The sequence below is a fragment of the Neltuma alba genome, unplaced genomic scaffold (assembly GCF_004799145.2).
Source record: "Neltuma alba isolate B1F8T4 unplaced genomic scaffold, ASM479914v2 tig00012988_pilon, whole genome shotgun sequence".
Lineage (NCBI taxonomy): Eukaryota > Viridiplantae > Streptophyta > Magnoliopsida > Fabales > Fabaceae > Neltuma > Neltuma alba.
In genome coordinates, this window is record NW_021637341.1 from 291,769 (window position 1) to 363,857 (window position 72,089).

The following is a 72,089-nucleotide window of genomic DNA, read 5'->3' on the forward strand; positions in this document are numbered from 1 at the left end:
ACATTTAATTATATTGGAAATACTAAATTTTTCTAAATATTATCTCATTTTTGGTTTTACATGTATTATAAAATAATTGATTTTAAATAATTTTATTTTCAAATTATATTTATTTTTAAATTATGTAACAATTTAATATGTCTTTTATATGTATATCATTATGTATGGATAAAATATTTTTTATTTAATTATTATGTCACTGGTTCGACCACTGGTTCAACCGGTTCAACCGGTCCAACCGAACGAACCATGACCCGTTAATCTTTCCGGTTCAATGTCTGGTCCGGTTTTTAAAACATTGATTTTAACCAAACCGGTGATTTATTTAATCTTCTATGTTAAAGATTTTTTTTGGTGGTTAGAATTTTATTTCATAAAATTAAAATTTATATATACACAAAAAATATATTTGCCGTGTTGATAAGATGATTTCAAATTTCAAGGTTTGAAATATAGCTTTCGCAATTTATTTGTTTTCATAGTAAAATTTTTATTATTTTGCCATATTTTTAAATTTGAATCATTATAAAATTGCTAGCGATAGGTAGAAATTTTTAGGCAATACTTATATCAAATTCTTTATATTTACTATGCATTCATACATGGTCACTTGCAAAAGGATAAGTATATTAGCAGTAAGAATTTGTCCATTTATAAGTGAGCTAGTTGAATTCAACAAGTTGAACATAATTATTCACAAGATTGGGAGGGATCATTTACAACTGAAATTAGAAAATTTGCAAATAGGATTTGTATATTAATAAGAATAACACATCCATTTACAAATAAGCTCTTTCAATTGAAAAAGTTTATCACAATTCTGGGAGTGAGGGTTCACAAGTGAAATTAGAAAATTTGCAACACGGATACACTCGTTAACAATAGAAATACATCCGTTTGCAAGTAGATTTATTTCATTTAAAAAGTTGAATACGTCAATTCACAAATCTGGAAGTGACTGTTTACAAGTGGAATTAGGAACTTTGCAATAAGAATACATGCATTAACAATAAAAATACATCCATTTGTAAGTCGATTAATTTGTTCACACATTTATATAGTTGCTAGCTAGTTTCAGTTCAGTACTTGGGGCAGTTTACTTCTAAGTACCATCATGAAATTCTCCATCTATTCATAGCGCCATACAAAATAGATTTCAACTCATGGATTTTCATAGCCACTTCGTGAATCATTCCAAAAATACATATTGAGGTTCATATATACACAAAAATAGCTGTTTATTAAAACAAAAACAAACTATATTCAACAATAAAGTCATGTAGAGTTCGCGTTCTTGAAAGCTTTTCTAGTTTAACCAGCTTCATATCTACACAAAAGGCTCTCGTCCAACACTTGCGGGAGCGGCGATGGAGGCTCTCATTGCTAGAGCAAGGGTGACAACGAAGGCTCTCCGCAGTAGAGCAATGACGATGGCAAAGTCTTTCCTCACCACAACAGTAGCAACGATGAGGTGAACGATCTCCTTCACTGCATGAACTGGAATTTTTAGAGAGTGAGCGAGAGGGGCTTCAGATATTGGGAGTTGAGAGAGAGAGAGAGAGAAAGAAAAGACTTCAAATTTCAGAGTAATAGTTTGAGGGGCAACACTGTCTTTTTAGTTTTGAAGTTAATTTCAATTCACCCCATGGTCCTATAGTGGCTTTTTAGATTGTTTTGGGGGCTCTTGGAAATTAATTGCCTTCAACGGTCTTTGAATGAAATTTTCCCCTTTTTTTTCCTGAGTGAACTAGGTCAAGTGCTTTATATCATATTCATTATGTCACGTTTTCTAATCATGTATTGCTATGTGTTTTATTTTTAAAATATTATCATTTAATATCATTTAATTATAAGTTTAAATAAAAAAACATGGTTATGTGAAATTGGAAAGCTTAACATAATAGATATAAATAACTTAACCTAGCTTATTATTTGGATGGAGAGTAAACAAGGATGGAAAATAGGGAGAAAAATGGGCTCTAATTTGTTTGGATAAGGGAGGAAAGTAGTTTTAGGGAATTAATTTTGTGAATCATTCGAGGATTTCCTTGTGGATATTATAGCTTTTAAACAAAAATATAAAATTTTTAAGTTAGGATAAAAATAAACGATAATAATGATTTATGATTTTGAAATTAAACGGATTAGTTGACCTTATTTTATTTTAATCTCTTTCCTCCTGTTTTATTTTTATTTTTTTTCTTTTGAAAAAATCACCTGTAAAGAACCTTGAAATTGTGAAATTCCCAAAAGAGTATCTCAATATGCATAATTCCAGAAAAAAAATGTTATAACCTAAATTAGTTTGAAATTTAAGGGGGAAAAAATAGAAAATAGTTCCCCACCCCCACAGCGATCACATAAGTGGTTGGCTAGCTCCACAGCCTCCCGCCGATAGGAGGAATATCTTTAGGCAAGTGGTGAATGTGGGAGCTGATCCCACAACCACATGCATTTCAAAATTATGGGTAACCACTGAGCCATTAAAATTGATTAATAGTATGATGAAAACATTTATACAAGCAAACTCCTTACATTTGACTACAAGTTCAAGCATTGAGTGCTTTTCGTGAGCTGTTAACAACTTTTGTTTATCAAGTAATAAAGTCTTTTTTTAGCTCATTCACAATATTTGCATAGGTTTTGATTATATTTCATTGGTTAAAAACAACTTTCATTTAATAAGTAACATAACAAACATTAGTCATATTTAATAATTGATAATTGGATGAATAATAGGCAAGGTGAATTACTGAAATGCTGTAGATTTACCATGCCCTACCAACGGGTAATATGATCCTTAGATATGTATTGCTATGTTTTATTTGAAACTAGAATTTTAATAACTTCAATTGTTGCCCTATATCCATTAATTTTCGTGTTTTTTAATCTTTATTAATTTAATGATATTATTTTGTGCAAAACAAAAGCTGATGTAGGATATGATGTGGATGACATTTATGTTAAACTATTTTACATGGAAATGGGAAGCTATGGTCACTTAAAAATGATAAATAGTTTAAAGTATTAAACTTGAGTTATTTTTTTTGGGACAAAAGTTAACTTTTTGAGTTAAGGTAAATTTTGACAATAAAATTTACCTTACGAAGCATTAGGCATTGATGAATTCCCATTTTATTATATAATTTTATATCTATTACAGCAAATAAAAGAAAAATACAATAAACGCAATTAAATGAAATAAATAATAAAAGGGTTTTATTTGTCTATCGTATTTATAATTTCTCTTTGATGGATTTATCTATATGGATGAAAGGTATTTCCTTGTTTGGTTCGAAGATATTCCAAAGAGGTTCACAGGCTAGGGTTGAAGACATTGACTTAAAATCCAAACATTGTTGCAAGGATTGATGATGGACTTAAAAGTGTTAAAAACGCAGGCGTGGGGCATCTATGACGTTTGGGGCTTTTAAGACTGTAATTGGGCCAATCTACAATATGGTTAGAGCGCATTCATATTAACTTATCACATATGCTCTTCAGTTTGGCCCTTAAACCATCACTTAAATTGTAAGTCTTTCAGCTCAAAAAAGTAGCTCACATTAAGGAAGGGTAGAGCGGTGATTTCATAAAGCTACTTCCTCAACAAGTCAAGGAAGGTGCCACATAAATTAATGAGGGGCTTGTTGGTAACTTCTAAGATCATCAATCTTTTAATTAATTTGTGTAGCCATTATATTTAATTAAGCAAAAGATTTAATATCCCACAATATCTCTTATTTAATTAAATATAATGACTAATCAAATTAAAGGAAATATCTCCTTATCAAATTCATATCAAAATTCAAATTCAAATGATTATTTCTACGAAATCAAACCACTCATGAGGAAGAAAATACAAAGATATTCAAGAAAACAGAAAGATGAAGCAAGAAAGATGAGGAAGAAGCTAAAGATTCATCAAGATCAAAGATCAAAGATTTAAATTATATTATCTGGATTATCTTTACACCTCTACCTCTTTACGTTACCTAAAGGAACACATCTCTTAGGTTATAAAAAGAGGGTCGAGATGCAGATGAGGAACATGCTGCACTCACAGAACATATCACACAAGCATACAGATTTGTGGTGCCATTCTCTCTCTCTCTCTCTCTCTCAACAATGTTGTCGTCTTCTAGCCACATGAGTGGCTAGTTCCCCTTCTTTCTTGGGGATGAATCTTAAGGATTGAGCTTTAGGTTTTATCTAGGAAGTTGTTATTTGATTTTTCTTTTTATGAATTTAATGATTTCTTAGGGTTTTAGGTTTTGAATTTTCATATCTGAGACTTTTATTTTTGTCACATCCCGAAAAATTTTACTTGGATATAGGGAATAAAAAATTAGGATAAGAGTCAATGTAGAAACTAGACGGGGAGACAAAATAACTTTTGATGTAAAACCTCAATAAGATCCGGCTAGCATTTTCCTAATTATTAGTCTAGGAAAGGTAAAACTGGAAAATTTGAGAAAAAATTTAGAAAATTCCTAAAAAATAGAAAAAGTGTAGATTAGAGGTTTCCGAGCTCAGTTGAGGCCCGAAAGGTGAAATTACGGTGAAAATGAATTATTATGAAATTTTCCATAAACAGAGGCTTTTTAGAAAAATATTAGAAAATCAGAGGAAAATAATTATTTTAATTAGTTAGAGGATTTAATAAATTTAGAAAAAAGGTGGATAATTCATATAAATATTTATTTGAATTTATAAAATTGATTTTAGACCTTGGAAGTTTAGGAATTAATTTTAGAGAATTTATTTTCCCGCAGTGACACTAATAGAGGTCTAATAGGAGAAAATTTAAAATAAATACTTAGAGGTGGCAAAAAATTCTAAAAATTTTCAGATCGTGTTCTCATATTAAAAGGTGACTTATCATAAAGATAAATCAATTTTTAGAGGTCTGGAAAAATTATAGAACGTTACAAATGAATAGTAACTGATAAAGCTTCAAATTGGTTTGGGATTTTGATTTGAATTATGGGCCATATTTTTCAGCCAGCCCAAATCATTTGTGGGGCCCACATTGAGCCCAATAAGGGCCCAATTTCGTGTAGCTTCCAGGTCCCTCAATTTTTATTAAATAAAATGTGAAATTTATGGATAAATGCTTGGAAAAATATGGAAATTGGCCATTTGTTCAAATCTGACTTCTTCTAGCATTTGATGACTGCCACATAACCACCATGAGGTGGCAAATTTCATCCAAATAGAGAGAGGGAAGGAAAATTAGATTTTTCTATATATATCCCTTTAGAAAATACAAATAAATGTTGAAAAATTGGAAAAATAAGGGGAGACTCTGTCACTGTAGCTCTAGCCTTATTTGTTCAAAAATTTCAAGTGTTTTTGGCAAGGAATCATCCAACTTACATTAAGAAAATACCAAGGTATGCTTAACCCTTCCTATCCTTAAGCTTTAAAGTAGTTTTGGTTGAGTTTTCAGTTGAAAAACTAATTGTAAATGCTGTCAAATTTTCAATCTGTCCATGAAAGGTTTAGGGAAGGATAGAAACCTTAAATATCTATTGGAATAAGCGAGGTTAAGTGGTGTATGAATTGGTTTTTGAAAGAAAATCCACCTAGGGTTTAAGAGCAAGATTTCGGCCTAGCATTGTTCATTCAGAAGTAAATTGTTTTGGCTTGATTTGATGATTCCAATGGGTTTAAAACATGTTTTGTATAGGTATATGTTGTTGGAAAGCGTTTAAAATCATTGGAATTAAAAATAAAGTTTTTGGAAGATTACACCCCTTATTCGGCCAACGTGAATTCAAGGGGAATGAGTTTGATTTTCTAAAATTTGATTTCATATTTGAATTCCTCATGAAAAATTGTGTAGGAATGAATCATGAGGTTATTGATTCTAAAGGAGAAATCATTTTAGTAAAAATCAAAGAAATGGGGAGAAAATGTTAAGTTAAAGTTTAAGGATTATGTTTAAGTTGTTTGGTAATTAATATAGCCTATATTTATGCTTGATTTAATAGGCTTTATAAGGAGGAATCAAGAAAGATCATTGTTCCTTGACGTAACCGAATTAGACAAGTGATAAAACGTAGCTTTGAATTATAATTTGATTGTTTATCTTGCTTATTTAATATGACATGTTGTTTGTTTGGATCAAAGGACTTGTGTAACATTCCATTTTTCTTTATTTTATTTTAAGATTTAAGTTATATGTGAATGAGATTAATTAATAATATTTAAAATTTAATCTTATTGAACAAATCATAAATCATAATTTTTGTGATATGCATATAAATTATTAAAAAATATTATATATAAATATAATTAATATATATATATATATAATCAAAAGGGCAAGTGGGTGGCCAGTAGGCCACCCACTGCCTGTTGGAGGGAGGGGGGGTTAATTCCCCCTATTTGGGTCGCGACTTTTTTTTTGGGGGGGGGGGAGGGGGTCACGTGTATCCCCACTTTCAAATGCTTCCCCCTCCCCTTTTTGCTTCGTTTGCTTTTCTGTCGTCCCGCCGCGTGAGAGAGTAGGAGTGAGAGGTTGAGGGTGTGAGCAAGAACAAATTTTTCAGTTTCATATAAAATATTTAGGTAAGCTATTTTTCTTTCTACTTTCTCTATTTAGTTTCTTCTATTTATTTTTAAGTTTATGACAGAAAATAAGATTTGTTAAGGTTTGATAGAATTTTTAATGATTTGAGGCTTCTAACTTATTTTGATGATATTAATGGAGCTTATGGGGTTAGAATAGAAGCCTTATAACTTAGATTTTTAGTTAGATGATCAATTTGAGGCAATATAAGTTAGGGTTGGTTGGAAAATTGTGATTTGTATTAATGATGATATTAATTTTGAAATTTATGATATTAATTTTGAAATTTATCTCTTAGTTGAGTTCATTGGAGATTATATTGAGGATTCAATGCTTGAACTTTGAGGTTTTTGTTGAAATAGGAGTGTTGATGATTTTTAGAGAGACTTTAACCAGAGAAGTTGGGTGTTTTGAATAAATTAAGAAAAATATTATAAGTTATTTATTCTATTGAATGGGGAATGATTAATGGAAGAAGGGAATAAGATTGTAATAATGATTGGAGACATAGTTGATATATGGTTATTTTTTTTAAGAGTTAAAGTAAGCACTTTCTGGAGATTTTTGGATGATTTGAAGGGATTATCCTTATTAATAATGTGAATGAGAGAAATAGAGTTGGAAAGTACTAAAAATTGTCACTTAGAAAAATAGATGAATTATTATTTTTCCTAAAGATAATTTTTTTTTTAAAAAAAAGGCCAATTATGGGGATTCAGTTAATAAACTATTTTAATGCTATATTAATTAGTCTTTTTATATTAATACATGTTTATAAATTTATTATTGTAGATTGAGTTTGGGTTGGGCTCTTGGGTCTTGAATCCTCCTACTTTTAGTTCTTGTGTCAAGAACTTGAGGTAACCACTTTCTAATTTACCTTGTATGCTTGTTGATGTGATTATAAGTATATATTGATATTGTAAATGTTATCATTATATGTGATAGTGTTTTATGTATAAAAAGTGTGGAGTAAAAATATGAAATTTATGTTTTGGTAAATTTGTTAGTTAAGTGGACATAAACTGTTTTATCTTGAGATTATATTCTCGATGTTGAACAAATTGAGCATTGAATATGGAAATAATTTATGGATATTGAATTGTTGAATTGCTCACGAAACTGTATTGGGTTGTGATGGAGTATGATTGTGAGAGGTTTGGTTATTTTATACCACGTGGTATAGCCGCCACTTGGCACTTAGTGGTTGGCTTTAACATTCTTAGGGCCCTCAGTATCACCATTCCTTTGGCCATGTCAAGGGTCAGCTCAAGGAACATGACACCTTTCCATATTTCAAGGAAAGGGAACCCATGGTTCGATATGAACTCTGTAACTTTTAGCCGAGTTACACCTCATCACTGGAGAGCTTGGTGCCGTCTTGTAAAAGAGACAAATCTTATTACGTGTGAATAGCCCATGGGTTCTATCAAAGGTTACAAGGAGGTTATAACGATGGTTGATGAAGTTTAGGCATGCAAGTTACTTTTTGAATTATTATATATTGTTTTCTGTAAAGATGTTTATTTTATATGTCATTTAAAATTGTGATTTGCTAGCTTAACTATCTTGTAATCACTTCCTGTATACTTATTGAATTGGAATTGTGGTTACTGGGTCAATTTGACTCACCCTGTGGTTATTTAATATTTTTCAGACGAGGGTTCAGGTGTTGGCCTCTATTTTGTTATACATGCCTTGGTTGATGTATATTGCCAAGCTTTAGGGCTTTTTTGTTATACTTAACATAATTTTAATTTTTCCGCTGCATTCTGGAATTGTGCTGTTTGGCGGAGCCCTTTTAGACATAGATGTGACTTTTATTTTGGTTGCGATTGTTATGGGCTGTAGTAACTCTTATTCTGAGGGGCTTCGAAGGCCCTAGCCCATTTACAACTAGTCTTAATTGTATTTTGAAATTCCAGAGTATTGCTGATGGATTTGATACATACGTGAAAAATCAAGTGTTGATTATTTCTTGTTTCATTAACTATCTTTATTATTCTAGAATAGTAGCTAGCACTCTGTTAAGGATATAAATTGTTAATGACTATGGTAGATTTATATTTGATTGGTTTTGTTCTTCCTACCATAGGTAGCCTTTTGAAGTAATTATCATTTTGGAAATGTTTATTTACCGCTTATTACGGGGGGTTATTACAACTTGTATTGTGATATTGGTTGGTTGAATGATCGTTATTTATGCTTTGGCCAAATGCATTGATTGGTGTTAATATGGAAGTGTTGATGTTCTTTTCCTAGCATGAGAATAAGTATAATTTTATGTGACTTGAGAATGTCTTGAAATTCTATAATGTGTTGCATGATAACTTGCTTGGTTTGCATGATAATTGTAATTCAAATGCTATTGAAATTTGTATGAAATCTCATCCCTCCTATATCAAATTATGTCTCCATAGGGAGTGGCTCATCCATGGATCAAGGTAAGGAGTTGGTATTGGGATAGAGAAGTTTGATGATTATTATGTTATTTTGGAATGTCATGTGATGTATTATTAAATTTTATGCCAAGTTTGTAATAGATTATAAATGGTAATAGGTTGTAAATTATATTGGTATGACATGCCCAAGTGTTGAAATATTGAGTGATAGAATGCCTAAAGGGTATGGAAAAGGAAAAAGGAATACAAAATTTAAGAAAGAAGTGACTAGGGGATAAAATTGCCTAAATCAAAAGTAAAATGGTGACACATAAAATAATAAGCAAATAATAGAATTTGGACCTGATATTTTGCAGGCAAATAGATCTCATTTTTAGCTTTAAATTAAGAGGTAAATCATCAAATTTGGAATTTTATGCTAAGAGTCATGCCCTTCCAAAATTCGGTTAAAATCTTGAAAATTTGAAAAATGACCATATGAACAGTGTATTTTGTTGAATTTTTTGGTACTGTTCTAGATGAAATTAAGTCCAATGAATATTTTTTTTCTAATAGAACTCTTAGCAAGTTTCGTGTAAAAATTAGAACTATCTCATTTCAATTTTTTTAGAATTAGTTATGAATTTTCAAAGTTGACTTAAATTCATATGAATAGTGTATGGATAAAATTAAATGTGAAAATTTGAAGTTGAAAATTTTCACTCGAAAATACTGGGAAATGTGTTATAATGGTTCTAATTGATGTATAATGGGGTAATAAAGGAGGTTATAATTTTCAAGTTGGTAACTTTCGTATCAAGCTCTGTGATTCAAATTTTCTTGTTGATAATCCTTAAGGTTGATATTTTGATTTAGTTAATTGTAACTTCTCATCGTTTGAACTGTGCTAGCCTGCGGTTTATCCTTAGGAAGCTTCATCATTGGTAATTATCTCCTACATTTTCCACATTGTTTCCTTAAAGCTCCTTTTTCTTACTCTTACTCAAAAAGAAAAAATTATTTTTACCAATTTCTTCTTTCTTAAATCTTTCTTAGATTTTTCTCTTTTCCCTCTTTTTGTTATTTTTTTTTACAAAAATTAACTAATTAGGAACTAAACTTTCAATTGACTCCACAAGAGATCGACCTGAATTGTTCTTATACTATATATGTTTAACTTAGTATTAATTTGTAAGCCTAAAGACAGGACACATTAAGCATCGTAAAGTTTACTCTGGTGTAGAAATATACATGAAGTCGTCAAAAGGGGCATCTGACGTCATGCTGTTAAGGTCTGTTACTTCACCTTTAATGGGGCCTACAAAGTTAGTTTTAAATTGTATCTTTAACAATGAAGTTTACATCAAAGAATAATGGGTACCATAAAGTTTATTGAATGCAAAAATATACATGAATTTTCTAAAAGAGGAAAGAAACAAAGTCAACTCATACAAATGTTTGTTAATTTTATTCTTTTCGGTCCCATCAAAGTCATGTTTTCTCTCCACAGAAACTTGCAGACCAAGTCAGCTTGAGCATGGAATGATCTAAGAGTAGTCCCTAATAAGGAAAACGCGTATGGGCTCATATTTTCGACTGTGCTTTTTGAAATATCAACGAATGATGATGCACAGGTCGATTAAAACTTATTGACTAAGGCAAGGTACAATATATTGAGTACATCAGTAGTGAAGTTTTGACAATGCAAGTCAGCTCTCGGATGGAGGCATAAGAAGGCTAATAAAATGCTTGTCTGCCACATCATCCTATCGATGCTTGGTGAACCTCTTTGACATGGACAAAAAATTTTCAACTTCTGAAATACATAACAAACCTCATCGGTCTCAAAAATTACAAACTAGGCATCACTGGTAAGTTTGAAATGTCTATTTTTAAATGAAAAAAGAATCACTAAAAAATATTGTCGTTTGTCTCTTTAAAATCTCTAAATTTTTAAGATTGCTCTAAAAAGTTTAAAAGATATGGCTTTCAATTATTCTTCTTTATATTTCTATGCCTCTATTAATCTTAGTCAACAATCAAAGGAGCAGAAAATCTGCAATTGCAAGGCTTTTTGAAGGGAGAAACAGCAACAGTCGATCCTTGAAACAATCTTCCTAAATAGCCCATAAACGTACTTTTTTTTTTTTGAAGATTAACTTCCAAAAATAACTTTCTATATCTAAACCATACTAGTAATAGACTCAAATTTACCATAATAGAAAAGTGTAGGCTCTAATCATACACACTACCATGGATAAGGAACTTTTCTTAACTCATTCACATACTAATCATGTTAGAAAGGATCAACCTCATCTAACATGACTATAAGACAACATATTGCATAGCTTAAAAACTGAAATAGTAAGAATTAAGTATCATCCATATTTTATAATAAATTCATAATAAATAGATTACATGCGATCCTTGACCTCTGACCAACTACCAGCATATATACCACAATATAACAAATAAAAGAACACAAAAACACAATAACACATGAATCAATTAAATATAATTTATCCTAAGGTGACAATATACAGGAAATTACACAACTTATAAATTGAGGAGGCACTGCAAGTCTATTTTTCATTCTATTCATTATATTAGAATGAGAAATATGTTAACGACTTACATTAAAAGACATATTTCTTGTGCAACATTGTTGTTAAACATGGTGTGAAGCTTAATTATCACGCTTAATACACAAGATTATCCTTAATTGTTGTTTATTTGACATCTCATTCTATTTATTTTTATTTCTAACATTCAAATTTATTCATACGAATATAACATTATCTCCTTTATCTGGACCAAAATTGCAATGTTTTTAGTTATTAGAAATAAGAAAAAGTGTAAAATACTCTCACTATCTTTCTAGTTTGAATCAATTATACAAACCTTCCCTCTATTATAAAAATATACATTTCAGTCTAATCAGCTAACACCTGCAGAAATATTCAAAAATGATTCTAAAATATTACTTTTAACTAAAATTTATATTGATATTAATTTTATTTACTATTCTACCCCTCATTCTAATAAATACCTAAATTACTATTATTTTTACAGTTACATGAATTTAATTCAGAGAAAAACAAAAAAAAAACAGAGAAATAACCTAAAATATTATTATTTTTACAGTTAAACCGATGTGTTTAAAACTTTTGAAGTATAAATTTGAATAATTTATATAATATTTCAAATTTATTGTTGCGCATGAATCCCAATCTTTTCATAAAAGGAAAAAAAAGAGGAGTCGCACCAAAATTTTGAAAAGTTTATTTTGAAAACCTAAAAGGCATAGTTTACGAAAACTGGAGAGGGTTTTGGGAGTCAATTATGTGCGGGGAAAGTGTTAGACACCCCATAATACTTGTTCAAGAGAATGGCTATCCTAAGTCAACTACTCATAAGTTATATGACCTTTTTCTATTACATTTTAATTACCCTAAAAAAGAAATAAAAATAAAAACTTTTTATTGACAAAAAGGGAAAAAATAATTTATTTGCAAAACCAAACTTAACCTAGGATAAAAACCTAGGGCTTATATATCCTTTAGAGGGATCAAAGTCAATGTAATTTGGGTATCAATATGTGTTATTTGGTTGGTGCTTTTTTGAGAAAAAACATTTATTTAATTTAAAAAAAATATTTTTATGGGTTTTGTATTTTTATTTGGCAAAAACATTTCTTTTTTCTTTATTTAAAGAAAAAGAAAGCTTTTTGAAAAAATTTTGGATTAAATTTATTGAGAAAATTTCAATAATTTCACATGGAAAATTAATCAGTTTTGCCTAAGGAGATTCTAAAAATCTCATAGGACATGAAATCATTTTGAGAAAACTGTTATTCCTTTTTTTAAAAAAACATTTTAGATTAACTTCCTAAGGAGATTACCATAATCTCACTTGAAAGGATAACCCGTTTTATGTGAGGAGATTCTAAACACTCACATAGCACAAAACTCTTTTGAAAATGATATTTTTATTTATCATTTCTTTTATAAGAAAAAGAAGCTTTTCTATTATCAAAATTTATTTGTTGGCAAAAGGTAGATTAAGAGAAATGAAATTTCATGCAACTATTTAAACCAAAAAGAAAATAAAAAGCCATTGGATACCCAATACTACTCAATAAAAATTATTACAACATGTAACGTTCCTTTTTTATACAAAAAAAATGTCGTGTGGGTGATAGTGGCCACCCACTGCCTGAAGAGGGGAATGGGTAGGGGTGTTCAAGGCCGGATTGTCCCGGTCGGCTTGTCCGGTCCCTGTCTTATTCGGACGGGACGGAAATTTTGGGATGGGACGGGACACGAGACGAGGTCGTCCCATCCTGGTCCCGTCTCAGTTCCTTTTTTTTATAAAATTTTTTATCCTATTTATATAATATCATTTTTTTATATTTTTTTGAAATTTGAGACTATTGTATGAAACTATGGATATATCTATTTAGAGTTTTCATATTTGTTAATGATTTGAGATTATTGATGATTAGAATTTTTAGCAAGTTTTTATTGTGTTAAAAGCTTTTGTTTAAAGTTTTTAATGACTATTATATGTAATATTTTGAGCTTTTGTTTAAGAGTGCCCAAATAAATAAAAAGAAAATAAAAAGATGTTTTTATAAGGTTAAGCCTAAAAAAATATAATTAAAAAATTCAGATTTTATTAAAAAATTAAAAAAAATTTAACAAAAACTTCGAGATGTCCCGATCCCGTCCTACCTGACCGGGATCGGGACAATCCCGAGACAGGCCGGGACATGGGACAGATTTTCTGTCCCGTTATTGTTCATCGGGACGGAACCGGGATGGGCCTATCCCGGTCCCGATTCGTCTTGTGAATAGTCCTAAGAATGGGGTAATCCCCCTATTTGGGCCGTGACTTTTTTTTTATTAAAAAAGGTATTAAATGAAATGAATAGTGGGTCACGGGATCCACTGCCATCATTTCCCTTCTCCATTTTTTTTCATCTAGTACCCTCTGGTGCTTCGTCTTTGGTTTTCCTCTGTTTCGCCGCAAGAGAGAGTGATCATGATAAGGAGGTGGAGAGTGTGAGAGAGAAAAGGGTCTTGCTTGGTTTCACCTATATCATCTAGGTCAGCTATTTTCTTCCTACTTTTTCCAATTAACTTCTTCTATTTATTTTCCAAGTTTATGGCAAAAAAAAAATTTATTAGGGCTTGTTAGATTTTTAATTTTTGAGGTTTCTAACTTATTATCAGGATATTAATAGAGCTTATGGGGTTAAAATAAAGGGGAAATTTCACTGTAGGACCGTAGAAGGCAAATAATCTCAAAGAGCCCCCAAAACTTTCTGAAACCTCACTGCAGGACCAAGGGACCAATCTGATATTAATTTTTAGAGTGAGATTACAATAATACCCCTCCCTTTTTATTTTATTAAAAAATAAATATTTACCAGAGTTACTGTTCTGGCCACCGGAGGTCGGAGGTCCGGCCACCGGCGCTCAGGTGGCCGCCGTCGGGGTTCGGTCACTGGTGGCCGGAACAGTAACTCCGGCGGGACCTCCAGTGGCTAGAGTTTTTTTGTTTAAAACAAAGTGGCCAAGGGAGGGTTTGAACCCAGGACCCCTTGGCACACCAAAAGACTTGTAACCACCAAGCCAAGCAACCCATTCAATCATAAAATGCAAATAAAACTACATATAACAAAATAAACGCAACAGTCCAAATGTAAGTGAACAAGTGAAATTAGACGATTTACAAATGGAATTCAGAAATTTGCAACAAAAGTTAGGCAATTTACAAATAACATAATAGAAGTCATAACCCAAAATGCAAGTGTTTAAGTGCAAATGAGCAAGTAAAATTTGAAGATTTACAATAAAAGTTTATGGATTTACAACTCAAATTTGGCAAACACAAGAGAATTCAAAACCCAAAATGTAAGTGTTTGAATGTAAGTGAACAAGTGAAATTAGACGATTTACAAGTGTAATTCAGCAATTTACAACAAAAATTAGACAATTTACAAATAACATAATAGAAGTCATAACCCCAAATGCAAGTGTTTAAGTGCAAATGAGCAAGTGAAATTTGAAGATTTACAAGAAAAGTTTATGGATTTACAACCCAAATTTGGCAAACACAAGAGAATTCACAACCCACAATGTAAGTGTTTGAGTGTAAGTGAACAAGTGAAATTATACGATTTACAAGTGTAATTCAGCAATTTACAACAAAAATTAGACAATTTACAAATAACATAATAGAAATCATAACCCCAAATGCAAGTGTTTAAGTACAAATGAGCTAGTGAAATTTGAAGATTTACAATAAAATTTTATGGATTTACAACCCAAATTTGGTAAACACAAGAGAATTCACAACCCAAAATGTAAGTGTTTGAGTGTAAGTGAACATGTGAGATTAGACGATTTACAAGTGGAATCAGAAATTTACAACAAAAATTAGGCAATTTACAAATAACATAATAGAAGTCATAACCCCAAATGCAAGTGTTTAAGTGCAAATGAGCAAGTGAAATTGTCGAATTTCACTTGCAAATCGATAAACTTTTGTTGTAAATATTCAAATTTTATTTGCTCATTTACATTTAAACACTTGTATTTGGGATTGTGAGTTCCATTATGTTATTTGTAAATTGCCTAATTTTTGTTGTAAATTTCTGAATTCCACTTGTAAATCGTCTAATTTCACTTGTTCACTTACACTCAAACACTTACATTTTGGGTTGTGAATTCTCTTGTGTTTACCAAATTTGGGTTGTAAATCCATAAACTTTTATTGTAAATCTTCAAATTTTACTTGCTCATTTGCATTTAAACACTTGCATTTTGGGTTATGACTTCTATTATGTTATTTGTAAATTGCCTAATTTTTGTTGCAAATTTCTGAATTCAATTTGTAAATCGTCTAATTTCACTTGTTCACTTACATTTGGACTGTTGCGTTTATTTTGTTATATGTAGTTTTATTTGTATTTTATGATTGAATGGGTTGCTTGGCTTGGTAGTTACAAGTCTTTTGGTGTGCCAAGGGGTCCTGGGTTCAAACCCTCCTTTGGCCACTTTGTTTTAAACAAAAAAACTTCGGCCACTAGAAGTCCCGCCGGAGTTACTGTTCCGGCCACCGGTGACCGGACCCCGACGGCGGCCACCTGAGCGCCGATGGCCGGACCTCCGACCTCCGGTGGCCGGAACAGTAACTCCGATAAATATTTATTTTTTAATAAAATAAAAAGGGAGGGGTATTATTGTAATCTCACTCTAAAAATTAATATCAAATTGGTTCCTTGGTCCTGCAGTGAGGTTTCAGAAAGTTTTGGGGGCTCTTTGATATTAATTGTCTTCTGTGGTCCTACAGTGAAATTTTCCCTAAAATAAAAGTCTTATAACTTAGATTTTTAGTTACATGGTTGATTTGAGGCAATGTAAGTTAGGGTTTGGTTGGAAAATTGTGATTTTTGTTAATGATGATATTAATTTTAAAATTTATCTCTTAGTTTAGTTTATTAGAGGTTATATTGAGGATTCAATGCTTGAATTTTGAGGATTTTTGTTGAAATATGAATGTGATGATTTTTGGAGACTTTAACTAGTGGAAATTGGGTGTTTGGAGTAAATTGGGGGAAAATGCTAAAATTTAATAATTGTAAGGAGTGAGAGGTGATTTATGGAAGAAGGAAATAGGATTGTAATAATAAAATGAGGAATGGTTAATGTATGGCTATTTTCTTAGAATTAAAGTAAGCACTTTTGGAAAATTTTTGGATTATTTGGAAGGAATTACCTTGTTAATAATTTTGATAAGTGGAATAGAATTAAGAAATTTTATGATTTGTAATTTGGAAGGATGTTTGGAGGAATAGATGAATTATTATTTTTGCTAAAGATAATTTTTTAAAGTAAGCCAATTATGGGGATTTAATTAATAAATTATTGTTAATGTTATATTACTTAGTTTTTTTTATTAATATATGTTTATAAATTCATTATTGTAGAATGAGTTTGATTTGGGCTCTTGGGTCTCGATTCCTCCTATTTTTTTTTCTTGTTTCAAGAGCTTGAGATAACCACTTCTAATTTACCTTCTATGTTTGTTGATGTGATTATAAGCATATGTTGACATTATAAATGTTATCATTATATGTTACAGTGTTTTATGTATAAAACGTGTGGAATAAAAATATGAAATCTATGTTTTGACAAATTTGTTAGTTAAGTGGGCATGAATTATTTTATATGGAGATTTTATTGTTGATGTTGAATAAAATTAAGTATTGAATATGGAAATAATTTATAAATATTGAATTGTGTGAAATTGAATTGTTGAATTGCTCATGGAACTGTATCGGGTTGTGATGGAGTATGATTGTGGGAGGTTTGGTTATTTCATCCAACATGGTATAGTCGCCACTTGGCACCCAGTGACTGGCTTTAACATTTTTAGGGCCTTCAATATCACCCTTCCTTTGGCTAGGTCAAGGGTTAGCTCAAAAGGCATGAAACCTTTTCATATTTCAAGGAAAGGGAACCCATGGTCTGATATGAACTCTATAACTTTTAGCCGAGTTACACCTTATTATTGGAGAGCTTGGTGTAGTCTTGTAAAAGAGACGAATCCTGTTATGTGTGAATAACCCATAGATTCTGTCATAGGTTACAAGAAGGTTATAAAGATGGTTGATAAAGTTCTGTGCATGTAAGGTACTTTTTGATTTATTATATATTATGTTATGTAAGGATGTTTATCGTATATGTTATTTGAAATTGTGCTTTGCCTGCTTAACTATCTTGTAATCACTTCCTGTATACTCGTTGAATTGGAATTGTGGTTATTGGGTCAATTTGACTCACCTCGTGGTTATTTAATATTTTTTTCAGGTGAGGGTTTAGGTGTTGGTCCAAAAGGGAAGTTGTCCGAGGCTTGAGTTTTCCTTTTCACTCTGTATAGCCTTTGTTTTGTTATACATGCCTTGATTGATGTATATTGCCAAAATTTAGGGCTTTTTGTTATACTTAACATAATTTTAACTTTTCTGTTGCATTATGGGATTGTACTGTTGGGCGGAGCCCTTTTAGACATATATGTTACTTTTATTTTGATAGTGATTGTTATGGGCGTTAGTGACTGTTATTCTGATGGGCTTTAAAGACCCTAACCCATTTACAGCCGGTCTTAATTGTATTTTGAGATTCCAGAGTATTGCGAATGGATTTGATACATACATGAAAAATCAAGTGTTGATTATTTCTGGTTTTATTAACTATCTTTACTATTCTAGCATAGTAGCTATTACTCTGTTAAGGATATTAATGATAGTAGATTTTTATTTGATTGGTTACGTAAATATTTTTGGCTAATTCTTTTCTATATATTGATTTTTAAAAAATAAATTATCATTTTGGAAATGTCTATTTACCATTAATTACGGAGGTTCTTACAAACATACCACAATCCTAAGAGGCGATGGAGCAAGCACATACCTTGTAAAGCTTCTAACTCATAAAACCGCACAAGCCACAAAATAAGAAAACAAAGAAGCAAGAGAAACATATGCACTAAAGGGCATCTAAAGATGAAGAGTCAAATTAAAGCAAGGCAATATATTCATAAAAGATGTATTCAAAACAAACTCTAGCAACATAAAACGGAAAGAAAAGGAGGCAAAAATAAGATCGAAATTGTTTGGTCAACCATGAGTGATCATACGAAATATCATGGAAAAAATCAATTAAAAAAAATTGAGCATAAAGAAGGAAATAATATAGATACAATTTGATATATATACAAATAAATAACCTAAATTACATAGGATTTATTATTATTAATATATATACATATATTTACTACCCAAAAATTCTTACTTCATATAACAATTTTTCCTCTACCCTAATAACTCATGTAAATTATGAAAAAAATTGTTTTTATCTAACATTATAAGAATTCCAATTTATAATTTAAGTTTCCTGCTTCAAAATTTTTCTAATAATATATCCTTAACCTATTTTACATTTTAAATTGATTAAAATATTAATAATATATTAAATAACCCAAATAAATTATTAACTTAATTTTAATCGGTATAAATATGATATATATAATAAATGACATATTTTTTTAACAGAATAAATTTGATTTTAAATATCATGAATAACAAATAGACAAATCTAAATCGATTAAATTTTCTTAATAATGTATCTTTAAATTTTTACAGTCAGATATTGTCAAAACTCAATACTTATTCTATACTCAAATCGCAAAATTTTCTCTAAATGTTATAATAATACTATTAATATAAAGCTCTAAATATATAGGAAATCTTTATAAATAAATTTTAATAAAAAATATTTTTATGTACCTATATGATTTCTAAAGCTTGTATTACCTTTTAAACTGCTAACACTTCTTTGTCTTTCTCTTGATCTCTATTTTTGGGCCTCTTTCTTTCTCTTCTCTGCTAATACCTCTCTTCCTTTATTTATTTTTTTACCTCAACTGTCCATCCCTATTTTTTCCTTCTCTCGTTAAATGACACCCCTTCTCCAAAATTCTTCTCCTTCTTAAATGACACCTAATTCGGTGGAAGGAGCTGGGTTTTTTTTTAAAAAATAAAATATTATTATTTTATCATAAATATTATTTTATATCATGTAATTAATATATATTTTAATTAATTTAATTTTTTTAATAATATCTGGGATGTTACAGCTTATGTAAAATTATTTTTTTAATCATGTTTCATTATTTATTAAAACTCAACCTATTTTGGTAATTTTAAGACAAAATTACTTTTACTCAATCATAATCCAAACAACCTTTTACCAATCTCACTTTTATAAGCTAACTTTTTTAGCTCTAATCCAAACTCAATTCACCTTACCTAATTTAACTTTTACTCAATCTTACTTATCTAAAAGTCATATTAGAAATAAACTACTTGTTCCACTGCCAATCTAAATAGACCCTTAGAAATCAATGGTTAGATTTCACATTTTAAAGATAAAGAGATCCGAAGCATAATTATGTGAAAATGACAGACTCTACTTTTTAACAGGAAAAATTAAATTATAAATGTGATTAATTGGATTATACAGAAAAAGCAATTTAAAAAAATTACACTCAAAATTTAAAATTTAACTTTGAAATTCTGATATAAAATAAGAAGAGGGAATGGGGAAGAGAAGAGGTAAGAGGAGGCAAGGAAGAGGAAGATGAGGAAATTAAAACACAGAAGGGAAGCCAATACAAAAAACTATATAATTGCAATATTCCAACATTTCCACTCTATTGTGATATGAAAATCTAGATCTATCCATACTAAAATAATAATAATAATGAAAATGATAATAATAAGTGAAGAAAAATCATATTGGGGTAACTTCAATTTTTTCTCAATTTTTGATTTGATACCTATATGTTTCTTCTTAATTAAATCATTTAATTTTAATTTTTTTAACTATATTAGTTCTTGTAATATTGTTCTATTAGTGTTTTTAGTTTTTATGTAAGGATTAATAATGTTAATAGAAAAAAAATAAAGATTTAATTAGGAGAAAAAATGCATAGGCATCAAATTAAAAATTAAAAAAAATATAAGTACCTCAAAAGTGGTTTTTTCGAACACGTAATTCTAATAATAAAAATACTAAAATATCAATAAATCTAAATAAATTTTCAGATGATAATAAGTCTAAATAATTGAAATATCCTTGAAATAATATAAGAATAAAATTATTTTTTATCCCATATTTCATCAAATTTTTTTAAATAATTAAAAATAAGTTATAATTCTTTTTTTCCCTCAAGGACAAAAGCAAAAGAAAAGTAACAGGAGAAGAGTATGAAATCGAACGGTCTAAATTTTTTTAAAGAGTTTTTGAAAAATTATGAAAAAGGGAGATGGCCATGTTCCCAATTTGAGGCGCGAATCCCATCTTCATATTTGGCCGGACCCCGCCTTCCTATTCACAACTCGCAGTTAACCTTTCAGTTTCGAGGAGGGAGAGTTGAAGACACCGTCGTCTTCCAGAAGTTTCCAATCGCCTCAGGTACCCTCTCATCTTTTCTCTTGTCAAAATGTTTTTCTTTGTCTTAAACATGATTTTCTGCTGCTGCTAGGCAAATGGAGGATTTTAGTGTGGATGATCCCTCAAATCCCTTCGCCCGCTTCGCATTCACGTATGTACAAGTCGTTTGTCTCTCTGCTTCTTTGAGATATCAATATTCTTAGGAAAATAACGAATCATTGCTCTTCTATCTGTAGAGGCAAAGTTGATCCATGGAAGCCGGGATTTGCTACCCGTACTGCACCATCCAGGCTAATACCTGTTAATAACAACTACAAAGCCAACATGCCTCCTCTTTCGAAGGGTGTTGTTAAGAAAAAGGGCGTGGGTGTAGCTAAGAAGAATGGTTTGGACAAGAAAAAGAGTGTGGTTGAGAAAAGGTCAAAACCCAAATCTCTTAGAGCTGATGAGAAAAAGAAGGATGCCTACAAAAGAAAAGCTCCTGATAACACTTGGAAGCCCCCACGATATGAGCCTCCTCTTATCCAAGAGAATCATGCTCATGACCCTTGGAGGGTGTTGGCTATATGCATGCTGCTAAATTGTACCACTGGAAAGCAGGTACAATTACACATCTCCCCTTTTTGCCATTTAATTTTGATTAGTGTTTTCCTTCGAATCTTAATGTCATTGATGTTTCCATGTGTTATGATATTTAAATTTGGACATATTTAATTCATACATGTAAGCTCATATGTGATAAGTCTATTTCAATTAATATCAGTTAAAATATCATTTCCTTAAATCTTCTAAAAAGATGAAGGCTCTTTTAAACTCGATGAGATCATAAATATCTCGATTATATGCAAGGTAATTTTCAAAGCATAGTAATGAAGAATATTTTTGTTTAGGGGACATAATGCCGGTACTATAATTACTCATAAAAGAGAGTTTTGTAATGCAGGTTAAAGGAATTATTTCAAATTTTTTTGATCTATGTCCGGATGCACAAACATGCATTCAAGTTCCTTCTAATGTATTAGAAAAGGAAATTAGAAGTCTAGGTTTGCAACACAAAAGGACAGAACAGTTAAAACGCTTTTCTCGAGAGTATTTAGGAGAAAATTGGACGCATGTGCCCCAACTGCATGGTGTTGGCAGGTAAGTTGGATGATGCCACTGGCTTTCTCCCTTATTTTTCATATATTTTACCTAGTTTTATCTAATTGATGCTATCCTAACTAACGTTATTTCAATCAGGTATGCAGCTGATGCATATGCGATATTTTGTACTGGGATGTGGAATGATGTGGAGCCGAAGGATCATATGCTAACTCGTTATTGGGAGTTTCTTCATGGAACCAGAGGCAATTGATGGAGTGCTTTGTTTTTTGGGAAGACACCTGCAATTATTTTGAGGCAAGTAAATGGTAGAAAAGATTAACCTTTAGGATTCCCATATGAAGTGTTACTCATCGGCATTGCAAGGTCTTATTTCGTTTTCCAAGTTACTGATCCTGATCTTTAATGGCAAGTCTTTCATGAGTTGAATTGGTTGTTTTAAGTTGTTTCAAATCTTTTGACTGTGTTTTATTTAAATGCTAATATTTTAGATGACGAGCTGTGGGATTAGGTATTTTAATCTACTGAGTTTTTCTTCTCCACATTGGATATATTTCCCAATAGCCGCTTGAGGTTGATTAACATTTCAAGTGTTTACTGTCTTTCAAAATTCGCAAATCTTCTTAGGACTAGTTAGATGATGATAGAGCTGAAGCAAGCACAAGATTCTACTTCTGTACATGCTAACCATTTCCAGGACTCGGGCTTTTTTACAGAACACTTCCTTTCAATGACTATGTTATCGGCTCCCTCTATGCATAGAAGAAAGTGATATTTTAGTTTAGGGTATAGATTTAAATGCTAGGACTGGAGTTTCATTTGTATATATAAATATTAGGTGTCTCTTTTCTAGTTTCAAGCATGTCCTTAATCTGGCTCTAGACTTTTATACTAGGTTTTGGAGGACCAAGGAGCATATCAGCCTTCTCGTCCTTGCTGTTGTTTAATTATGATAGGTTTACTAATGGCTCTTTGTTATGATGCAAAGTGTTACAGGTCGAGGTGGCTATGGTTTTGAAGCTTAGGTTGTTGACGTGGAGATCCTTTATTGACAAATGAAAGTGGGAAGTCTGGGAGAATTGTAACTTGGTTCATGTAAAGCTTATGTTTTTTGTGGTTGACTTAGAGAATGACTATTTTGTGGACTTTATTAGACTTAATTAAGTGTAATTTAAGGAGTATTTGCCTGTGAACATCGATACTCCTATTCTACCTCCTTTGCTTTAGTTGAAAACTTAGTCTTATTTATTAGTTCAAATGTTTTTGCTGGTTTATGTTTTGCCAGTTCAATGCAGTGTTCTGTGTCTTTCTTTTTCAGGCATTCATGTATAGTTGGCTTATTTTATTATTATTTTTTTTAAACATACCATATCTGTTGAACCGATGACTATATTTTTTCTAGGATGGTTTAAGTTTTGACTATTTGAAATGGGTTTCTATTCCGTGATGATTTTTCAAACTATGTGTGTCATTTGCTTAAAAGCCATAAATTTGGGACTCTATGGGCCAATAATCTTATGTCGGCCACGACCAATTCTTTTTGGATGAAAAATGATGTTTGGCTGATGAAGTAGTCGTTTTTATTTTTAGTTCACCCTTCAGGTTCATTTGCACTTTGAAGCAGTTCAAATTTAATGACAAAGCAAAAGCTTTTTCCGATATAGTTCTCCAATTTAGTTCGCAAGAATATTTTCTTGATTGCTCCCTCGCTTCTCTCCCAAAAAAAAGAGTTTCTCAATTGCTTCTCCCTATTCTTTTCACAGGCTTCTTACCCAACGCTTTAGTCTCTTTTTTTATCCTATTATCACTATTATTTGCATAAAGGAGAATCCTACAAAAAGGAGTTCTCAAATTAATTTTTTTTTGCCAAAATATATTATTATTTGCTAGTTTAATGTTATTAAAATCTATTAAAGTATTGTTACTCCATCTGGTTTGGTATTAAAGTGCTATTACATTTAGTAATTTCAGACTTTTTGTTTTGAAGTTTTCCTTTGCTTTTTTCCCCAAAACAATCATTTGAAAATTTGATTTAAATCAAATCTAATCTAAATTAATAAAAGCATAATCATACTCTTGGCATATGATGAACTTAATCACTCATAGTGATTTCAATGTTTTTGTTGCAGGTTACAATCACAAGCATCGAATTTAAAATGTAAATTTATGTCTAATTATTAGTGGGTAGAATTTTAATCGTGTGATGTCATATTCAATAAAAAAATAGGAAAAATATATTAAAATACCCCAAAAAATACTAAAAGATCAATTAGAATGGGTGAGTTTTAAAATTTCAAATCAGACCCCTTATATTATTTTTTAATTTTAAAATATTATAAAATGACAATATTATCTTTACTATCAGTTATTACTTTCACATAGTTATTGACTATTCTAATTTCATTATTGACTTCTTTTGCTTTCAAAATTCCAGTGATTACTTTTGTATAAGTATTAACTACATAATAGTAGTAAATAATTAAACAAAAAGTAGTCATTAAATCTCTAACAATAATAAATGTATTTTTTTGATTTTGGAAACAAAATTAATCAATAGCGAAACTAGAATAGTTAATAACTAAACAATAATAGTCACCAAATTTTTATGGCATATGATGAACTTAATCACTGATAGCGATTTCAATGGTTTCGTTGTAGGTTACAATCACAGGCATCGAATTTAAAATTTAAATTTATGTCTAATTATTAGTGGGTAGAATTTTAATCGTGTGATGCCATATTCAATAAAAAAATAGAAAAAAGATATTAAAATACCCTCAAAAATACTAAAAGATCAATTAGAATGGGTGAATTTTAAAATTTCAAATCAGACTCCTTATATTATTTTTTAATTTTAAAATATTATAAAATGACAATATTGTCCTTACTATCAGTTATTACTTTCACATAGCTATTGACTATTCTAATTTCATTATTAACTACTTTTGCTTTCAAAATTCCTGTGATTACTTTTATATAAGTATTAACTACATAATAGTAGTAAATAATTAAACAAAAGTAGTCATTAGGTCTGTAACAACAATAAATGTATTTTTTTGATTTTTGAAACAAAATTAATCAATAGCGAAACTAAAATAGTTAATAACTAAACAAGAATAGTCACCAAAATTTTAAAAATGAAAGTAATCAATTGCAATGCTAGAGTAGTCAATAGCTAAACAAGAGTAGTTATCAAAATTCTAAAAACAAATGTAATCAATAGCTAAAAAAATAGTCAATGCATAAGAAATGATAGTTACTGGAGCTTCGACAACTAATCAGCTAAGTTCCTATGACAAATCGCCAGAGTTTCGACAGCAAGCCACTAGTAGGGTGGTCAACGCCTAAGCTCCAGTGGTCAGAAATTGGCTAAGGTGGCAATATTTAAAGAAAAAGAAATAGTGAAGGGCATTAATGTAATTTTGTAAGATTTGAAAATTCTAAAATAATAGTAGGTGTCTCAAGTGAAATTTTAAAATTCACCCACATTGATTTGTCCTATAAAAATTTTCAGGGTATTTTATTTTTTTCCTAAAATCAATTTGGGAAAAACCCTGAAAAGTTTCTATTGTAAAGTCTATTGCACAAAGGACCAACTACTAAAGAACTTAGGTTCATGAGTAGGAGTAATTTTTCTTTAATTGCATGCAACTTATATTAAGCTATGTGCTTGTTTTTTTTTTTTTTTTGCCAATGTTTGGTTCCTTTGAACAATAAATTTTGTAACCTAGATTTGCAACCAAGCACAATTAGAAAAAGTAATATTAAAATAAAGAATACTCGCACATAACTTATCAAGATAAAAAAAAACATGGTAAAAATTTTTTCATATTAAGTTTTGGTATCTTGGGATTTTATGAGACTTTTTTCTTTTTTAGCTTCGGATATTGGTATGTGGATCCTATTACTTTTTTGGTAATTAATAAAATTAACTTCTTTTTAGCCAAAAGAAAACTCTTTTTAACGAGCTCTCTAAATAATGAGCCTGTCACTCACATAAAGTTCAACTGTATTTTTATTTATTTCATGGTCTTATTTTATTCCAAATTATCATAATTCTAATTACTGGGACTAATAATCTCTTAGACCCTTAGTTGACATATTTACAGCTTAAAAAAATTAAAAAACATTTTGAAAGTACCTATACTTTTTTTAATTTTTAATTTTATACCCAATATAACAAAATTACAAGAGATAATGTTATTGTAAAAGTAAAATTAAATAATTTAATTAAGAAAAGAAAACAAATAGGTACCACATTAAAAATTGAGAGAAAGTATAAATACCTCTAATATGATTGTTCTCAAAATAAGTATAAAAAAATAAAAATTTCATCTTGTGTGCTGTTAGACCCCCGATTCCAACAAATCCAGAAGAATCCCAGGATCCTTATCAAGAGAACTCACAGATTTAGCTCACTCAACTTGAAAGACTCCATCTCTCTCAGCCAAGCCTGCAGTTATAAACTCCATTTCTTGTAAGAAATCCCAAGATCATAACCAAGATGATGATGATGAGACTCTGCTCAGAAAGTTTGAAGAATACTAACTCAAAAGGAGTCACAGACCACCTTCACACTACAATACAAGAATCTATGATTCTGATGCTCATAACTCTGACCTAGAAAATGTCATAAACCTGTCCCCAAGTTATGAACCCATCTGCAAAAGCTTGCGATCAGCATAATCATCAAGAAATCTGCTTTGTGTCATATTAAAAGATAAGGAAGACTCGCCAGGAATCTGCTTTATGTCCTACGTCTACTTTAACTTTAACCTTATTAAAGTAGTTCATCTTGTTATAATAATTAAAATAGTTTGTCTTGTTGTAATAATTAAAAGAATCTTTGCCTTTATGTTATATTATAATAATGGTGTCCAGAATCTCTACTATTAGGTTTTTGTCATGTTATGACCCAGAATCTCTATATAAACCATGCTTTGCCTATAGTTAAAGGCAGAAGGAGTTGTAATAACTTCCTTATATAATATTAGTGTGCTTTTCTCATGACCTTTTTCTAAATTCTTGTCTTCTTTTGAAAGCCTCATTTATAATACCTTTCTTCTATCATCAGAGATTTTAAGTATGTCTACACTTGTCTCTTTCAGAGAATCCTATGCATCAGAAATAGAATCTGACCACGATCCATTAAGATGTGTTTAGTAATGACTTTCCCAGTTATTTTAGATCTGGTATTCAAAGATGAGAGTCTTAATGGATTCTCTAGATATCTGATTAAATCCTAATTATTTCATATCTCATTCTTCGTCATTTTTTACTTTTAAGACCCTCTCTAATTAATATAAGGAAAAAAGACAAAAAAAATGATAGTTCAATAATAAAATTCCCAAATAGTCATTTAAATAAGCAAAATTTTATTTTAGGTATAGGTGACTAAATTGAGATTTGCAAATTTACTGAAAAGACCATATTGCCCTTTATATTTTTTCAGAAAAAAACACTAAACACCCTCACCACCTCGCTGGTTGCCCAAGCTTCAGTGTTGCCGACAGCAGCTAGAGTTTTGATGGCCTGTCAGCAACCAGTTGTTGGAGCTTTGGCGGTTGGAAACTGTTTTTTTGGAGATTTTTTTAAGTCAAGTAATGCAATTAACAAGTTTTTCTAATTTTATTAATGGGGTCGGTACAATAGTTAACAATAAATTTATAAAAAAAAAAATAAAATGTGACATTTTTATAATTTTAGTAACGCGATTAATAAATTCAGTAACACTATTAATAAGTTTGTTATAGCATTTAACAAGTTTTTTGAGAAATTAAAAAAGTGATATTTTTACAACTATGGTAGTAGGAAGTCGTGTCACAATATTAACAACTCTTATAACATTATTAACAACTTTAGTAATAAGTCATGTAATAATATTAATAACTCTCATAACCATAGTGATAGCCTAATAAATGAAAAATTTTTGTTGTACAACCCTCATAGGGAGTTAATATTAAAAACATTAACCTTCACAAGTAACTTTTTGTCAATGGCACTATGAGAGTTGTTAATATTGTTACATGACTTGTTAATCATGTTACTGAAATTGTAAAAAATATTAATTTCTGAATTTTTTAGACAACCTGTTGTTAATTGCTACATCAAGCTTGTTAATAACGATATAGAACTCGTTAATTGTGTTATTAAAATTGTAAATATGTCACTTCTTAAATTTTCTTAAAAATATTTTGTTAACTATTATACTAAACTTGTTAATAGTATTAAATAACTTGTTAATCATATTACCAGACTTGCAAAAATTCCTAAAAAATGAATGATGGTCATCGGAGCTCTGATGACCGATCGTCAACTAGCCGCTGGAGCTCTAGTCGTGGCGGCCAACCTAAACTTTGGTGGCCGCCGGCACCAGAGCTCTGACAATTGGCTTACTTGTAAGGGTGCTTGGTTTTTTTTTTTTTTTTTTAAATAAAGGGTAATATGATCATATTTGCAATTCCCAATTTGATCACCTATACCTAAACTGGAATTTTTCTTATTCACGTGACCATTTGGGGAATTTGAAATTTAGAAATCATTTTTTTGTCATTTTTGTTTATTTAGGTCATTCTCTCTAATTTTTGCTTAATATACTCTGTGATTGTAAACTTCCAACAAAGAAAATAGTAAAATAATAATATATGTTCTCCATTTACTAAATAATTGTCATTTTTTGGCTCAAAAACATAATTGCCATTTAATTTATGTAGACATATGATAATATTCAATAAATGACCAAATTGGGAACAAAAAGTTATACATACTCATATTAATATCATTACGCTTATCATCAAAATAAACTGTTTAAATGGTAAATTCTTTGTTTCACGTTTTCTCACCTCATAAATAAATGTATTTTAAGAAAAATATTACATTTATTGTCTCCAACTAATTTCAACTAGCTTTTTTATCAATATAATTTGTTTATTTGTTTCTTATAAAAAGAAACTAGAAATATTCACGATTGATATGATGGAATATAAAATCAGCAAAATATGTCTACTTGCCTATATTACCTTCTTGGCTGTGTTTTCTTTTTGTTTTTGGATAGTTGGAATCCACAATCTTAAAATCAAAATTTGAATGAATAGGCTTCAATATTTTATAAGATAGATTTTTAATTATGGTTCTAGGCTATTTAGATTAAGTTTTCAAAACTCGAATTTATTTATTATTCTTCAGAATTATATATTTTAATAATAATTTTGCGGAATTATTCACATTTTAATTCTTAAGGTAGGGAGTGGGAAAGCCAAAAAAAAAACAAAAAACAAAAGACGTCAAATCTGAGCGACTTTAAATTTCCCATTTTGATTAATAATATTACAAAATCAATGATCAGATTTTTGCATGGCACCTATTTCTTATCATTGCTTTTTAATTTTTTTTATATTGAGTCATTGATTATCTTTTTGTTTTGTCTTAATTACAAGAATCTTCTCTCTATTTTGATAATATATATATTTTAGTTTAAACATTAATACAGTTAAAAAAATAATAAAAAAGTTTTTACAAATATTTTTAATTAAAAAATACTACATCCTATTTTAATTATAAGACCTTGTTTATAAACTACAAACAAGATCTTATAATTAGGACCAGAGATAGTATATTCTAATAAATCTTGTTTACTATTTTACCCTCATTGTATTATAAATTACTTTAATTACTTCTTCCTCTCTTTACAGGGAGATATTTAGGAATTAGCATGAATCATACATTAATGTATCATTTGAGGGAGACCATGCAAAGATATTGTTCTCATGAAATAGTGGATTCATGAAATGTCTTTGATTCTATGATATTTGTTTCATTTAGGAGGTGAGAATTGCTTTGAGTTGCTTTCTTGATTAGAATTATAAGCTCTACATGCATAGCATGGCGAAGCACATGCTAGTTATGATTATACATAATAAGATTAACACAATAGAGATGAACTAGAATTTAAATATATATTAACACAGTATTTTAGGAGACAGATATTTATCATGGTACACTTGAGTGCCAGCTTTGCAATGTAAAGCTATGGTGGAAGAGAATTGCTGTCCAGAGACAAATTCTACTTACACACACCTTTCTTTAATTTAAGGGATAATAAAGTAGACTAAATAAATCATTTTCCAAGTGTACGGGCCACTAGCTTGAACTACAAAAAAAAAAAAAAAAACTGCTTTACAATTGTAATATCAACTTCACTTGAACAGAAAGTGTAAATGCTTTACAAGTTGAACTTCCTACCTTTGTTTGCCAAAATCAATGCTCTACCATCATTGTATTCTGACTGCTTAGATTAATGATTCCAAAAGGATTTGCCAGTCAAACAGCTTAAGCTTCAAAAACTTGAAAATAACAGATATGTCACGTCTTGGAAATTGCATTATAACTAGGTGAAGCCCTTGCGGCCTTCCCATTGCATTAGATATATTCACCCGTAGTCCTTTTGCTGAGATCATATGAAAAATTTGATGACTTTACATATAAGCAAACTATGTTCTACACGCAAAGCATATGACCCAGATTTTAGTGAGACAAAAGAATTTAAAACTTCAAATAGATAGAAATTGAGAGAAAGATATAGTAAAAAAAGACTTTTTTCCCCCTTGGATTCTTGAAAATTGAATCAAAAGTCTACAACTAAATCAAAGACATGCATGAAATAAGAAAGGAAAACCCAATTAAGAGAATCTTTTATATTAAGCACACAGAAAACAAAAGTAATAAAATCAAAGGAATTCCCTACAAGTCTTGGAGGGAAACACGATCTTTGCTTTGCTGTTTAAGGCTAGCGTAGGTCTTTTTTCCAATAAACAAAAAACCGGACCGGGTATTGAACCGGTCGAGGAAGTGGTTTAAGGGTTAATGGTTAGATCGAGATCAGACCGGGGTCAGACCGGTTATATTAAAATAATATAATTTAATTAATAATGACAAAATATAACAACATTAATAATCACTTATAACAAAATATAAAAAAATACAGCAATAATTTAGTTACAGCACATAACAAAATAATTGAAAATATTCATCATTACAATCTTTTAATCATTAAAATTCAAAATATTATATTTGATATAAAAATATTTGATTATAAAATTTTTATGTAGTATAATAAAGAAACTGCATTCATCTCATTGTTTTGCAAGACGATCATTTTTTTTATTATAAAATATGTATTTACAATTTACATGTCATGGGAGATAAAAAAAATTAAATTAAATGAGGCTTTGAAAAACGAAAAAAAATGGACAGAACACATTATACTAGGCCTGCAAAATAAAGCCTATACATAGGGTCTAACACTTGACTTTAATTTGCACAGGCTTTTTATTTTGTTGGACAGAACACGTTATACTAGACCTCAGCTTCTGTTTCTTTCTCCACCGTCTTCTTTTTTTGATTTTTTCGACTTCATGTCTCTTCTCCTTCCACCTTCCTCCTCCCCCCCCTCTCTCTCTCTGAAAACTCACTTCTTCTTCAATGGGTTTCAAACAAAAGCAACAAGGATGTGGCTCTCTACAAAAACAATCGGCAAGCTCCTCTCCTTCTCTGTCTTTCCCTTTCATCCTGCTCTTCCTTTTCCTCGCTTTCATTCTCCTTCTTTCAAGTCTGATACGTTTTATCTGTGACTCTTCTCTTTTTGCCTCTTCTTCCTCCCGTAGGACATGGAAAAAAGGAAAAGACCGAACAACCCACCTCAGCCGGCGGTTATCTGGTTTTAAACCAGTTTTTACCGGTTTAGCCGATTCGTTTCCAATTCCTTTTATGCGCGGTCTACCAACCAAACTAGACCGGACTGAAGACTGGTTCACCGGTTTTTTGGTTGAATTGACCGGTCCGGTCCGGTTTTGTTTTACCTTGCTTTTTTTCCTTGTATGGGTGTCCAAGTCTGAAATAAGAACAATGAAATATGAGAGAGGAATGAAATATGAGAGAGGAATATTAACAATGAAACACGAGGAAGGAATATTTGGATCACAAAAACACGAGATATTTTTTAGTTTCTTGGAAATTTAGATTTATTTTTAGAGTCATTTAGGACTTAGTTCAATAGATATTCTGATAATAAAAAGGATTATTTAGCTAACAAGATAGATAGGTGGGGACATTTGAGTCTTTCTAAACACCCCCCAAATTGTACTTTCAGCAGCTTACGTAATGTCAGAAGGTGAACAGCCATTTTTCCTCAACAGGTTCGACTCTTTTCTCTTGGCGAGACAATGTGAACTTTTTATTCCTAAATAATTTTATTCTTTGAATTGAAAACAAAGGAATTCATCCAAGAATGCATAAACAAAAGCTAAATTTAAACAACTCAGACTAAGAAGCCAATTGCATAACCGTGAAAAGCATTGTCAACATATAACTAATGTCAAAGATTCCAAAAAGGATAGCAATAATATAGACACTAAATCAGTTTACTACCTCTTTCGTTTAGCACCTTTACCATTCTAGCGCAACCATCGGCTGTGGATAAAACTCTTTCCTTGACCTTACCTGTAGTCTGCAGATGGGATAACCCAAAAAACAAAAAAGGAAGGGGAAAATCAGTACTGGGTGGAATTGAATCAAGCAAATATATCTCAACATGGCAACGTTTGTGACGTTCAAAGTTAGAATTGTTTGCCCGTCTTTTGACTGAGACGCAGAATGCCTGAGGTGAGAGCACTGTGGGGAATCAAAAGTCAAATGATAAGTTGAATCTTCAGATGCTTCGGCAACCTAGATATGGTTAATGTGTTCCTTTCCTTTCCCAGTGAGGTTACAGAAGCCAACCTGCATATAATAAAAGTTACAGGATTTATCCATCTTAGGAAGTAATTCAATTTAACTTAAGACATATTTCTGAGAAACGCTAAAATAATCAAGATGTACGGGTGTGGAGATTTCAAACCTTCTAGTACATGAAAACAGATAGTAATCACAATAACGAATAATATATATTACTTACTGTTGATCCAACGAGGTTACAGTTGATTGGTGGAGTCAACTCATATTCCGCGGATCGAGAGCAAAAGCAGATGGCAAGCAAACTGATTGACCGTCCAAGGTTTACACTAGACTTGGAGCCATCAAAAGCAAAAGCCCATTGTGTCTTCTGATGACCAGATGATTAACTTCTCCCACATGCACAATATAGGCGGCAGTATCGAACTCACTAGGAGACAAGTATATAAGGACGCAGTATCAAACTCACAATGGCATGTTGCGTTCCTTTCATTTTTTGACTGCGAGCAGTAAGATATATAATACCTTCAATCCTATCCTTAATACAAGAATTAGTTGATTAATTTGAGTAGATTAAGAAAATCAGTTAAGTTAGTTATTTTTAATAAATAAGTGTTATTTTTCAAAAATATTTTTACTAATCAAATGTATTTAGCTAGAACTACTATTATTACAAAGACTACCTTTAGTAAAAATGTATAAATATGAGAGATAAAGTGGATTGGGGGTACTATATTTAGGACTAAAATAAAATTCAAAAGAGTCCTTATATTAAGAAGGATGGTATAAAATATTGAGGTAACAAGTAACTTGGAAAGAGGGATGTCACTCAAACTTGATAGTAAGATCGATTTGCTATTGGCGGCAGCAAAGGAGGAACAGTAAATCCGGTTCGAGTCGCGTTACAAGGACACTGTCCTTGAGAGATATTCTGCAACCCCTCGGTGTAACAGGCAACAGCACTCCCTAGGATCAAACGAACCCTTCCTGCGAAGCAAGGCAGCAGAACAGCAAAAGCAACTGTAACAAGGAACACAGCGGGAGAGAAGAGGAAGAGGATGGAGCAGTGAGTCTTTCACGCTGTCTGGACAATCCCTTATATAGGCGCGAATGGCCACATCACCGGAAGACGCATCCCTCTGTTTCGCCGAGCGGGTACGACAAAAGCAACGCAAGTTTCCGTCGGAGACGGAACAACACGAACGTTGGTGCACACAACGTTCGTTTACACCCCGCGAGACACGTCTGGTCGGCCACAAAACGAGACGGCAAGCCTCTTGACTTTTAATAGGTCCAAAATAAGGCTTTTTTGGTAAGCAAAATTTTATTAAAAAATATCCAACAAAGTTTAAAATAATTTTCGCAAAATGAAGCATTGCCACGTCTAATTCACGCGCAGGGGGGAAATCGCCGATTTACAACTGCGTTTCCCTCCTAGTGGCCCGTTGTTGTGTGCATGAGGCCCACTTCTCTCTTGGCCCATTTACCCCCCCAAGGAAGCTTGATCTCATTTATACACTTAGTCTTCTTCTCATCTTTCCCATGTGGGACTTTATTTGACATACACATTGCATTGTTTCACAACAATCCCCCACATGTGTCAAATAAAGAGCCAAAGTTACACACATGGGTATAATCATTGTATCTAGTGGTTCTTGCGACTATGAACTAGACCTAGACCGATAACACTTAGTACACAGAGATGCCAGTGAAGCTTGCTTCTATGAACTGTCATCTCTTTGGCGTGTACCAGAGGCATTAAAAGTCAGATTATACCCCCACATTTCCGCTGTTAACGACGGTTTTGAGCGTTATAACGGCCGTGCGCGTGCCTGGTGTATAACGAATGCTCTAGAGATTTTGCCATGATCTCATAGGAGCGGCCCCACTCCACATTCGTAGAGGTGATTTCATTTAAGTGTACCTGCACTGACTACACCATCTCGTAGGATTTGAAATCATTAAGAGCTTTGCTCAACCCTCCAACATGCAATCTAGCACTTTCTCGCACATCATAGGAATGGACTAGTAATTTTGGTTTAGTGCTAGCAGTACTAACGAGCGACTTGTTCTTACCCATTGAACCTTCTTCATAGGATCACCAATCACAAAGGTTGGGTTGCCATTGCTGTCGTAATCATACTGGCTTTAGTCCCATTCCCCTCGATGTTTCGATAATTTGTTTCCTCCCTAGGGGTTTTGTTAATGAATCTGCTAGGTTCATTTCTGACCTCACAAAATCGATTGAGATCACCTCGTCCTTTAGCAGCTGCCTTAAAATATTGTGTCTCAATCGAATGTGTCTGCTTTTGCCATTAAATGTTTTATTTTTGGCCATGGCTATTGCTGCCTGGTTATCACAGTGTAATGATATTGATGGCGTTGGCTTGTCTCCCAATGGGATATTTGCTAAGAAGTTTTTCAACCACTCAGCCTCTGTACCAGCCAATTCCATAGCAACTAACTCAGAATCCCTTAAGATCGAGTTATGATGCTTTGTTTGGCTGACTTCCAAGTGACAGCTCCACCACCAAATGTAAAAACATAACCGCTAGTGGACTTTGTCTCGTCTGAATCTGAGATCCAATTAGCATCACTGTATCCTTCTAATACAGCGGGAAATCCACTATATAGTATACCATAATTCATGGTACCCTTCAGATATCATAATAATCTCTTCAGAGCTTCCCAATGTTCACTGCCTGGACAGTGAGTATATCTGCTCAATTGCACACGCATATGCTATGTCTGGCCTGGTATAATTCATCAAATGCAACAGACTCCCAATAATCTGTGCATACATAGATTGAGCAATCGGATCTCCTTTATGCTTCTTTAGATGCACACTAGCATCATAAGGGGTACTCAAAGGAGTTTCATCATAATGTTCAAACTTTCTCAGTATTTTCTCGACATAATGTTCCTAAGAAAGTAAGATACCATTCTCATTTCTTGTGATTTTAACACCTAAGATTATTTTTGCTTCACCCAGATCTTTCATATCAAAATTTGAATTAAGAAACATTTTTGTTTCAAGCACAACATTCATACTGGTTCCAAAAATAAGCATATCATCCACATATAAACAAATAATCACACAATCATCATTCACAACTTTAGTATAAACACATCTTTCTACTTCGACAGTAGAGAAACCACCACTCATTAAAACTTGATCTAACTTCTCATGCCATTGTTTGGGTGCTTGTCTTTAAGCCATATAGAGATTTTACTAACTTGCATACTTTATTTTCTTATCTAGGAACAACACACCCTTCAGGTTGTACCATATAAATTTCCTCTTCTAAATCACCATTTAGAAATGCTGTTTTAACATCCATTTGATGAATGAAAAGCTTATGAATTGATGCCAAAGCAATAAGGATTCTAACAGATGATATCCTTGTAACAGGAGATAATGTATCAAAATAATCAACATTTTCCTTTTGGGTAAAACCCTTAGCTACAAGTTGCGCTTTGTATTTATCTATGGTTCCATCAGGAAAATATTTTTTCCTAAAGACTCATTTGCAACCTATAGGTTTTGCTCCTGAAGGCAAGTCTACCAAAACCCAAGTTTTATTTTTATTTAAAGAGTCTATTTCATCTTTAATTGCTTCTTTCCAAAGCTCTGCATCTGGAGAAGAAATTGCTTCATAAAAGTTTCTAGGTTCATTTTGTACTAAAAAAGTGTAAAAATCATCTCCAAAAGATGTTTCCTTTCTTTGTCTTTTACTTCTCCGTAATTCTTCAGTCAAAACTTGATTTGTTTTTTCTTGAAAAGAAGCAGAAGGATTTTTAACACCTTTGGGAATATGCTCAACTTTTAATGGAAAAATGTTTTCGAAAAATTCAGCATCTTTTGTTTCAGTAATTGTGTTTTGATTCAAAACTAAAAAACGATAAGCAGCACTTTGTTGAGCATAACCAATAAACATACAGTCAACAGTTTTAGAACCAATTTTCCTTTTCTTAAAATCAGGCAATAAAACTTTTGCAAGCCACCCCCACACTTTCAAATATTTAAAATTAGGTACAAAACCTTTCCACAACTTATAAGGTGTTTTGTTAGTTTTCCTATGAGGTATTCTATTTTGTAAAAAGCAAGCAGATAACAAAGCTTCACCCCATAAATTATCAGGTGCACCAGAACTCACAAGCAAAGCATTCATCATCTCTTTTAAAGTTCTATTTTTCCTTTCTGCAACTCCATTAGATTCAGGTGAGTAAGGAGGTGTTACTTCATGTATTATTCCCTCTTTTTCACAAAAATCATTTAATAATAAATATTCTCCTCCTCTATCAGATCTAACTCTTTTAATTTTCCTACTTAGTTGATTTTCTACCTCTGCCTTATATAAGATAAATTTTTCAAAACCTTCATCTTTATTTCTTAACAGGTACACCTTAGTGTATCTAGAAAAATCATCAATGAAGGTAATATAGTATCTTTTACCACCTCTAGTCTCTGTTTGTTTCAAATCACCTAAATCAGTATGTATTAATGACAATAACTCAGTCTCTCTTTGTGTAGGAAAATGTGATTTTTTAGTCATTTTGGTTTCTGCACAAACCTCGCATTTACCAATATTATTACTTTTAGTTTCAGAAATTAATTTAAGGTGTTGCAACCTTTTGATATATTTCCTATTAATATGCCCTAATCTAGCATGCCACAGATCATAAGAATCAACCAAGTAAAGAAGAAGATGCATTATCATTCATATCGACACTCAGTACAAAGAGACCTTGATTACAGTAACCCTTCCCCACAAGAACATTGTTCTTTGTCATCACAATTTTATTAGACTCAAATGACACTTTGACCCCAGCCTTTCCCAAGAGAGCCACAGAAATTAAATTTGCTCTCATATCGGGCACATACAGAACATCATTTAGCACTAGAGACTTCCCAGATGTGAGTTTCAGCACCACTTTTCCCTTTCCCTGAACCTTTGCAGTTCGGGAGTCAGCGAGATAAATTTGATCTTCCCCTTCTTCGAAGGAGGTATACATTTCCTTGTTCGCACATATATGCTTGGTAGCCCCAGAGTCTACCACCCATTTTCTCACATCAGAGATGAGGAGGGCCTGAGAAAGCATTGCAGCAATTACTTTGTCATTGTCGCTGTCATCTCCTTCAACCAAATTCACATTTGGCTTGGGAGGATTTTCATCCTTTTGAAAACTTCCCTTAGCCCTCTTTCTGCACTGTGCTGCATGATGTCCTGGTTTCCCACAAACAAAACAATTGCCCTTTTTCTTGAATTTGGAGTTAGTGCCCTTGGGTTTGTAATCAGGCTTCTTATTTTTCTGTTTCTTTGAGTTAGGGTTGTACCTCTTGTTGCGTGGTTTTGTTTCCACTAGATTTGCTTTGGCAGCCATCTCTTTCTCTTTTGCTGCTTGTATTGTCCCTCTGTTGGTATCTTCAATGATGATGTGAGTGATCAAGCCGGTAAGCGACAATTGTTTCTGTTTATGCTTCAGTTGTTGTTTTGTAGTCGTTCCATGAGGTTGGTAGTTTTTCAATCAGGACTCCAGCGATGAACTCGTCAGGAAGATTGATCTTTTCAGCCCGAAGTTCCTCCAGTAATTTGTGATATTCATTGATCTGAAGCTTGATGCTTTGTCATCGGTCATCTCCCACCTATAGAAGTTTTCGACCATAAATTTTGCTTTCCAGCATCCTCAGCAGTATATTTGAGAACCAATGACTCCCATATTTGCTTGCCTCTCTCAGACACTATAGATATCAAATAAATCATTAGACAGTACTGATCAAAGTGTGTCTGCATACTTTGTTGGCAGGTGCCACAAATCCTTCTGTCCTTGATCAGCGTCTGAGCAGGTTCTGATTGAGTCAGCGCATTAACGACTCCATGCATGTCCAGAATTGTGTAGACACGTTCTTGCCACTGCCTGAAGTTGTTTCCATCGAACATTTCTATCTTGGACGTATCAGGGAATGGCCTAGGAAGCGGTATAGTCGCCGGGACATTCAGGGGAACGTTGACAGGAACAGCACTGGAGCCAACGGCGGCGTCATTGTTTTCAGCCATAGTTCAGAATATCTCTCAAGATTGTTGGTGGCAGCAAAGGAGGAACAGCAAATCCGGTTCGAGTCGCGTCACAAGGACACTGTCCTTGAGAGATATTCCGCAACCCCTCGGTGTAACAGGCAGCGGCACTCCCCAGGATCAAACGAACCCTTCCTGCTAAGCAAGGCAGCAGAACAGCGAAAGCAACTATAACAAGGAACACAGCGGGAGAGAAGAGGAAGAGGATGGAGCAGTGAGTCTTTCACGCTGTCTGGACAATCCCTTAAATATAGGCGCGAATGGCCACATCACTGGAAGATGCATCCCTCTGTTTCGCTGAGCGGGTACGATGAAAGCAACGCAAGGTTCCATCAGAGACAGAACAACACGAACGTTGGTGCACACAACGTTCGTTTACACCTCGCGAGACGCGTCCGGTCGGCCACAAAACGAGACGGCAAGCCTCTTGACTTTTAACAGGTCCAAAATAAGGCTTTTCTGGTAAGCAAAATTTTATTAAAAATATTCAACAAAGTTTAAAATAATTTTCGCAAAATGAGGCATTGCCACGTCTAATTCACGCGCAGGGGGGAAATCGCCGATTTACAACTGCGTTTCCCTCCTAGTGGCCCGTTGTTGTGTGCGCGAGGCCCACTTCCCTCTTGGCCCATTTACCCCCCCCAAGGAAGCTTGATCTCATCTATACACTTAGTCTTCTTCTCATCTTTCCCATGTGGGACTTTATTTGACACACACATTGCATTGTTTCACAACATTTGCGACAATTGAAAAAAGGCCTATAACAGAAGAACCATACATTGGATTTATGAAGTCAGTACAACCATATAGAAACCCATTAAGAAACTGAGTAAAATATTTTGGTCGTCCTTCTGTTTTGCCTTAATTACATGTTCCTTCTATTTTAATAATATAAATTTCAGTCTAAACTATTAGCAACTTAAGGAATATTTTGAAAATATTCTTTAAGTATAATTTTTAATTAAAAAAATATTAGAATAAACATTATTTATTACTTTACCCCTCATTATATTAAATATTTAATTTATCCTTTAATATTAATATTTATTACACACACAAGGCTCCAGAGAGCATCATCGGTTAGATCCTCCTTAATTACTTTATTGTATAATAGTCTCAAATAAAGGAGAAAATCCAAATAGATAATACAATACTGGTTTTGGGGCCGGTCTATGTACCTTCCTAGTTTCCTTAGCTCTGTGAGAATACTACCATAGTCTTTGAATTCTTTCTTTACTAGTAAAGGTCTTTTCTAGATGGGTATGTTCTTGACCTTGTCCTATTCTGGTCTTACCATCCTAATTGGTATTGCCTTGATTACACTGGGACCCCCTTCATCTGGACTAGGTCTAGGCCTCACGGTACTGATAGGCACTGCTTTAAAAGCATTGGGGCCTGCCTCCTCTGGGTGTGACCTTGGTTTGGTAGCACTTTGTGTATCACCCCCCTCAAGCTTTATAATGTCATTTGAGTCTTCCTTAGAGGAGATATCCTCTATTTCACTAAGGAGCTGATAGTATCTTGGTGGTGGAGTCGAGTCATTAGGGTTTAAGTTATGTGAGTGGTACCACTCTGGGTACGACTCCCCTGGCATTCTCTGGTTCACCATTTCCCCAAAGTCATCGCTGCAACATGCCATACTTTTCCTGCACTCTATTCAACTAATAACATAGACGATCCACCACAAGGTATAATCCCATCTAGTAACATCCAATCAAGTAGCCATATTTCACAATTATTACTAACATTCAATCACCATTCATCACAATAGTTAACAATCAGTCACAAGCCATAATCCTTAATCGAGAATTAACCATTTATCACAGCAAAAATCAAGCAACACAGTGCAACTTGGACAGAGCCAGAACCTTTGCTCTAATACCAAAAAGTGTAACATCTCCTTTAGTACCCCCATTATATGTCAATTGGAACCATTATAACGCATTGCCCAGTGTTTCCGAGTGAAAAATTTCAGTTTCAAAATTTCACATTTAATTATGTCTGTATATTGTTCATCCAAATTTGAGCCAACTTTGAAAATTCATAACTAATCCTAGAAAAATTGAAATGAGGTGATTCCAATTTTCATGCGAAGCTTGCTAAGAGTTCTATAGAAGAAAAATATTCATTAGACGCAGTTCTATCCCAAACAACACTAGAAAATTCGACAAGGTGCACTGTTTGTATGGTCAATTTTCGAATTTTCAGGATTTTAGCCCAACTTTTGGAAGGGCATAACTCTTAGCACACAAATCCAAATTTGATGGTTTACCATTTGATTTAAAGCTAAAAATGAGATCTAACTGCCTTCAAAATCTCAGGTCTAAATTCTGTAACATCCTGAGTTTTATTGGGTTTTAATAGCCTCTTTTGGTTGATTTTGAGGATAGATTAGCAATTTAATTTTGATCTTGGTGTTTGGGTTGGATTTAAGGTATGTTGGAGGAATAGGTGAACATACCTTCACCGCGGCGCATCGAGAGTTCCAGGGGAGAGTATCCTTTCGGGAATGTTTCACTACGGCGAAGGTAAGGGCATACCGCGACGAAGTTTTTCTAGGTGAGCGAGAGTTTCCTTTTGGGAAGCTTTCGTCGCGGCGAAGATTGGAGTTCGCTGCGGCAAAGTCGGGTTTTCAGACAAGTAATCCTTCTCGGGATTAGTTCGCCGCGGCGAAGATATGGGTTCGTTGCGGCGAAAGGTGTCGAATCTATATAGACGCTGGAGGGTTCAGTTGTGCGAAAATTAGAAAATCTGAAGGAGGAGAGAGGAGCTTTGCTAGGGTTTCGATGTTGAGGCTTGGGAAAGACATTTCTAAGGACCCATTACCTCAGGTAAGTGATTTTAACCTCTAATCTACTTTCTTTCTTGGAATTTTTGAGGATTTTTGGTGGAACCCTAGGATTTTCTAGGTTGTGATGGAATTGAGGTTTTTGACTGATTGTTTTGAGTTTAATTGATTGCTTTGGGTTAGTCTAAGTATTTAATCGGTGTAGTTTTCTTGGATTTAAAGTATCTTGAGTTTTTGAAGCTAGGGTTTATGGAAATAGGTGATTTGGGATTGAGGATGACAATGTAGAGGTTGATTCTGAGTTTTGTGATTTGGGTTATGTTAAGGAGGGTTAAATTGGATGTTTAATCAGTTTAGATTGTTGTTGGAACTTCAATTGTTCAAATGGGATGTTTGGGTGTAGAGTGCCTATAGTAGGTCCTTGAGGTTTGAACTCTAATTGATGCTTAGAAGGAGACTTGATGTTTTAATAGACTTTTATGACTTTGGAGTGTTGTTTTGATGATTATACCCTTTGAGTTGGGTAGAGTTTTGGTTGGAGCTAGGAATTTTGTGTCCCCAAATGTTGTGTTGGCCACATTATTAGTTTGAAAGCTAATACATGATGGTTGTGTGTTTGTGTGCTTGTGTAGACCGGTTGTGAGTCTTGTTGGTGCACGGGGCCACATTGTTGGTTTGTTGTTCCTTGCTCAGGCGAGAGGTAACCACTTTCCAATCCTTAGTACTTGCTTCTGTGGTATTGTGAGTAGATTTATGTTTTGTGCTCCAAGTAGTAATTATGTTCAAAGTGTATGTTGTGTATAAAAAGGAAAACCGTTTTGTGGGGTTTCGATTGATGATGAATGAAATCTTGAAATTGTGAAGGATATGCCACTGAATGAAGTTACTTATGAAATGTTCAACTACTATTTGATTATGGTGTGAGCATGATGCATGAATTGGGAATTGGTGAGAGTTTTTGATAGTTACTACCACGTGGTAAGGCCTCCATTAATGCATGATGGTTGGCTCAGTACGTCCCCCATAGTGAGGGATAGGCCTTTTGGCTCCCTACGTCCCCCAGAGTGAGGGATAGGCCTTTTTGGGCTCCTTACGTCCCCCATAGTGAGGGATAGGCTGGGTTCGGCTTCTGAAAATCCCCCAAAGTGAGGGATATGGTTGATGGGAATTACATCATTGCAATTACATAACTTGTTATGGCTATCTTGTTATCATATTACTTGTGAACTGGCCCACTTGACACCTCACGAGCACCTATTTAGTAGTACCTAGAATTGAAAAGGTTGGTTACTGGGACTTTGTCTCACCCCGTGGTTTATAATGTTTTCAGGTGAAGGTTCTAGGCATGCGCCTTCGGGAAGAGACGCAAAGGCTTGAGCTTGGTTAGCTTTAGGCCTCTAGCCTTTGTTTATGTATGACCAGTTGTATATTGTCACAGTTACGGTCCTTTAAAATATTTTGATTACCCAACCTTATTGTAAATTGGAGAATATGTTATCTCCTCGTTTTAGTTGGCCGGAGGCCTTTTCTATTGTTTTATGAAACTTTGTTACTTGGTTGAAGAGTAATTGGATGGGCTGATTTTGATGTATGTTGTTACCCGAGCCGGAGGCTCGGAGGCCCAGTGCATATGAATGAATGATTCTTAGTTGCATGCAACGGAGTTTGGGTTTGACCCGAGTTTGAAAGTCAATTTCTAAAATTATGCAAATTTCTTTCTACTATGGTAGTTCATTTTAACAGCTTTCTTTTTCTACCATAGTAGTGATTTTATGATGAGTTATAATGTTATGAGGTTAAGGGTTTTACAAATTCCATCATTTTCTTATTATTTTATGTGTCACCATTTTGTCCCTAATTTAGGCCATTTTATCCCCGAATCACTTCTTTCTTGAATTTTATATTTCTTTTTCCTATTCCATACCCTGTAGGCATTCTACCGCTCAATATTTCAATATTTGGGTATGTCATAGGGATATCATTTACATCATATTATTATTCATAATCCATTACAAACTTGGCATAAAGTTTAGTAACACATCACATGATATTCCAAAATAACATAATGATCATCAAGCTTCTTTATCCTAATACCAACTCCTTGCCTTGATCCATGGATGAGCCACTTCCTAAATGATAAATAAATTGACATAGGGAGAATGAGATTTCATAGAAATCTCAGTAGTATTTGAAATACAATTATCATACAAATCAAACAAATTATCATGTGACATGTTATAGAACTTCAAGACATCCTCAAGTCACATGAAAGCATATCCAACAATATGCTAGAAAAGGAACATTAACACTTCCACACTAACACAATTTAATGCATTTGGCCAAAGCATAAATCAAGGGTATCCAACCAACTAAGACCACAACACAAGTTCCTTAATATAAGCAAACAACACATCACATTGAACAAGCAACATAAACAATCAAATTATAATTAAAGCTATCTTTTATCACTTGTCCAATTTAGTCACTTCAAGGAACAATGATCCTCCTTAATTCCTCCTCACAAAATCTATTAAATCAAGCATAAACATAGGCCACATTAATAATCAAACCACTTAAACATAACACTTTATCTTTAACTTAACAATTTCCCCCCATTTTTCTTGGATTTTCAACAAAATAATTCCTCCTTTAGAATCAATAACCTCATGACTCATTCCCACATGATTTTTCATGAGGAATCCAAATATGAAATCATAATTTTTAAAAATCTAACTCCTTCTCCATGAAATCATGTTGGTTGAATAGGGGTATATACTTCCAAAAATTTTATTTTTGATTCCAATGATTTTAAACACTTCCCAATAGTATATCCCTATACAAAAACATGTTTTAAACTCATTGGAATCATCAGATCAAACTAAAACAAACTGCTACCCCATGTACTGTTGTTGGCCGAATTAAACCCCTAGAACCTTAAGTGGATTTTCTTCCAAAATAAATCTATACACCACTTATAAATGCTTATTCTACTTGATATTTAAGGTCTCTATCCTTCCCTAACATCACATGATCCACCAAAATTTTGGGTAGCATGTATACTTAATTTTTCAACTCAAAAACCTAATTAAATTAGTGTAAAACTTAGGGATAAGGAGGCTTAAGCATACCTTGATATTTTCCTAATATAAATCAACTGATTCCTTGCTCAAAACCTCCACAAATTCAGTCTCCCTTGGTCAAAAATGAAAATGGCAGCACCTCCCCTCTTTTTCCCAATTTTCCAACATTTTTTTTGTATTTTAGGAGGAGGTATTTGTAGAAAATATAATATGCCATTCCCCTCTTAATTTGGACATCCAAGGTGGTAGGAAATGAAGTGTGTTGGCAGCCATCAAGTGCCTCATAGCTTTATATTCCAACATGTATCCCTTAATTTTGTATTTTATTTAATTAAATATGGAGCTATCTAGAAGCTGCACGAATTTAGGCCCTTATTGGGCTCAATGTGGCCCCCCAAATGGTTTGAGTTGGTCCAGAAAGATGGCCCGTAATCCAAATCAAAATCATAAACCAATTTGAAACTTTATCGGTTACTATTCACTAGTAACCTTTCAAAATTTTTTTCAGACCTCCAAAAATTCATTTCTCTCCATGATAATTTACCTTTTAATATGAGAACATGATCTAAAAATTTTCAGAATTTTTTGCTACCTCTAAGTATTTATTTTAAATTTTTTCCGATTAGGCCTCTATCAATATCACTCTGAGAAAATAAATTTCTTAAAATTAACTTCTAAGCTTCTAAGGCCTAGAACTAATTTTATAAATTCAAAATATTTAGATCATTTGTCCATAATTTTTCCACAATTATTGAGGCATTTAACTGATTAAATAATTATTTTCCTCTGATTTTCTAATATTTTTCCGAAAAACATCCATTTTATCAACGGATGCCGCTTCCCATATTAGGTAAAAGTGCAAACCAATAGCCGCAGAAGTAGGAATAATGGCACTAGAAATAATATTGTTTCTATAAAGTAGAGGTATAGAAACAGGCTCATGAATACCATCAATATCTAGTGGAGGGGCAGCAATGAAAGCAATAATAAATACAGAAGTTACGGTTAATAAGGTAGGAATCATCAAAACACCAAACCATCTAATGTAAAGACGGTTTTCAGTGCTGGTTATCCAGTTACAGAAGCACCCTTCCGCAGTAATGCTTTTCAAGGAGATGGACTACTTTCTAAACTACGATAGATATGGAGCGGATGGCGTACTGATAGATCTCCTATTCGTTCGTTCTGGATCTAGCTGATAAAGCCCTTTGCTTTAAATTAGTAAAGCGCTAACGAGCAAAGCAAGAGAGTTGCTAGTATTCCTTCAGAGACTTTCTTTTTTTATTTCTGGCGAGGTAGAGCCTTAACCCGACACAAGATGGGACCCTATTAGGATAGCGGGCTTAGAACAAGACCCATCGGTGGATAAGATCACATCTTCATAACAAACAAAAGGTGTACACGTTCGACCTCACTCAAGGTAATGGGCCAAACCTGACGAGTCCAAACTTGGTAAGGATCTCTTCCCTGCCTATTTGGAGGGCTGACAGTTGCTTGCTTGTCTAGGGCTGAGCTTTCCGGTAGGCATCAGTAAATTATATTATTAGAAATTACCACTTACTTCCATAAAAACTTCTTTCGCAATTCCAGCTCGGCCAGAGAATCAAAGGGCAGATGGTATGTCTTTCTATCCATCCTGATTGTTGGATTGAAATTCAAATCCTACCTTTTGCGAGCAAGTTTATAAAAAATAGAATCTTTCCTTCTCTTTTTATCAGTCATACACAAGATGATCAAAGTTGAGGACTACTTTGTAAAGGTCATAGCTGTAATTTGGGCTATTGAGTCAATTTTCTCTACTGCACCCTTTGTTTTAAAGATCATACTTGACACAAAGTTTATATGGTTTGGTTGTATATCTGACTATGAAATTATGAATCATAAAGGACAAAAAATGACTCTTATTATGCGACATACTCATATGCAATTTTTTTGGGGTTAAAGCCATATTAATTTGTGTAGTTATAAAATAGTGTGATAAATTTTATTGATGGTAGGAGAAATTTGGTCAGATTTTATATTTTAATATTATAATTTTTAATTAGAAATATAATAGGTATATCTATATTAAATGGTAACATTAGCAGAATTTCTGGCTATCTACAAGTCATCCTATCCAATTGAGAATTTCATTAGGGTTTATGTAGATGTAAACATTCCATGATTTTCAATTTAATTTATTTTGAGAAACCGGAGACATTATGTTTCTTCTAGATGCTATCGTAATCATGATCATAATTTATATAGGGATAATTTTAGAAATTAGTAATTGTTAATTAGTTATAATTAATAATAAATATTTAATAATCAGGCAAGTACTAAAAGCCGTACACTAAATGACTAAATCAGCCTTTAATTAGTTTTAGATATTTTTATCATTTTCTCATGGCCTATAAGCTCAATAGATAATGGGTTTTTTGCAAGACAAGTAATGTTGGTTCATTCCAATTGTTCTGTCAAATATTTTTGTCAACTTGTAAAAGCATTAAGGGATCAAGGTGATAATGGAAATTAAATAAAAAATATATGTTCACTCAATTATTTGATTTATATAGATATATATTTCTTCAGAGTTATTATAATTTATGTTATTCATTGTTAATATTGTCATGCATGATACGTAATGTAAAATTTTATAGTTCATTTTTTAAACAAATATAGTTCATGACAACATCATTGAAATTTATTGACTGAAGTAATGTCACAATTTAAATAACGCGAGATTCATCATTGTTGATATAAAGCCTTCATTATACATATTATTGCACAAGCTAACTATAATATGATGAATTAATTAGTTAATTAGTTAATTAGTATAAGAACAATTTCATCATGCATGGTATCCCTTGCATGGTAATAATATATTTAACAAAGATTTTAATATATTTTGACAAAAAAAAACACAGAATTTAATATTTTGTTCATCTTCATTAGGCAGTGAGAATATTAAATTAAAGTTCTCTAAGTAGCTTTTAAATGTGGTTGCTGTTAACTTAGATAAACCACATGATAATATAGTAGAGAGAGAAATCGCTATTGAGTTATTAATATTAAATCATATGAGTGTAATTGTCTCATCCGCGGTTGGAAAATCTAAATAATATGATGTAGTGAAAGGGATATAAGATGTTAATTAAATGTAGTTCAAAAATTATGTCGAGAGGCTTTGATATTTTTTTCTTGCATTGCTTGAGGGAGCGCACGCATATATTGAACTGAAATGAAATGATTGGAATTAAAATTAAATTCTTCCTGATTAGGGTCAGAAATGAAGTCACTATTATGTTTCATGATGAGTGTGCTACTAAGATCCTTTACAAAGATAAAACTTCTAGGAGTGCAGCTTGGTATTTTTACAGCTATTCAGTACCTTGTTGGAAGTGACCATTGCCAAAGCAGTAAATGAAGCTCATTTGATTCTATTCATTTATTTCAACATTTAGTTATTGATATTTTGCCATACTTTGTGACATTTTTGTTTCTATGTTTAATGTAGGTGATGCACGCATTACTTCTTTTCATGATGCAATTAGGGTTTTGTTTCATCCAGAGTCCAATTGATGCAAGTTGTATCAAAGATGTTTTAATGCCATGAGTGTGTTGACTCTGAAGTTAATATATATTATAGTTTGGACTTTGAATGAATTGCTGTTGTAGCTTCAAATATGAATTTTTGTGGCCTTTATATGATATGATTGTGTAAGGCAATGCCGCCAAAGTTTTTAAAGTTAAGATGTCAACCATTTTGTTGATATGGATAAAATTGCCTGCCTTAGTTGTTGTAATAATTGTGTAGTCACATATTATATGTTTATGGCGTTTTTTTTTCACATGTTAAAAGTAAGAGGACTTTGTGGTGATACATGGAGAAGCACGTGCTAGTTGATTTCTAAAATTGTTCCATGAATAAGAAGTTTTCATGGTTATCATAGGGGTATTTTCCAATGTTAAAGTATGTGTCCCAAAGGAATCTATTTCTACATCCAGAAGATTGGGTATACTCACTTGTCGAATTAAATTATGAATCAAGTGGCAAGCCATAATATATCTGCTTTGAATTTTCACAAGGCAAAATGAAGAACTCTTCATAATAGCCCAGCACAATCTCAGTATGCCAAAAGATCTTTCTATCACATTTCTGGCACTTGAGTGGCGCATGTTAAAGTACTCCTATGGTGTTTTAGATTGTTGTCCTTCCCTCCGCCCATTAAGGTGGTATCTCTGACCTTGATAGGGAGTAAGAGATCCTTAGCAGTTTGTATAACCAGTATTAACTAAGTACTATTTACCTGAATCAAATGAATTTTAATTCCTAGTGTCAAATAACAATTGAGACCGCATTAATTCTAATTTATGTTATGAGAATTCAAACCAACATCAAGTAGGTTCTACTTACCTTAACCACTTTAATTCTAATTTCCAGTAACAATTTATCATGTAAACCTCAAGTACAAACCTTGTGGAACTTTCAATGTACCCCTTCTTCTTATAGCATCTCTCAGCACCCTTCAATCAATTGTAGACCCTTCGTAACAAGGCAACACATATATATATGGATATCTGGTGAGCATACCTCCAATACATTGGTTGTTATATCACCTTTCCTTTTTTATATCTATCCTTGTATTGAGCTAGCACTCGTACCCATATATGAGTCTCATCTAATGCACCAAAACAATTTTGCTACAATAAAAATTAATTCAAAGTCATTACACACAACAAAGTATAATTATCTTACCAAACGGAGAGTAAGATGTAGGGGTTTACCTTAAACTATTTCCAACGCTCATCTGTAGAGTTTTCTGGAATTGGCTCAAGCGTTTTAAATAGTGAATTATAGCTTTAATATTGCACACAACACAATATTGAAGTACCTAGTGATTGTTTCTCAAGATCTCCTAAACTCAAATTGAATAACTCTATTTTTTACAAGATGAGCATAAAAACATTGCTACTTGTTGATCTACTAACATATGCTTAATTGGTTTTAGTCCACTGATTGTGTCCAACATGTGATAGAGTCAATCAAGAGTTGCATGATACATCCTATGAAACACGCGTTATCACTGTCCTCAAGTTTGCTCTTTTTGCATGGATATCTAACTTAAATGACCTATCCCCTATATCCCTTGGTCTATGACTACTTGTAGCAGATGCAACGATAACAAACATTGTCATAATCAACCTCCTTACAGCTAGAACAGCTGTCAAACAAGCAACCAGATTCCTTTTGAATAGAAGTCGGCTAAGCACATGTAACAAGCACAAAATAGCTATTATATGTATATGTATGTCCATAATAATGAATTGCACAACTTTACTCATGCTCTATGTCTTACAACTACTAAAAAATCACAAGATGGGCAACACATTGCAACCTACCTTTTCACTATTTAGGATCGCCGAAGGTTAGAATGTTGGTTGCTCGATGCTTCTTGTCTGTCCTTTTCTACTTTGACGCTCTCATTCCAACACCTAGCTCACCCTTTTTTTAATATAATTTTCAGGTGCATCATCGTATCTAACCTTGCCTAAATTAGTTCCTAAGCTCGACTAAAAATGGCTTCCTACCAAATTTAGTGAGATCCCATTTTCAATTGTATAACTTAAAATCCCTTACTAGCGAAAAATAGTTCCAAATGGCACCACCAAACACTTCCCGCCATTAGAAAATTCGATTTTTCCAATTCCATCACCACTTTTTCACTCAACCAAACGGACCTTAAGAGTGAAAAGCAATAAGAAAATGGATTATGCTTGAAAAAATAAGAATTGTGATATTAATATTAATGGGTATACTTTGATAAAATGACTCTTATGGATCTTTGTTAATAATAGTGAAGCTACAACGATAGTTGAGTACAATGATAGAAGCTGTTATATACATGGAGACTTATAATCAAGTCTTAAGAAAGGAATTTAATTACTTTAAAGTCTATTGACAATTGAAGAAGATACAATGACAAGTTTCAGAATAATAAATGACAACTAGTTCATGTTGGTCACTTGTCATTAGGATTTCTTGATAATGAAATTCTTTTCTTGGGATCTCATAATAATTCTCCTTTTTATGTGTGTGTCGGTGTATGTAGAGAGAGAGAGAACTTATAATGAAAATGACAATGAATAAATAGTAATGGATTGTGCACAAGTTTAAGATATTATCTTGTTGACTTTGAACAAAGTTTTCATTTGTTATAACGTAGTAGTACCTCCGATTCTTAATATAATATCTAATTGATTAATTTGAAAAAATTGAGAAAAATAAAAAATTATATTAAAATATTTATATTTCAAACTAATTTGCTTAACTTATAAACTAATATATAATCTAATATTATACATAGGTATTTTAGAAAAATCATGTAACATATGCTATAATTAAGTAATTTTTTAACTTCTTTAATCTCTTCAAATTAGTCAATTAGGTTTTATATTAAAGATCAAAGATAATAATTCACTACAAAAAAAAAATTGAATCACCAACGGAATTACTGACAGAATAAATTCCATCACAAAAATCCGTCAGAAAACTGTGGGAAATTCTGTTGGAAATTATTGACAGAATTTTTTTGTCGGTAATTCCATCGATAAAATAATTTTCCAACGGAATTTGCCACAGAAAAATTCTGTCAGTAATTTTCGTCGCAAATTTTGTCAGAAAATCTGTCGCTAAATTTACCCACAGAAGCTTGGACGGATTTTCAACGAAAATTATGGACGGAATGTTGTCCATGGCTAATTCCGTCAGAAAAGTGAATTTCTTTCCCCCAACATTTTATATCTTTATTCTTATAATAAAATGCAGTGATTCTATATTTTGTGAGGTGAAAGACTACATTATAAGAAAAAAACAAATAAAAATTTCATAAAGGAACATAGTGAACTCCTAGAAGTGCAGGTGAATCATAATAATTTAATCTGTGCATTTGATTGCCTTAAGTATGAAAAAGTAAAAATTACTTTTTGAGTTATTGGTTGATTCTGACTATTTCAAATTAATTGAATATTATTGATCATAATATAGAAGAATAAATGTTAGAGACAAAATTGAATTTTGATTTACTAATCTTGAGATAATATCATATGAAGAATATAATAGGTGCAAAGCAAATATTTACATGGAATCATGTATAACAATATTGCTAACTCATTAATATTTAGTTTAATAAAACTGTAAAGAAAAACAAAATTCTCCTACCAAATATTTAACATATATTTTGAGAATTTAAACTCAACAATTTTGATTAAAAAGTATAAGTCTTGTTAATCAAACAAAATGCTTGATGATTTGATTGTACATGATAGTGATTTATAGCAATCCTTGTTAAAATGTGAGAGATGTATGAATTCTAAGCATCATCTTTTGTAATTTATTCATGACAATATTATTCTTCTTTTTTACTCCACAACTTCATGTAATTAGATATTGTCAATATTATATTATATATAAGTATATTATCTATTTTTAAAAATAGATGGACATTTTTTAAACTAAAAAATATCAAATCATTTCAAAGGATACTAAAAAATAATTAAACTGGTATTTGATATATCATAATTTAGAAAATTAATATTAACAACTATTTACAAATAATACAATTAGAAGGTTCTACTATAACATAAAAAACATATATTTAATGAATTAGTAATAAATAAAAATTAGAATGTTATGTAAATAAAAATAGTAAATATGAAAATAGCTTATTCTTTTTTTCTTGCTTTTTTTTTTTAAGTTAGTCCACCATATCTAATAGCCAAAGCACATTTTTAATACAAAATAATATTAATCAAATTATACCAAAAAAATATATCAACATTAATATCAAGGTGGCTAGATATAGATTGAGAAAAGGTTAGCGAAATATTATAATATTATTCTAAATATAATATTATTGTTCTTGTGTGAGAAAAATAGTAAGACTTAAATTTAAACTTAGAATTTATAGAATGTAATTTTGTCAATTTTTGGTTTGAAGAAACCATAATTTATTTATTAGAAGGCTAAATTTATTCTCCCTCAAAAGATTTTCACCTTCCCTCCATTAACCCCTTTAATTTGAGACTTAATTTTTGCAAAAAATTTTAACTATTTTCTTCTCGTTCTTCCAACGATTAACCCTTCTTTTGTGAAACTGATAAAACCATATTTTACCTTGTAATTTTATAAAAAAAATTAGAAAGAAAGATCTAAAAAAAAATTCATTGGGAAGGATCTTAATAATTATGATTGTTTACAGGGACCAAATATCAAAACATAAATTTAAAAATACTAAATTATCCCTAATTAAATCCCTACATTTCCTCTTATCATACCTCCATTTAATATATTTTCTATAATCTTTTTAATTTATACTACAATTCTTTATATTTTGTTGTCATCAATATTGACAAAAAAATTATTCAAATCAAATAAAAATAATTTATTATTAATAAAAGATATTTTATATAACTAAACAAACAAATAAACGAAATTACTCGTGTAGATGATTAATGCTAGCAATAGTTAACTTTTATTTTTGCCTTCGTGGGGCTTTTAATTGGACTTTCTTCTTTCTTTATTTTTTTAAAAAATTATTGCTATGTATATTTTTTATAAATATATTTAAATGTAAAAAATATATTTTAATTTATTTTAATAAATACAATTGAAAAGTTAAAAAATATTTTTCTTAAATTGTTATTAATTTCATTTTTTAATATATTAAATGCTTAGATATACAATAGTATTCAGATTTATTTTTATATCTGAATTTTCCATTCTCTTAATTTTAATAAATTCTATTTTTATTATTATTTACTTTAAATGACATATCCAGATAAAAAAAATTCTCAAAAATGATTAGGGAGAAAAAAAACAAAACCATAAAAATTTTTTTGAGTATCATTAATCAATTTGATTTGGGAAAATAACATTGAGGTCCCATGGAGAACAAAATACATCAAATAGGTCCCCTGAAATCTGATAATATTTTTGAAGTCCCAAAGGGACTTAGATGCAATTTTCAGAATCCACTAATTACTATTTTGCCCTGCCCCTGCCATTAGGGAAAAAAAACACGGGAGAATGAACTTCTGTGAGGATTTCTCGTGCAAGAAGCTTGAGGGAGAAGACATTGGGAAAGAGAGAAGGAGCCATTGATGATGAAAAATCTTCTCCATTACCATTATTGAACTCCAAAGTGCTTCCATGTGAATCTTCACAAATCTTCAGGTGTGAAACTTTCTTTTCTCTCCTCTCCTACCTTTCTTGACAGATTCTGGATTTGTTTGGGAATGAGAAATCAAAAAATCGTTTTTGCCTTTGGTATTTCAAAACTTTTGTTTTTGGTTTAGGATTTAGAAGTTAATGAATGGAAAAGCTGTGTTTTTGGTTGGTGTGTGTTGTGATTTAAGTTGGGTGTGTAGAATGATAATGGGTGCTCTGTTTTTGGGTGGTTTTCCTCTGTTCTGACGTTAGTTTAGTGGCAAAAGAAGAAAAAGATGAAGGTTAGTGAGGGTAGAAACCCTTAGCTCGAGATGGGATTGTGTTGTCAATCAGGCCGCGATTGTTGTCAATGTGTGCCGCTACACTTGTCAATGTAGCTCCTTAAGTTGTCAATGACAGTTGCATGCTTCTTGATGCAGGTTTAAGTTACTGATGGCATTTCAAAGCTTTTGTTTTTGGTTTAGGATTTAAAAGTTAATGAATAGAAAAGCTGTGTTTTTGGTTGGTGTGTGTTGTGATTTAAGTTGGGTGTGTAGAATGATAATGGGTGCTCTGTTTTTGGGTTATTTTTGGGTGGTTTTCCTCTGTTCTGATGTTAGTTTAGGGGCAAAGGAAGAAAAAGATGAAGGTTAGTGAGGGTAGAAACCCTTAGCACGAAATGGGATTGTGTTGTCAATCAAGCCGCGATTGTTGTCAATGTGTGTCGCTAAACTTGTCAATGTAGCTCCTTAAGTTGTCAATGACAGTTGTGTGCTTCTTGATGCAAGTTTAAGTTACTGATGACGAGTACGTCTGGAAAACATCTATTTTGCTTTGTTCACATAGGGGAAAAGTTTATAAATGATGGAGAAGATAATATGAGATATGTAGGAGGTAGTGTAAGAACAACTAATGTAAAGGAGGGCACAAGTTATGAAGAATTGAAGGAAATTACATAACCAATTGCTGGAAAAGAAAGCAACTCATTTGTTCTAAAATTCTTAGTTGTGTTTGATAAAAAAAACTTTTGTGGAGTTGGTAGATGATGATGGGGTGGAATATTTAATAAAGTTCAATGAAGAAAGTGGTCATGTGTATGTCGAAGAAAATGAAAATGAGGACCACCTAGAAGCAACAAGAGATAACACAATGGAGGAGCAAGATGTGTAAGTATAGTTTAAGAAAACTGTTATTGTGATTTCTTAGTATGTCAGTTGTTACTGTATTGCTACCAACTTGTCAATACATGCACCCTAACTTGTCATTTTCTGCAGGATTGATCAATCATTTGGAGGTGTCAATGAATTGTCTATGTCTCCACCTACCTTATTTGATGTGATTGGAGAGCCACAATCAATTCCTTGCGCTGTTGAAATGATCCCAACACCTACACCACAAATGAATTCCACAAAATGGAAGGATTTGATTATTGGCGAAGGACAAATATTTCCAAATGCCACTACTCTCTGAAAAACATTATACAAGTATAGCTTATGCCAAAAGTTTTCGTACCTTTTCATTAAGAATAATCAGCAAAAGATCATTGTGAAGTGTAAGGTTGATGGTTGTCCATGGTATATGGGTGCATATTCAATGGGAGCACATCAAGATACTGATTTTTTAACTATCAGAACGTACAAAAGTGAACACATTCATCATGCACAGGACAACTTAATTGTACCTCACTCAGGAAGGTCAAATTTAGCTGCTTCAATTGTGATTGATGACTTAAGGTGCAATGTTGACAAGAGTCCTAATGAAATTAGAAAGGACTTGTATAAAGAATATGGAGTGCAATTGAACTATACTCAAACATATAGGGTTAGGAAGAGAGCTAATGGAATTACATGGTCGAGTAGACCAATGGAAATTGATCCTGACACAGTTGCAAGATGGGAAGGCTCAGATAGCAACCGATTTGAGAGGCTATTCATTGCATATGGATGCTCAATTAAAGGCTTTGTGGAAGGTTGTAGACCAATTATTTATATAGATGGATGTCATTTGAGTGGTCCTTACAAAGGAACTTTATTATCAGCTTGTGCATTTGATGCAGACAATGAGTTGTTTCCTTTAGCATATGGTATTGTTAGCGGAGAAACAAATGATGAATGGACTTGGTATCTACAGAATCTGAAAGAGATAACCAGATCAGCACAAGTGACAATTGTCTCAGATCGAAGTAATGCTATTATCGGTACTGTCAGGACAGTATTTGATGGTGACAGACATGCTTTTTGCTATCGACATGTGAAAGAAAATTATAGTGCGCAGTATGTGAAAATCAATAGAGGTGTGAGACAGACCTCAGAAAATAACAAGGATAATGCACTTTATTTACTTGATGGAATTGTATATGCAAGGAATGATAATGAGTTTAATGTTGCAATGGGAAATTTAAGACTGTTTTGTCCTCAATTGGCACGATGGGTTGAATCTCACGGGGATATGGATAGATGGGCGCAAAGTAAATTTCCTTTTAAAAGATGGGATAACATCACCAATAATCTTGCTGAGTCTTTTAATGCATGGATGTTGAAAGAAAGGAAGCATGCCTTGCCGGTTTTGATACAAGAGCATCAAGAGAAGTTGGCCGAGAAGATGTTTGCTAGCAAGATGGGGATGAGAAGTTGGAAAAATGGTGTAGGACCCAATATTGAATCAAAGTTGTCGGAACAAATAGCAAGAGGTGCGTATATGGAGGCAACATATTATGGTGATGACCATATTTCGGTGCAGACAATACGTGAGGGATGCATCATCTATGTTGCTGTTGATCTGATTTCTCACAGATGTACATGTTTGGCATGGCAAATGAGTGGAATACCTTGTCCACATGCTTGTGCGGCAATCAAACTAGTTCACCGTAGTGTGTATGATTATGTAGATAATTGTTACAAATTGTCCACACAGGAGAAAATATATGCAAATAGCATGAGGCCAATTGCAACGCATGATTGTCCACAACCTGATACACCTACTGTGAGTCATATACTAACCCAAACATTCTTGCATCCACCTATAACCAAAAGGCCTCCAGGAAGGCCAAGGATTAATAGGATAGAATCTCAGTTCCAAAATAAGAAGGTTTATCATTGTGGAAGATACAAAGAGGCTGGACACACTGCCAAGACATGCAAGAACCCAAATCCTAGCTGAGAACATATTGAAGTCAGATATTTTTTGTATATGGATGTGAAGAGAATGTTTTGTAAATGGGTGTGAAGAGAATTTTTTGTAAATGGATATACACTACTGGGTAGTTTCATTATTACATGCAGCCCCTATGTTTTTTTTGGGATGGGTTGTGAAATAGATGTAGTTTCATGTGTATGAAGGTGTAAATGAAAGTTAGCTATGAATTCGCATGTTACATCTTAGTTGTCATTGCATGCACCCTGCGTTGTCACTAGACCTGTTATGACTTGTCAATCATTGCACTATGACTTGTCAATGAATTTGCTGATGTAAGTTGTCAACAACATGAATTCAAGTAACATAACCTTTTTTACCATGAAATGATATTTACAATCACTTTATCATATTATATTTTGGTTGTATGGTCATATATAATCATTATTAATGAAGTGTCAAAAACTTACCTCTCTCTTGTCCCCTGTCAATGGTGGCTCTATGACTTGTCAATGACAACACTGTGAGTTGTCAATAGAGTACTGTGACTTGTTTGTGAGAATACTGTCCTTTGTCAATGGTCGTACTATGACATGTCAATGCGGCACCATGACTTGTCAATAGACCACTGTGGGTTGTCAATGACAACACTATCCCTTGTCAATGGTTTATCCGGTGACTTGTTAATAGAGCACTGTCACTTGTCAATACGGCACTGTCACTTGTTAATGGAAACACTGTCCCTTGTCAATGGTTGCTCTATGACTTGTCAATGGGCTATTGTGACTTGTCAATACAGCACTGTGACTTGTTAATGCCAACACTATCTCTTGTCAATGGTTGCACTATGCCTTGTCAATGGGACACTGTCACTTGTTTCTGAGAACATTGTGCCTTGTCAATTGTCGCTGTGAAGAGAGCATTGTGACTTGTCAATGGAGTACCGCGACTTGTTAATGGCAACACTGTCCCTTGTCAATGGTTACACTATGACTTGTGAATGAAGCGCTGTGACTTGTTATGAAATTCTCATATCACTTGTCATTAACTCCTGTTATATTAGTTGTTATTTAAGATAACTCAGGTTGTTAATTTAAATGCAAGGTAACCTAGCATAATATGTCTGCACATATAAAGTAGAAATATTATTAAAAATGTAATAAAACCCTAAAAAGTAGTATTACAATATGTGATGACAAAGGTAATAATATTATAAACATAATTTGATCAGTTTGTTACAAAATAACCAATTTGCTAATCATCCTGCAACACATCATGGGCTAAGAGAACAAAAAATTAATAGACTACTCTATCTCCTCTTCTTGGTCTTGTTGTAGTCCGATAGCATTGACATCACTTGACCCCCATGTTCATTATTTGGATAGGTAACCAACCACCACAAATAGCCAACGTTCAACTCTTGTAGTTCATCATTGGAGTATCGTGGCATTGTATATCCTGCATTATCTCGAACAGTGCCATCCCACTCTTGTAGCCAAGAGATAACATGAACTCCACATAAATCACTACCAAGTAAATTGAATATGTTAGCACCTAGCAATTGTTATTGTGAATAAAAACAACATAACACAATCGAACAGAACAACTACACTTACGTATCATTCTGCACATAGACTTTAGCCCATTTCACTTCCTTGTCAATTTGGTCCTCATTGGCAAACAATTCTGGCTTAACAGCACGTAGCATCGAATGGAAACAGTTCATTTGGAAAAAAACACACACACAGACATAATTAAAAGGCATCAGTAACAACACAGCATCCAGTAACAAGGCAAAGAGCATCCAGTAACAAGGCACATAGCATCCAGTAACAAGGCATAAAGAATCCAGTAACAAGGCACATAGCATCCAGTGACAAAGGACAGAGCATCTACTGACAAAAAACGCCCCATCCACTAACAAGGGACAGAACATCCAGTGACAATTAACAAAGCATTTAGTAACAAGGGACAGAGCATCTAGTGACAACTAGCATAGCATCCAGTGACAACTACCAGAGCATGCAATAACAACTACCACAGCATCCAGTGACAACTAACAGACCATCCAGTGACAACTGACAACTAATATATCATCCAGTGACAAGTAACAGATCCAGTGACAACTGACAACTAATATATCATCCAGTGACAACTAACAGATCCAGTGACAACTACTAGAGCATGCAATGACAACTACCACAGCATCCAGTGACAATTAATAGACCATACAGTGACAACTGACAACTAATATATCATCCAGTGACAAGTAACAGATCATCCAGTGACAACTAACAACTAATATATCATCCAGTGACAACTAGCATAGCATCCAGTGACAACTACCAGAGCATGTAATGACAACTATGCAGACTGCTAGTGACAATTATAATAGTCATTGGCAAGTATAAAAGCTGTAAATAACTACTCAGTTTGTGTTGCCATGAATTGTTTGGGGTCAAACTGCCCTTTATTTGTCCTCTTTTTCTTCTTCTTTGCATCATGTTGTTGCTCACCCACCTTCTTCTTTGCTTCTTCTTCCTCAGCTTGTAATCTCATGAATGTGATGCTATCAATCGACGAATCAAGGGCATGGAAGGTCATGGTCTTTGTCTCGAAAACATAACAAAACCAATGATCTTGAAATAGAGTAGAACCAAAAATGAAATCGCAATCCCCGACATTGTATCCAATATATTCAGGTAATATTTCTCTTTCATGGTCCTCCCATTTCCACCTTAAAGGATTCGCCACCATTTTCTGCATGAAATCTACAGAAAATATATGGCGGTTAACTCGCCCCTTTTTTTCCTTTTGCTCTCCAACGAATGCCTTTGCCACCATAGTCATAAACTGAAATTGCAAATACAAAGAAATTACAACTCCTTAGCATACAATAACTCATTCTAATATTAACTATCTATGTGTGACTCACCCTGTCGTTTATCCATCTTCTACGTTGGAGACATTGCAACTCACCACGAGTTAGGAAGTATCCATACATCGATACAAAATATCTAACACAAATGAAACAATTATCAAGTTAGTAAATTTAGTAAATTCTGTAACATAATACAAAATTGGTCACTAAAACATAATACTTACTGCTCTTGCTCCTCTTCATTACACCTTACTGTACACATGTCAAATAGAGCTTGCCTGTCATCAATTGTTCTCTTTTTCCCAGCCTTGTTTTTAATTTCCAGAAATGGAGACTTAAGAGCTTTCCCCTTACTTATCACCCTTGTTGATTTCCTCACATGTTCGTTCCCTTCCCCTTGGGTGGCCTCATCCACTTCTTTGTCCTCTTCATCCTCTTCTTCTCTTTTATTTTCTTCTTCATCTACCTTGTCCTCATTTCCCTTCTCTTTTTCTTCTTCATGTAATTCTTCTCCACCCATCTCCTTTTCTGACTGACTTTCTTGCTCTTCTTCTTCATTTCTGTCATCTTGTGATTTGGATTGTTCTTCTTCATTTCTGTCATCTTCTTCCTCATCCTCTAAATCACTTCCTTTCTCAACTCTTTCCTCTTCTGTTTCAGATTCTTCTTCCTCATCTTTCTCCTCTTCACTTACATTGCCACTACCCTCCCTTAGTCTTGACTGAATGACCATCATTTCCTCCCCCAGCATAGACACTAATCGAGTATATGTCTTCTTGATCTCCTACACAAATAAATTTTAAAACAGTAAGCAACACTAGAAAAACAAAAATAAAAACAAAAAATTAATCATTAAGCCTACAAGTCCACATACCGGGTGAGTTAAATTTTCCGGATCAAATTTGGTGGATTGCTTTGCCAGATGCAAGAGTCCTCCATTGCTTTCCTTCTCCTCTTTAACTCTTTGCTATACTTTCTTTTCATCCCAATATGCAACAGCATGCTTTACATGTGCAGCTTTTCTTTCTCCCAGTGAAAAATTTTGTAGACAATATAACTGCATGTGACATGAATGATAAGTTAACAGCAGCCATTGACAACATTCAGACCATCAAATGACAACAGAAATATACAAATTATTATAGCACTTACCATTAGGAAGTATAGACAACCTGGCACATTCTTCTTCTTCTCAGTCAACTTGCCTTTTTCCAATTGTTTTTTTATACACTTCAATCCCCTTATATAGTTCATGCAACACATAAGATGACCAATCAAACTTACCCAATCTATCCTTTGTTGATAGTATTACCTTCAACAAATAATCACCAATACTAATACTTGCATTAGGACATAACAACGTTCCCAATGCATACATGACAAACAGAACCTGAAAATTTTCATCTTAGTTCTCCTCAGTCAATAATGATGCTATCTTCTTGTATGGAATATTGCCATACACAATCCTCCACTGCTTGAACACTTCATCTTCATTATTCACAACTACTTTAATCTCTTCTCCATTAAATGGTAGCCCTAAAAATTCATGCACATCTTTTTCCCTCATTTCTCTTCTCTTCCCTCTTATGGAAATGTTTTTCGTTGCAAGATCAAATGCAGACATAAACTCTCCACACAATTCTCTTTGAATTGTGTGGCAACAGACTTCAACTAACTTGTCAAAACCTATTTTTTTTAGCCTGTTCATCAATTCCTTCCTCTCTTTGATGTGCTTGCAAACTTGCATGAATTGTTTTGGCGCACATCTTGTATAGAACGGAACCATAGACTTCTTGGACTTGGTGGGAGGTCTTTGCTCCTTAGCTCTTTGACAATATTCCTCCCTTTATTGTTCTGATAATTTATCCCACGCCTTCCTCACATGTGAATTCCCTACTTCAAGTGATTTGTATTTTCTTGAGCTTTTCTTAGAGAATTCCTCCATAAACAAGGCATACCCGGAAAAATTACTGCTTCTTTGTGCATCCTTTCCCATCTTCTTAACCTGCAAAACAAGACCAGTACACTGAACTTTAATTCTTTTTAAATTCCTAGTAAACTTTTGCACTACGAAACAAAGAAAAAAATAACTTGACACTAGAATGAACATGTGGCATGATAACAAATGATGGATCAAACAGCACTGAATCAAGTAATTATTTTCCTGGTTTCTTGTTTTGCTTCTTGTTTCAAATCATATACGAACTACATAAAAGCCTTGATGCACTAACACCAACCGTTCATGTTCTTCTTTATTAAAAACCAACCATATATTTCTTACCAAATGACAAAGTTCCAGAGATGAAGCCATAAAAAAAACAAACATATTTTTCTTACCCAAGGGATTCCAAATCACTTTTAAAGTAGTTTTGTCTTACTACTGTCACAAAGGTTCAAATAATTAGTTATCCAATTTGAAGTAATCCTCTGTTTCAATCCTTATGGCTCCTAAAAGACCCTCTTTTTCAATGAAAGGAGGGTGGCTAACTATGGAGACAGATTGGCTATTAAATAGAAATTACTTTCATGGCAGACGGCAAAGGAGAATGCAATACACGAAGTTCTAACTTCCAAGTCGATGAACCCACACCTATAAACTACAGTGACATAATCTTTTACATGGAAAATTCCCCCAAAAAAAATTTATCTCATGAACAGCAGTCACAAAGAAATTGTTCGAACATAAAACGCCAAGTATAACTCATTTCACCCAAACAAAATGTAATACAGTGACAACCAATGAACCTGTGAAAGTGAACACTGCCTGTAACCCAACTTAAACACAAAAATGGAGTTCTTCATTACTTACCGTGACAACAAATACTTCGACGATGCTTTTAGACTTCAGTTACGGTCTTCACTGCAAAGATTATGAGCAACGACGACGACAATGATTTCAACAAGATCGCACAGTCACCACCCACCGCAAGAAAAGAGGCTTTCAACTAGAAATCAAAACAAAAGAGAGAAGAAACACGGCTGACATGCAGAGAAATTGAAACGGAACAGGGGTTCGGCGCTTAGATGAGACTATGGAAGGTGAGAGTGTGATTTTGAAGTGTAATGGAATCGGGGTTCGGCGTGAAATATGGCTTGGAACCAGAAAACAGATTTTGAATTGCAACAGGGGAGGTTTCAGACTACCTTCAGCATATTCGTGCAATTGTTGTCGGGGCTTCGGCGCGCAATAAGGCTTTCAACTAGAATATCAGATTTTGAATCACAACAGGGGAGGTTTCAGACTACCTTCAGCATATTGGCATGGTTGCTGTCTGGGGCAATACGGTCTTTTCAAATTTTATTAAACTTCACTGAGGTCCCTTTGGGACTTATGATTCATTAGGACATTTCCAGGGACCTATTTGCTGTATTTTTGATTCTGTGGGACCTGAATGTCATTTTCCCATTTGATTTTCATAGTATTTGGATTTCACCCTACATCTACTTGAAAGATGATATGTAGCTAATTTTTTTGGTGGAATTTAAAAAGCTGGAAAAAGTTAAAAAAATAAAAGAAAATGAGTGAAAATCAAAAGTGCAGCGTTTTGCCTTTTGAATGAGCTCGGTTAATTGCTAGGGTGCCATAATCGCTTCTTCTTCTTCATGACGACTGCTAAGGGCGAAGGTAACGGCGGCTTCTTCCTCTGGAATCCTAGCCACCAGCACGCCATTAATCATCCATATTGTTCATCACCGTCATCGGCCAACATTCACATTCCCTTCATCCACACCAAAAGCCGTGACTTCTTCCTCCATCAAGCTTCGATGGTGACAGCGTCCCTCATTATCACCATCAAGCTCAACTTCTTCCTCTAGTACTTCATCATTGCTGTGTTGTCTTCAATAAAGATCTGTGCTCTTCTCCTTGATGTGGAGATTAATTAACCCCTGGGCCAATTAAGAGAGTTTGAGGCGTAGATCGAATGCGGCTAGGATTGAGGTACGAAGTCACAGGGTTCAAGCTCCAGGGGAATGCTTTTTAAGCTCAGGTCGCTGTTCGTGCTTCAGTCTTCAATAAGTTATATATATGGTTTTTGGTCCCCTAATCTTGCTTTTGCATTCAATTTGTAATAATTTCATATCTCTAATAATTTGAAATCTTATTTTCTTTTGCTATACTGGGTGGATGAGTGTTTAGGACAAGTTTTCTTGTTGGTTGTGGGAGTTTTCTCTACAGTAGCTACGAGATCTTTTCTTGCTTCAAGACCAGCTATTCTCTTCTTGTCACAACCTTTTGCTGAATACGATTTTGCTAAATGTAAGTTATACGATTTTTGGTCCTATTTTTCTGAACATATTTCCTCTTTTTGCTGAATGTTGTGGTGTGCAATTTTAGACCAGCAATTCTCTTCTTGTCACATATGTCGTGTTGACTGTTGCTTGGTTTTGAGAAGGCTTTCTGTTATCTTAATGCCAATATGATTCTATGCCCCACCCCCATGACTTTGTAGGATTAAAGTCAGAGTATCTTTGAGTTGAACATTCTATTTTGCTGAATCTGATTCTATTTTGTTGAATGAGTAATATTCTTCTTATCTTAGAGCATCTTTCTTCCCACTAATAGCGTGTCTTTGAGTTGAACATTATTTCAGCTTTTCCCCTTAAATGCATTCTCACACAAATGATTTCCTAATAATTTTAAGTTAATTCCTACTATTTTAAATTGACTCTAAAAGATACACACACATACACACAAATTATTTTGGCTTTATTAGTTTGCAGTTAGCTAAAATCACCGATTTATACGGCTCATTACTAGTATTTTTGCATCTTTGTTATTATGCAATGAAAATAAAAAGAGAAGCTAGTGTCGTACAGTAGCAGCTTGAGTGTGAAGCAGGAGGAGTGGAGACAAAAGAGAATGATCAAAGAGAGTAATTATAGGTTTTTTGACATCTTCATCACTCACCCACGCTTCCTTATCTTCTCACATTTAAATCCATCCTTGTTGTTGTTTTTCTTTTTAGGCCAACAAATCTATCCGTGTTGTTACCGTTGTTTCAGCATACACCTTTTTGGTTCTTTTTAAAAGTCCCCTTATTTTGGACTATGACACTACAGGCCAATTTTCTATTTATCACGGTTTCGTATATTAATAAAAGTTGAATATAGGCATATATTTTGCATGGAATGTGAGGTAACTCATTATATATATACCTGCACCTCTTTGACGAATCGTTTTTTCTTAAGAAAAGTATTTATGATTCTATGCATATAAGTCACAGAGTGGGTCATTTCTTAAAATTTTTTGAAAAAAATATTATCCCTAGTATAAGTTGAACACATCAATCTCAGTTGGAATATATATATATATATATATTTGTCCGATCCACTACTAATCATTAGGCAATATTCTACCATGAGGGATAGATCATATAGGTTTATATTTATAGTTCTATACCCAAACCTCTCTAATAAGTATATTGCCGAAACTTGACTTCTTTAACTAGGTAAAAAAAAAATGAAGTGTTTTACTTTGTGTATTGACTCTTGGATATTGCGTTGCAAAGGCACCGATATTGGGGTAGTGGTTACATGGAAAAAGAGGAAATGCAAGAGTGGTACCTATATATTAAGTGTATATTAATGTCCAATAACGTCGGCAGTAGTGTATCAAACTCACACAATGTATTTATATATATATATATAAATGCATATTCTATCTTTATATCGAATCTTTGGTGGATATAGCCTTAAAGAATAAGTTCTAAGCTTGAGAAAACCCAAGCTTTGAGTGAAGAGAGTCTTGAAGTTTGATACAGTGTTCTTTTTCCAATACTATTAAATAGTTCTTCTGGATTTTAAGTATAATCTTTAGTATTTTTTATTTTCAGTTATCTAAAAAATCATTTAATGAAGGTACAATATCTTTCCTTCCATTTCAAAGCTTCCATGTTCTCTTCCCACTATCCATTCATTTGGCCCTCACACCCAATTACTTATAGAAACTTCCTATACCTTGTTTTTTTTTTTTGGATAAAATTGGTGAATATGTCATCATATGCTGGAAATTAATGAACTATGGTATCTTTTCTTATCCTTAGTGCAATTTTATTTTTGGACTTGACTTGATCTGGTTGTTGTTAGGATTAAGTTGAGAAGAATCTTGCCTTCCATAACATGCACTTATCATATACTCTTATTGTCTTTTTGTTTCATAGGATGAGTTCATGAGAAGAAAGGCAGAACTAAGTTCTGAAAGAGGCTCTCCAAGCGTACAATCTAATAAGGAAGAATTTAACATATGGTTAGATGTTATAGGTGGCAAGAATAAGAAGGGCCGCATCTATGGATTTGGGTCTGAGGCTAATGATGATATTTGTACCCAGAGATCTTCTCCTTCCATTAACAGCACAAGTATGAATGCCAATGTTGAAACTGAATTGCGCACGAGGATAACAGAGCTTACACAGGAGAATCAGCAAATTAAACAGGAGCATCAAGAGATGAGAGAAAATTATAACAAAATCATGTCTGCATTGGAAGGAATGGGAATTAGACTATCTGAGCCCTCTAGCAGCAATATAAATTTAGGAAATGATAGTTGACAGTTGTTATTATTATTTCTAGCTTTTATTTCACACTTAACACTTGACATTTGAAGCATCTTGGATGTGTGAAAGACTATATATATCTTTAATAGTATGTTTGATTTTTTGACAAATTCAATTGTCTTTCGTTCCCTCTTAAAAAACAATTGATCAAATTAAAATAGCACAAAATAAACAAAAAAAATTGACAGAAAGCAATTTTGCCATGGAATTAGCCACGGAATATTTCGTGGGCAAATCCGTGGCTAATTAGCCACGGATGTTGTCACGGAATATTCCATGGCAAATTAGCCGGAACATTCCATGGCAAATTTCGTGGCTGATCATTCTGTCCAAAATTCTATGGCTGATTAGCCACGGAACATTCTATGACAAATTCCGTGGTTGATCAGTCATGGAATATTTCGTTGCAAATTTTGCGATGAAGAAATTCTGTCGGTATTTTTGGACTAAATTCCGTGAAAAATTTTGTCAAAAATTACCAATGGAATTTGCAATTCCGTCACAAGCTGATTTAGTGACGAAAATTTTTTTGACGGAATGCATTTCGTTAGAAATTCTGTCAGTAATTCTTTTCCGTCGCAAATCTGTCGGTAATTCTGTTAGTAATTTTGGCTTCCATCGATAATTCCGTGGGTAATTCCATCGGTAAATCAGTGTTTTTTTTTAGTAATTGTTATTGGATCATAATTTTCAATGTGTAACTTTTAAAAATGGTGTAGAATATAATGTCTAACTTATGAAATTGGTGGAGGATCTCTAACATTGCTTTTACATTAATGTCAAAGTTGGTACCCGTCAAAATGGAAGGAATTGTTTTCAAGTGCAAAGCAAACAATTTACTCCTATTGGTATTTTTAGATACGTATTGCACAAGTACAACATTGCATATAAAATTTGAAGAATAGTAAATACAAGATAGCAAAATGGTAAACCTTCTCTTCTCTGCTAACTTTTTTCTCTCTCTCTCTAGTGTGGGAGTTACTTTCTTGTTTCGATGCAAGTCTACGCATGGTGTCACCCTCTCTAACGTCCGCCGAATGACGAAATGTTTGTGTCTCCAATATCTAATAAGCTGAAAACTTTTATAATAAACTAAGTAATAATTATATAAATTGTTGCAGTTTGAGTAAAAAAGAACGTGAGGGATGGTTGGCAGTAAAGGGTGCTAAAAAATTAGAAGTCTCAAGTTCGAATCCTACATTTGTTCAACCAAAAAAAATAAGAAGAAACAACATTGGCATCAAATATTTCATAATGCCATCATTTGTTTCAGCGAGAAAAAGGAGTAAATGTTTGAGGAATTTCCCTAGATTAGGTGAATGCTAGTTTTACGAGCTAATTTTGAATGCCTTTAAGATGTTTGATAAAATGCCTACATGAGGAAAAGAATTTTTGGTAGGTGTTTCTATGATATCTTGATGGAGGAGAGTAAAATAGATATTATTGGGACTCATTAGGACATAATCATTGGTTTCCATGAAGTGCTTGACGGAAGTAAGAGCTAGTTACTCTTGTATGTAGAGAATTTGAATTCGATTATTGCGGGGTGTGCTATTGATGGGGAGTAAAAGAAGTTACAAGTTATATGTAATGTTCCTAGCTCACATGCTAATCCGTAGATGTTTCTAATATTCTTGGTTGGGTTTGTTAAGGTTGGTTAAGGTTGTTGATTAATGATTTAGAAAGTATAAGTTCAAGTCAGATAATTAAAAATATTAATCCTAAGGTAATAAGCATAACTATAATCTGTTTTTTTTTTTGGGATGATAAACTGAAGTATGAATGTGATGCTAATAAATTTATAAATGAGAAAGTCTGTGATTTATATAAGTGGAGCTTTGACATTTTGATTTTGAGTTATTAGGGGATTGAGGAGTGAACTTATCACAAGGTTTTATAAACCAAAACTATTTAAAGGTGGGAGCATAATAGGTGAGTAGATAGCATCCCATTATTATAAATTTTTACAAGTAAGCTTTTAATATTGTTATTGACTCAATTAATTTTTAGTATATTTTTATAGTTTATCAAGGTGATTGTATTTAAAATTTTATCATTTTTTTTCTTACTTATTAAATGTCTTAACATTTTACTTGTTGACAGAATAATTTCGCTTGTTATGTTGAACAAGGTGGTACTCTATGCACTTTATTCTTTTAATTAGTACTTATGTTTGGAATTCAGATAGAAGTTTTGAAAATAAGGCAGAGTAACGAGCAGATTGGGCAGCCTGTATCCTAACTGATAGCCTGCCCTTTTACAGTTATATGAGTATGGGCTAGCCCGTACCCTTGACAAACCCATTTAAACTTGCAATAAACGGGCTGAGAGTAAACGGGCTGTTAAATGGGTTATGGGCAACCCGTCTAGGAACTACCCTTTTTATTTTTTATTTCTTTTAAAGAAAAGAGCTGGAAATTTGAATCCTATTCAACTTGGAGGCTACCAAATCACCGAACAACTTATCAAAGCATCAACCATCGACTATAGCTCATTATCATTGAAGCCAAATTTTTAAAGTCAGAAATCAAAACCAAATTTCATAGAAAAATCACAAGATCATGAAGGGCAGAACAATTTGTGAAGACTAAAAATGTAGATGATAGATTTAAGGAGGATAAAAAAAATTTCATAACAAAAATCACTACCACCTTATACACAGACACAATCAAATAGATTCAAATTAAATGAACGAGTCTGATACTCATGAGGCAGAGGCATAGTGGAGCGAAGAGTAGTGAGCAGAGGGAAGCAAAATTATGGACACAGAGAGAAGATACGAGAACAAGATGCCAAGAGGATGCTAAGAGGTCAATGGCTGAGATAGCTTGGCAGTGACGACGGAGAGATGGTGACGACAATGTGAGAGAGTAGAGAAAGAAGAGACAAACAAGTGGAGGAGGAAGACAATGAAGAAAATAGCGATTAGTGAAAACCAAAAAGAATTTGGGGAAGGGGAAAATTGGCGGCGATAGGAAAGGATTTGGGGGACGGCCAAACAGGTAACCCGAGGAAATGAGAGGGTTTCTATTCTAATTGTTTACTCCTAAAATTTAAATGTTATATAAATAATTGATAAAAACGTTTTTGGTGCAAGTGATGGGAATTAGTAACCAATAATAGGAAAAACTCTATTACCACTAAACCAAAGTTATTAATGTTGCATAAATGAGGGAAAAAAACATATTATAACATACTTCATACATTGAAAAAAATAAAGAATATATAAATGGGTGGGCACGGGCAATCTGGGGATGTGTCCTTAGCCTGCCTATTTTATATGCATTTTGAGAGGGCCCAAACGGGTGAAATTTTTTTGGGCTGCGAGTGGGTTTAGCAGGTTGCAGGTTCTTTGCTCAGCCCTATTTGAAAACTCGCATCCTGTGACAACCGCTCTTTCAAAACCATTTTAGATTAAATCCAACAATTTATTTCACTGATTAACCATGATAGAAAAGAAGAAACCTTAAAATTTTAAAATCGCTATCATGGTTAAAAGAAATAAACTTATAATAAGAGTAACATCGATCGTTACCTTGGGCCTTGGACTTCCAAAGTCCAGAAATATCATTCAACCATTAGCCCAAACCAAACTTATATTTTCAACCATACGAACTGATAAATCAGTTTAATATAAACTATAGAGCTCATTAGTCAAAAGTCAACACTTTCAAAGGAGCGTTACACGTAGAGTCTAAAACGTCTCGGGCTTCCTCACGGCCCTATCATACCAGATAGTAGTAATTAAAAGTATTATTTTACATCATGATAGTAGATAAGCCCTATGTGGCAATATATAACAAGTCAACACATAGAACAAAAGCAGGGAGGCTATACAAGCTATAACAGTACACTATGCCTCCAGAGCCTTCCCTGATGGGCCACCACCTGAACTATCGCCTGAAAATGCTAAACCACGGGGTGAGACAAATGCCTCAGTAACCAACTTTCCAACTCATCATACATACTAACACGTGCTCGTGAGGTGTCAAGTGGGACAGTTATTAATTCTCGAGAACTATAGATATATCCATAGAAATATAATTTCAATCATCCAAACCCTCACTATGGGGGCCAACACACAAGCCACATAAGTCTATCCCTCACTCTGGGGGATCAATCAAACATATGGGCCTATCTCTCACTTTGGGGGACGAATAAGAAGCCACAAAGGCCTATCCCTCACTATGGGGGACGAAAGAAGAAGCCAACCAATGTGCACCAATGGCAGCCTTACCACGTGGTAGGATAGGACTCAATTCAAAATTCAAATAACAACCAATCATTCACAATATAATAAAAATGTCTCAATCTTTTCTCAGTATAATCCATAAGATATAAATCATATATTTTTTCCAAACTTCTCAATTACAATTCCAAAAATCCCACAAGACAATTTTCATAGCTCAAAAGATATAACATATCTACTCAAGTTCCAAATATCAAATATTATTCTAAAAACAGCAAAATACTCACAAACAACATATTAGCACATATAACAAGTGGAAAGTGGTTACCTCTCGCCAAAGCAATACTGAGGATTACCACAGGGTCAATCCTTTCCTCAACCAATAATTAATCTACACAATTAATATAACCACATATTAATATAAACTAATTAATTAAACTTCTCTATATTATTTAAATTCTAACCATCCCAAATTATTTATTTACCACCTTCAAATTATTTACCTTAATAAAAAGGATTTTTCATAATTTCCAAATATAAAATTATTATTTTCTAAATTCTAAAAAATCCCATTTTAAGTTTAAACCTCTAAATCTAACTTTCAAAAATTCAATAATACTTCAAATATTTATAATAAATAATCTAATCAAAACTTTAATGGTATAACTACCATATATATATATATATATATATCCGTAAATAATAGACTTTTTTAGCTACAATAATTATTTTAAAACCTCCAGTCACCCAATAAATAAAACTAAACCGATTAAAATCTTAATAATATATCAAACAATCCAAATAAATTGCTTAACTTGAATTTAATCAGTAAAAACATAATATAAATAATATATAACAGATTTTTCAACTAGAAAAATTAATTTAAATATTAAAAACCAACAAATAGAGAAATCTAAACCGATTAAAATTAACAACTCATTTACTTCTAAATTTCTATAGTCATCTTTTATCAAAACTCAATACTTATATCATATATAAGTCTCAAAATTTCCTCTACTCACTATGGTAATACTACTATTAGGAAGCATAAAATATATATGAAATATTTATGAAGAAAGTTTGATGAAAAGAGATAGTTTCATGTACCTAAAATATCTTCAAAGCTTGCCCTCTGCTTCATCGGTATGTTGCTCTCGCTCACACACTTCAGCTCTCTCTCTCTCTCTCTTTTCTTCTCCTCTTTCTCTCTTTCTTCTTGCGTTTGCCGTGGGGGGAAATGGATTGTGGGGGGTATTTAACACCCCCACACAATTATTGGGGGAGGGGTTTGTTTTTCAAACCCAACCCCAAATTTCCACCCCCCTCCAACTTTCCACCGAAATATCGGTGGAAAGTTGGACTTTTGTTTTTTTTTTATAATAAAAATATTA

At 33.0% G+C, this 72,089-nt stretch overlaps 4 protein-coding genes and 1 long non-coding RNA gene across 5 annotated transcripts; 3 read left to right on the forward strand and 2 right to left on the reverse strand.

Annotated features, from left to right (window-relative positions):
* The first annotated feature begins 20,968 nt into the window (after positions 1-20,968).
* LOC114733207 (methyl-CpG-binding domain protein 4-like protein) lies at positions 20,969-22,374 on the forward strand. The gene is made up of 5 exons (XM_028920621.1): positions 20,969-21,002; positions 21,073-21,132; positions 21,218-21,581; positions 21,925-22,121; positions 22,221-22,374. Exons 2-5 carry the CDS (start codon positions 21,077-21,079, stop codon positions 22,333-22,335), a joined length of 732 nt encoding a protein of 243 aa, XP_028776454.1. The 5' UTR covers positions 20,969-21,002; positions 21,073-21,076; the 3' UTR covers positions 22,336-22,374.
* A 6,943-nt stretch (positions 22,375-29,317) lies between these two features.
* Positions 29,318-45,812, forward strand: LOC114733224 (uncharacterized). The gene is made up of 3 exons (XR_003739058.1): positions 29,318-29,328; positions 36,753-36,758; positions 45,686-45,812. It is a non-coding gene; the product is annotated as an uncharacterized LOC114733224 (long non-coding RNA).
* A 9,708-nt stretch (positions 45,813-55,520) lies between these two features.
* On the forward strand, positions 55,521-57,101 carry LOC114733219 (uncharacterized). Its single transcript, XM_028920633.1, has one exon. It carries the CDS (start codon positions 55,521-55,523, stop codon positions 57,099-57,101), a length of 1,581 nt encoding a protein of 526 aa, XP_028776466.1.
* Positions 57,102-58,344: 1,243 nt separating this feature from the next.
* Positions 58,345-59,089, reverse strand: LOC114733222 (uncharacterized). Its single transcript, XM_028920636.1, has 2 exons — positions 58,691-59,089; positions 58,345-58,600 (listed from the first exon to the last, which is right to left on the reverse strand). The coding sequence occupies exons 1-2, from the start codon at positions 59,008-59,010 to the stop codon at positions 58,384-58,386; spliced, it is 537 nt and encodes a 178-aa protein (XP_028776469.1). The 5' UTR covers positions 59,011-59,089; the 3' UTR covers positions 58,345-58,383.
* A 409-nt stretch (positions 59,090-59,498) lies between these two features.
* On the reverse strand, positions 59,499-60,548 carry LOC114733220 (uncharacterized). The gene is made up of 3 exons (XM_028920634.1): positions 60,180-60,548; positions 60,010-60,091; positions 59,499-59,927 (listed from the first exon to the last, which is right to left on the reverse strand). The coding sequence occupies exons 1-3, from the start codon at positions 60,473-60,475 to the stop codon at positions 59,499-59,501; spliced, it is 807 nt and encodes a 268-aa protein (XP_028776467.1). The 5' UTR covers positions 60,476-60,548.
* Between the last annotated feature and the right edge of the window lie 11,541 nt (positions 60,549-72,089).

What these genes read in the sequence shown, in the direction of transcription:
- LOC114733207 (XM_028920621.1), top strand. Translation starts at nt 21,077, where the DNA reads ATGGAGGATTTTAGTGTGGATGATCCCTCAAATCCCTTCGCCCGCTTC. An exon ending in TTCGCCCGCTTCGCATTCAC is followed by an intron (nt 21,133 to 21,217) that starts GTATGTACAAGT and finishes TTCTATCTGTAG; the next exon opens with AGGCAAAGTTGATCCATGGA. An exon ending in ATTGTACCACTGGAAAGCAG is followed by an intron (nt 21,582 to 21,924) that starts GTACAATTACAC and finishes TTTGTAATGCAG; the next exon opens with GTTAAAGGAATTATTTCAAA.
- LOC114733219 (XM_028920633.1), top strand. Translation starts at nt 55,521, where the DNA reads ATGGGTGCATATTCAATGGGAGCACATCAAGATACTGATTTTTTAACT.
- LOC114733222 (XM_028920636.1), bottom strand. Translation starts at nt 59,010, where the DNA reads ATGTTCTGTCCCTTGTTAGTGGATGGGGCGTTTTTTGTCAGTAGATGC. An exon ending in GTCTATGTGCAGAATGATAC is followed by an intron (nt 58,601 to 58,690) that starts GTAAGTGTAGTT and finishes TTTACTTGGTAG; the next exon opens with TGATTTATGTGGAGTTCATG.
- LOC114733220 (XM_028920634.1), bottom strand. Translation starts at nt 60,475, where the DNA reads ATGGGTGGAGAAGAATTACATGAAGAAGAAAAAGAGAAGGGAAATGAG. An exon ending in AATGAAGAGGAGCAAGAGCA is followed by an intron (nt 60,092 to 60,179) that starts GTAAGTATTATG and finishes CATTTGTGTTAG; the next exon opens with ATATTTTGTATCGATGTATG. An exon ending in GAAGATGGATAAACGACAGG is followed by an intron (nt 59,928 to 60,009) that starts GTGAGTCACACA and finishes TTGCAATTTCAG; the next exon opens with TTTATGACTATGGTGGCAAA.